We start from the raw sequence: 72,089 nt of genomic DNA, 5'->3' as shown, positions 1-72,089 counted from the left end.
TGAGAAACACAACATTCCAAATGAACTTGAAGTGTCGCACAAGATGTATTACGAATGGGCTTTTTTTTTCAAAATTGCACGTAAATGAACTTTTAGATCCATGCATAGCATACAATGCTTATGCAGACTTCCTTCAATAGCTCCTGTTCTGACGCAGCTGCTTGCAAATATTTTCCTGTGGGCATAATTTTTAGTAGCTAACTACATGGTTTCAGTGGACCTGGACAAGTGACAACTGTTGCTGCTAGTGAGACCCAGTTACAGAGTCCCTAAGGACGCCTAGTGGGTCAGCTGTTTGTTCACATACGCAAGTGCTAAGGGACACGTTCCTCAAGTTTGGTTCGGTAGCATAAAATGAATGGTGGCTTTGACAGTGTGTGACACACCGATGGGGATGTTTTGTCTCACTACAAGGTTGCTCAATTCTCTCCACATCATGATTCTTTTGGAAACGTTACGGTTGTACCACCATAATTGGTGATAATTGTAATTGTATAAAACACCAGGAAAGCAAAAAGCAGTGCTTGTGCGGCATCGGTCTCCAGCCAGTGTGTGAAAACTGAAGTCAGTATTTAGTCAATATATTCCATAGGTATTAGTGAGTCAACGTCAACAAATGTATTTTCTTGGCTCAAGCGCAGAGTAATATCAGTGCAGTCATCATAGGACAAGTCTCTAAAGTCTTCCGTCCCCAATGCAATGGATTAAAGTATAGTGAGAAATGCGATATTTTTTACACTTGTGTTTTCTCCTCTCTGAACAGTGGACATTGATAGTGGGCAGCTAGTCGATTTCAATCAGTCAGGATTTCGCCTTTCATGTTAAGGCGAGAAGTGCTCTAACTTCATGTGTTGGCTCGACATGAACTTGCATTTTGTATGGATCTATGCATCCGCAATCGCCTCTCCGCAGTCTGCCCCTTGAGCGATACTCAACCACATTTCTCAGGCATGCTCTGTATCTCCTAGTGAACCCTCCCAATGGGCTCCAACGATGAATGATCAAATTAACACCTCACAGAGAGAGAAATATGTAAATGTTTTAGTGTCAGTGTTATGTATGTATGTACATCTGTTCATAGGCGTATGTTGTCCTAGTCAAATACATGGTCTTTCGTCACACTAAAGCCACTGAGCCAGGGTCTATTCACTCGAGCCCAACACGATATATTGTTTGAATGGAAAAATAAACACGAGGTCCGTCTACTAGTATGTGTCCTTTTAAATACTAGTCTGTGTCTTTTTTTTAATGCCTGCCTCTCAACAGAATCGCGGCTATCCTTCAATGTTTGCTTAGGCTTGTTTTCTTTTCTTTGGTAGGACCCGGGGAATGGGGAAGAGTGACACGTGTCCATGTGTCATTGTTCCGCAAATGACTGCAGACAACTGTGCCACTGCCATTGAACGTGACGTACGTGTTTTTCGCAGGTACTCGAAGCCAACAAGCGCGGTCCGCTCAGGCGGAGAAGCTCTCGAGCGGAAAATGGACAGGGAATGCATCTGGAATCAATAAAGGAGCCGCTACAGGGTGAAAGACGAAAAAAAAAATAATAATAAGACGTGAAGGAACGGGAGGGTGAAGTACAAGGCTGTACAAAAAATGCGGGCGGGCGGAAGAGGGAGCTCTGAGGTGGTCTTGTAAAAGGAAAGGCTTAAGGAAAGGAAGAAGAGGGAAGTAACATCAGCAAAATTGCAGTGTTTGAAAAATTTTGGCAACTGGTTGTCGCTGTGAAGGCGCGTAAATATTTAATATCACGCAAAAATCAAAGCACCAAAAAATTTGGAAGGTGGGGGGTGAGGACCCCCTCAAAGTCAAATGTCAAAAGCCCCTCCCCCCCCCTCCCCCTAGTTACGACCTTGACGTCAGCGTTATTTTGTCAGCGTATTCTTGCCTTCAAGGCTTCGTCGGGATGGCGGCTTGTCATTGCGACATTCACTTCGCCGAGACAGATCTTGATGCACCGTGGTTGCCGGCGAAGCTCCTTAGGATTTCAGCGTACCATGCCGCACGTCCATCGGGTGCTGCTTTTTGTTTTGCGGGTAAGGTCTACGGGACTAAGCACGGGATGGGCCAGTGTACGGTCGGCGCTGCGACCACAGGTGACGGTAAGCGTGACGGTAATCTAGGGCTCCGCTGAGTGGAAACGAGGGAATCGGTGATATCACGAGGCCATTCGCCTTGCTGTGGGTGCGACACGTTCCCGTCAAATCCTCGTAGTCCCAAGTCGCGGTATGGGGATCGGCGGTACATATAGCCAGCTTCTGCACCGTGAGAACAAATCGGGAAGTGGTTTGTAAAGTACCGTGCATGTCTTCCTTGCACAGTTGCGCTGGGCGATGAGCGGGCAAGCTGGCGGCGGCGGACGACGGAATTGCGGCGTTATGGGGCCAGCGTCAGCAACGTCATTCAAATAAAAAAACGGGGCCAGCAGTGTCATTCAATGAAAAAAACAGAGCCCTTCCACCCTGTCAAACGGAAGTCCAGCGAAGCTGGCGCTAGCGGTTTCACGTTGTTTTCGCGCCCATTGGCGCCGAGTATCGGGACACTTGTGAAAGAGGCATCGGCGGTGCCGAGGGTTATAACAATGAGCCATCCATCATCCGTTTTTACACCTGTGCTATGACACTATATACACAAACCGATATATATCCGCCGCCCGTATACACATAAATATACATCACCCGTAGTCTGCAAGCATACGTTCCATTGCACTTGGACCCTTTTTGCACAATCACCAGGATCGGCCCACATTGTTGGTCTATGTCGCCGGAGACGATCCGCCCGATCCTAGCCACATACAGTTTCGTTGTAAAATAGAATTGGCGCAGCAAGTCCTCGCCGCTCCAGTTGAAAATCTCAGTCCTCTTGTATGTCTCCAGCCAAGTTTCAGGGTCTTCAAACGATGATTCACGAAAGTATAAAGTAGGTGGCTCCATCAGCTGTCGAAGTACGATGGCTGCTGAAGATGCTAGGTCCATCATGGTGGATCACGACTTGGTCTTGGTCTTGCTGGTCGCCAAAGGTAGAAGTCCGAACTTAAGGGGCAGGTTTTATCGCCTTCGGCTAGCCTAATACTGCGGGATGACGTTGGTGCTGTCTTCGGCATTCAGCCTTGGATCACGGCTTTCCGGGGGCGTCCAGTACATGAACCCAAGAGCACCTCCAACATAAGTCGCGTTGCAGTGATAGTGAAAAAATTCGCAGTGTCAAAACTGTCAGTTACAAATTCAACTATTTATTGGACCAACTTGTGCGCAGCAAAACCAGTAATACTCATGCCCAACGCTAGCGACGAGCAAAGTCGGCGATCGTCAAAAATCTGATCTCTGGGTCAAGCGCTTCGGCTTTTGTACATGACACTTCGAAGCTTCCAGCGTAATCGGCGGTGCCCGCGTGCCTTCCAGAAAGTACTAGCAAATCGTGTCGCGCATACATTCTGATTAAGCAACGTGCTGCGAGAACATACGTAACAGATAGAACAATCGATAACATTCGAGTAAGTGACACATAATGCCGGAGCGGCTTACACAGGGCGATAACACTAAGCGGGTGAAAGGCAGTCCCCGGAAAATGGTTACCTATGTACACGTGTCAATATGACACCTGAAGGTTTGCACAGCCAAAGCGTTTCCTATAAGAACACTGAAGCTTGTCTGTTTCGTTTCTTTCGTTATTCTCGGGCGATTAATGTTGAGAATACTTTTGCGAAATTCTGCGTGACAAGTGGCAGAGATGTCGGCGTGCACTTGTTAAGAGTTCCTGGCAAAATGCTATACGACGGCGTGCTTGGCGCTGTGTCAAATATGCTTTCGCTAGCAGGCGGCATTAGCACTGGTGACTAGCTAGAAATCGCGCGACATACCGTGAGTGGTGATTCAGGAGCTACTCACGGTGATCCGATATTCACACCGTCCACACCAGCCTGCCGTGCCTCCCACTGAAATGGTTCACCATTGGCGCCGTTCACGTCTGTTTGCAGAGTGATTACGCCCTAATATTACCACAAGCGCATATCGACTTCAAGCTCCTGCGCCGCACATTGGTTCATCAGCTTTGCGAGTCCAGTCACACAGCTGAAAAATCTACCATTGCGTGACTTCACGAAACCGTTCACTTTCGACTAAAGCCACCATGTAGGACCGTTGCTATGCTACCAGCTTCGTAGTGCGACATTTGTGACAGTGCTGATGTTCACTCGACATATCGGCGTCTGGCGCTAGTCACGTGAAATCTCGCGCGAACGAAAGCATGAGAGCATTATAAAAAGTGTTCGTAGGACAATGACGCCCTGGGCTGCATGGCTAGTTAAAATTTTTTTGCGTGTGTTTGTGTGCTGAAAATCATTTTTAAAGGGACAGGAGTACAGTTGAAGGCTGAGCATATCAAGAAATGAAAGACGACAGGACAGTGTGCTTCTTGTTTGTATGTTATGTATTTCACTGGATTCTTCCCAAATTAGTGACATACTAAAGCACCTTTCTCTCTGATCTTGTAACTTTTTAAAATTCATCTACTTAGCGAAATTCTGACCAAATCAACACCGGGCAAAAGATTTATGCATGGATGAGTGGAGGTAATATCACTCACGTTGCTGTTATTTGCAAGGTTATGGTTGAAACTCACTCTTCCGTATTCGAGTATCGTGTGTCGCATTCTAAAGCGTGCCGGTGCAGGACAATGTTCAGTCTAACGTATAGCGAGTTCATTGTCGTGTAGAGGTTGCGACCGCCTGCACCGGCTCGTGCGTTTTACTTACCCGACTGCGACACCTCCGACATCTGTGATGCCTCCCCTAGGAAAGCAAGGAAACCAAGAAACCGGTTAATGACTATCCGCGGTATCAGATTGCAAATTTGTTTGGAAGCAGTCAGTGCTTTGAATTCTGGCTAGAAGCAGCTCATCAAGACAGAATTTTCAAATTAATATTATATATCGTCGTATGTGAAAATGGTTAGCCTAATCTTCCTAAAATCACTTGATGATGAGCCACACGAGAACAAGGTAAGAGCAGAAGCCAACTTTTGCACAAGTGGACTTGTCTTTTTCAAGGCGACATATGCTCTCTTTGGCACATCTCCAGGCACTAGTGTATTTTAACACTAATGTCATTAGCCAATGACACTGCATGCAGGTAATATGAAATGCTATTTCGTAAAACATTCTGTTCCCATCATGACCAAGGAAGTTTCAAAGTATAATTATCCAGATCATATTGTAGTACAGCTAAATAGTCATGCATACTTGAAATGCATACTGTAAGCAACCAGTTATAACAATCAACGGTATAAAGCTTGCGCATGCCCCCCCCCCCCCGCCCCCTCGTGCGCAGTCTGAAATGCCTCCGCCGAATTTTTGACGCCGTCTTCTACCAAATGTTGCTAAAATTGCCGATGCCTTGAACAACTCGCCAAAGATACCGTGACTTTTGTTTTGGCTCCAACGAAATCTCACGCTTTCCATGAGCTTCAATAACCCCTGTAAACGCCGCCGATCTTTGGACACTTTGACGCAAAAGCCGACAAAAAATTGGAGGACGCTTAAGCTTCGCTCTTAAGAGTGGAACGCGATATCATTCAAAGATCCCTGATAGCTTCTCAAGCTTCCCGACAACTGCAGCTTAAGCAACCGTAATTAGAGAGCCTACATGCAATCCTGTTTTAAAACGGTGCTGCATGTAGGCTACCTAACCGTAATGGTTACCGGGAAACACTGGCGGCGAACGCTATGCACGAAGGCGAGCTTTTTGGTAGGAACGCGGCCTCTTGCGTGGGGCGATCCCGGAGATATTGCATATTGCACAGCCGTGCCAAAAATTCCATAGTTTTCAGGTTTCCGTTTCTGTTTCATACTATTAATATTTCAGTCTGAGAATATTTAACATAAAAGGCATGCGCTGTGGGTGTTTTGTTGCATGACATTTGTTTGTGGATTGTTTTTCTCAAAATTCCGAGGAATAGCTTTGCCAAGGATGCAAGACTAGGTATGAGCAACATTAATGATAGAATGGTGTGGCAATATAACCCTCATATATACCGCATGTCATAAAAGAAGGCGTGGAATATACATGTACCTAAAAAAATGTCACAGTTTCGCCCTAAGGGCGAAGCAATGAATGCGATAGCAACACAGCAATGTCATACGAAGTAAGGTGAGCGGCTTTCGTAGCAATATGAATTGTAGTAAACATGAGCTGATTAAGTAAGCATGTGTGCTGCGGCGTAAGTAGACCGACATGAAGAGAGACTCGATGACCACGAGAAGGCGCGTGTGAAACGGTGGTGTTGATGAGAAGTGCTGCCCGTGGGCAGCGCGTGCGAAGGGACACACCTGTAACGCTACACTGCCGATCCGGGCAGCATTGCATGTGTAGCGTGCTTTGGAAAATGTGGCCCGACTATTACTAACTGAATGAACAAGCGTGGTGTGAGCGCGCACAAACATGAATAGATCACAATGAATGACTGCAGATCAACGACTGTCAAAACGCTGGCAGCAAGCGCATATATACGCCGCAGCAGCGGGCGAAGGTACGTGCGGTCTATCGCTTCAACGGAAACTCAGCGGCGAATGCACGGCGCAGAAAGGTCAGAGCTGTGTGGAGATAAGAGACGGTGCGGACGATCGACGAGCGCGGTTGTTGGCAGCGTAGAAGTGCCCCCCCCCCCCCCCCCCCGCGCTCCCTCCGGCGCTGGCTTCCCGCTTCCTTGCTTGCGCGTGGGAGAGATAAGAGACTGTGCGGACGAGCGACGAGCGCGGTTGTTGGCAGAGAAGTGCCCCCCCCCCCCCCCCCCCTGCTCCCTCCGGCGCTGGCTTTCCGCTTCCTTGCTTGCGCGTGGGAGATAGCGCGCGTCCCCGCACGCTTCCGCTCGGGCATACGGCGCGCGGCGAAGATTTTATCTATAGGGAACCTCACGGCGACGGCGACGGCGACGACGACGGCGACGGCAGAAATCCGGTAGAAGTGTCCATATAATTGCTATCGCAATAAAATATTCGGAGGGACTGCGTGGTTGGGGGTCATTTTCTCCTCCACCCGCCGACATCGCACGCCGGTTCCTGACGCTGCATTTCCTGCGACATGGGGTCTTTTACGCTATCGCGTTAAAAGGTACATTGATGCTAGCAGCGTAGGTCTCACAGCTATGCTCGTGTAAATTACAGCAGGTGTCGAGCGTGTTATTCCCTACCATAGCCGCACCTTGTCTTCCACTGAGAAAAAATTATTCGACAACTTAAAAAGTGTGTCCCTTCCAAATCGTCAGCGATACTACTTTCTCTGCTGGCTGGTTAACCACACGGACCCTTCTGGCTGTCTCGCAAAATGGAGCCTTCGGTTGCAGGAATTCGATGCAAAAGATAGACAGATACTCCAAAAGATATAGAGGATGACTGTGGCTACCTTTCTGCTCTCACATCTTGTAACCATGTTGAACAGCACGGCAACGATCCTTAGCTCCAAACACTGATTGAATATCTCGAAGCATGCCACCCGCAACCCCGAGACAGTAGGCGCGTCACTTGTCTACATTTTAGGGGCGAAGCTCCTTAGGGTGTGGGTCTGTCCCTCCTCTGTAGTAGTAGTCGTCGTAGTAGGTAGCCACGGCTCCCTACATCATGACATCAACGAGCGCCGACAGTGAGCACTTCAGTTGTCTCAGCGCAGTGGAGACTCCAACGCGGTGTAGCCTGGGAAGATGTTCTGTAAGAGTCATCCTAGTAGACTTGTCCATTTCGACTGCTGCTGAAGTGCTGATTGGCTGTGGCGCGTGGCTCCTGCTAAAGCGCACCCCAGCTCAGCCAATCAGAACTTCAACAGCAGACGAAATGGACATGCCCACTAGATGGACTCTTACGGAACACCAGCGTCCTGTTGGTGAGGGGCGTCCAGCTGCCCAGTCGCTTTGGCGAAGGTACGAGCATTTTGATCCGGCTCTGTAGTGTAGTGGGCCACCAACTGAGTTGTGATGCGCCCAGCTTCTGCAATGCGGGAGGCAGCGTTCGCTGCGTACGCCGCGAATGCCCGAAGGCGTTTTGCTTCACGCCAGCGTGGCTCTCGCAGGGCAAAAGCGAGATTCAGCCGTCGACGTCGTTCCCTTTTTCTGGGCCGCTTGCGGAGCAGTTTTCTTAGTTGGTGTCATCGCAAGCAAGCAGTAGGCGGCGTGTAAGCACTGCTGATGCAAGTTGAAGCAGGACTCCGTAGGCGACGAGGTGTCCCAAGCTAATCGGACGCGAAAGACAAACCATGTGCGGAAACTGCCTCGTCACCTCAGCAGAAGACCTACACCACCTACACCAGGCTGCACCGCGTTGGAGCCTCCACTGCGCTGAGACTACCGAAGCGCTTACTGAGGGTGCTCGTTAGTGTCACGATGCAGAACTTCGCTTCACCGTTTCTAGACGGTGGCGCCATACCTGTCAAGACAGAGTATATTTTAAGCGTTCACGCCGACATCACAGTCGTTACAGGAAGTTGATGATGGACCCCGTAATAATATGGCGGAGCATCATGCTCCGCCATGTTCCCCCGCTGTCATCACATATCGCAGCTCATCGTTCACAGCTGAGCTGCTGAGAGAAAGAGCTCAGTGGTACCGCCCACCATAAAGCAACTGCGTACCACGCTCAGACCAATGGTTAAACTGAGCGACTCAAGAAAACCATTGCAGAAACAATTTCCATGTACGTCGCCACGAATCACAAAAACCGGGACGGACCGCTTCCATATGTAACATTCGCCTATAATCCGGCGCTTCAGGAAACCACCGCCTTTACCACTTTTCGGCTGGTTTACGGCCCCGAAGTCACCCCAATTCTCAACGCGATACTCCTTTCCACTGCATCTAATGTGACCAGGCCAGATACCGACTACTTTGTTCCGCTTGCTGAAGAGGCACGACTGATTGCGCGGCTACATATTTTGTCTCAGCAAAGCCATGATGCTTGCCTATAAAAAACCGTCACAGAGTCGTTACATACAATGCCGGCGAAGTTGTCTGGGTATAGACTATTCTTCGTCAACAAGGACGCTCCGAAAAATTACTGCGCCATTACTTTTGACTTTATAGAGTTCTGCGCTCCCTAAGCGAAGTTAACTACGAAGTTGCCCCAGCTGAAATATCGCATCGTACGCTTAGGTCGCCTGACTCTGAGGTCGCTGATTTCGTAAAGATGAAGCCTTATCACTCGCGTTGACTGCAATCTTCAAATTTTGTGGTGTTCTCCATGCACTCAGGTTCATCGTCTCTTGTTATTGCTTGTTTTTTAACACGAAAGTGTTTTATGCCGGGGTCCACCAAGACTTCACTGACGTATTTCCGTCACGGAAATACGTCAGCTTACAATGTACACGAACATAATACAAAGAAAGAAACCAGAAGAAAAAGTTCCACAAACATGCAAAATTTGGAAATCGAACCCACGACCTCTCGGTCCGCGAGGATAGATCGCCGAGCGTTTAACCCATTGCGCCACAAACGCATTTGCAGAGAGCTACACAGACGCGCCTTATATATCTAACACTCCTCCGTGTACCCGCGCTCTTGCTCGGGGCGGTGCCGCCGCCTACGAGCAGAAAAGAGAAGTACTGCATTATGACACTAACGCGCACCGACAGTGAACGCTTCGGTGGTCTCAGCACTACGACGCCTCGATGCCAGCATTCGAAGGGACGCTGGCATCAAGAAGCACTACCAACGCCACCTAGGTGGCGTTCACCGTACTCAGCACAGCGGAGCGTGGCCTCCGCAATTAGCTCTGAAAATGTTTCTGAAGTTGATCGCGGAGGCTGCAATTACGACGCGCTGTACGCGCTGATTTGACTCGGTGACGATTCAGTTACGTGCTTTGTCTTGCGCGTTGTATTAGTGTGTCAGTTACGTGCTTCGTCTTTCGCGTTGTGCTAGCGTGTGCAGCGTAGTGCAGCTTCCATATGCACGACGGTTGCTCATGGTCATCGACGTTGGTAGTCGTGATGGAGGAGACGTGCCACCAGGCGTCAGCGTGGGTGCATCAACGCCTAAGGGCGCTTTAGCCACAAAACACCAATAGACATTATATATCAATGTGCAATAAATATTACACTACTTCTGTGAAGACACGTTTCACTTTCGTGTTCTATACCGATTCCTATATAAGAGGGATCAACCACATTTTTACTTTATTTCTTTTTCTTTTGCTCCTTTACACGCTGCTGCAACATTTCTGCCTCAGTTGGTACCCGTTATTTTATGCGGGGGCATTGCGAAGATGCCCTTTTTGTAGGAAGAGGATAATACCACGCTCTATTTTAGGACTATAGATGAACAGGACGAATAAGTTAGTGGTTACTGCTGCAGAACAGCAAACTTCCCTTCGCTCCGATCTGAATGCTTTGCCATTTACTCTCGCGATAGTATAGACTATTCTGATGGGCCTCCTCACAGCTGCGAGTGCCGAATTGAAAAGCAGCACATGAGAAGTGGCACATACCCGGTAACACCTTTTGGGTGACACATACGGAATGCCACTTGCCCATGACACAAGTTGGCCCGACAATTAGTCTCAAGACCATTTCCCTCATCCCAAAGCAGCCCGACCATCTAACCATTAGAACATGGACCACTCAGTGGCCGCTGTATGTGTGAAAACAGATACACAGACAGAAACATAGACAGTCCCCCGTAACTGCAGCATGAAGTACCGTAAGAGTGCTAATCGTTTTAAAATGCCCATTCTTCGCCTGGCCGAAGCATTCGCAAAAGATTCGTTCACAAGACGCACATGATCCATGACCAGAAGCCTCAGTGATAAATAGACAGGCTTTAATTACCACAATTACCACAAGTATTCAATACGCGTCATTCGGCGGTAGTAACGTTTGCACTCGCAAAGGGCAAGCGATACGAGCGTGGCAAACTCGCGGAATGTGGACCACGCTCACCCATGTTTGCAGTGGGCCGAGCTGCTGCCGCTCCGGTGCTTGGCCTTCTTCTTCTGAGGAGGCCCAGCCACTGCTAGGACCTCAATGATGATTGTTTCGGAAATGGCACAAACCCACCGGAGGGCATAGGTAAACGATGTGCTGGTAATACGAGAATTAAAGAAATGTGCAAATGACAATACAAGACAAGCAGGGCATAAACCAAATAAACAAATGCGTAACACAATGGTCAACCTTTTAAAAAGTAACAAAAGGAAAGTAAAAAAAAAAACAAAAGTAAGGGACCCCTCACGCCAAACCCAGTATCAAGTGTCATGCCGGATTATGGGCCCAGTGTCGGCCGCTGGATCCTGGAGCACTGGGTGGTGAGGCATGGGAGAGGTGCGCGTTTGACTCCGGCGGTTGCCAGCCCGGCTGCGTGGGCGCCGTATCTCGAAAGCTATCTTCAATGTGGGCAAAGTACGCACCCACGTGGGCCTCATCTTTAAAGCGAACTGCGATGGGGACAAAGTGCATGCGCCGAGTACGGATAGCTTCGTATGCGCCGTGCTTTCGACGTTTAGTTCGCGTTGAAGCGAAACGAGAGACCAGAGACAGTGCGAAGGTCAATTGGCCCGCTGCTGCTGGCGCGCTTTCTCACTTCGACGTTTTCACGGCGAGTTTCCGCGGTCTTTGAGCGAGATGTGTTTATGTTTACCTACGCACGCGTGACACCGTGCTTGTCTATTTAGTTAGTAAGCGAATGTTTACAACTTTATACGGCCCATTAAACTGCTCGACTTGCTTCGTAAAGCTCTCCACTAATTTGCTATCGCAATCGATACTTCGCCTTCTGGGCAAAACAGCGAATTTTTTTTGTGGGGTCTGAAGGTTACAACACCTAAAATGCCAGCAAACTATAGGTTACCAGCAGAAATTGCGCAATGTAACCTTTCCCCAGTTAGCTATGAGCGACGTGGTAACCTATATTTCTACGAGCCAGGAGCTGCGCATATGGAGCGGATGCTTGTTGCTGGAAGTGCGGGAATATATTTATTTCAGCGGCAGCGTGGGCATGGTTGGCGGCAAGGCACATTCCAATATACCACAAACTCTGAAAATCAGTCCATCGCGTTGGCTTGAGTTGCAATCATAAGCAGGCCTATACGCGTGATTAAAAGTCTGATTTCTTCTGCGTCGAAGAAAGCTTTGACATGCAATGCAATCATAGTATCTTGCGGCTCAATATACAAAAGCACAGCTTGATTATTCGGCCAATAAGTGATTTGCGAAACGAGCGCCATGTGCTATTTTGAGCCTCCTCTCAATACGGCACCACAGTTTACTTCGCGAATAAATGTCAAATCGCAATTCTTTCAAATCACACGTGATTTAGCGGCGTGTTGCGATAGATCATTTGTATCCACAACCCCATATACAGGCTAAATGCGCGAAAAACAATGGCAGTTAATGCTCAAAATGCAGACAGCACCAGAGAGGGCAGCAGCGGTCGCGACCCTTATAAAGATTTCTATCAACATTTTTCAGAGCGTCTTTTGACTGTTATTACCAGAACCTACAAACAGTGAATAGAACTCCTTCAAACGGTGCTTATGCTTCCTAACAACTCCCTAGTAACACTCTAGAAACAATTGGCCACCAACATAATTACAAACATGTTTATAGGCTGTCTGAAAAGTTCCTTCTAACTGTCTAGGAACACGTTTCTTTAGACCTCCTATTAACGATCGTTAAATTGAAGCATGTTGATAGGCCGTCTGTCAACTTCCTACTGTCTAGAAACACGCTTCTTTAGACTTCCTATTAAAGTTCATTAAGTTCAAGCATGTTCATAGACTGTCTGTGAACGTCCTATTAACAATATTCGCGCGCTTTCTTTAGCCACCCAATTAACATTGTTCTAACAATTGGCCTATTGTTCTACATTTAATACAAGCATGTTTGTAGACATTGTCAACATCCTACAAGCTTCCTACAAACCGCTTTTGAGGCCTCAGTTTGACTTTGTCAATTATTTCAAACCTCCTACCAACATTTTCCATTTAGACATTTTAAAAACATTTCCCACAATTGCTCATAGTATTTAAAAAAAACATGTTCAAAGATTTTTATAAATTTATAATAACCTGGAAATTTCTAACTTTAGATCATCCAGTACACCAGCATACCACCATATAATGCTGAGAGCCGCAACTATTGATTTTATTTATTGGGCGCCATTAACGCTGGGTCACCTTATGCATATGTTTATGAGATCTTACTGGAGTATTGACAAATTATCTAAGCTCTTGACGCGCTGTGCAGCTGAAGCCATAGGGTGCGCAAGGAGCTACTGAAAATAAAGTTGTGACAAATTGGAAGCCATGCGAAGCTTGCATCAGACATTTATTAGAATATCCAATCAGTCCCTTATGGGAACAGCAGAAATGAGACTATAGTTATGCGAAGCTGCTTCAGCATTCTTGACGATAATTATAGTTGCACCTTAGCTATAATGGATATATTTCTTGTTGCGACCATGTTGCTGTGAGATTCTGGGCGTTGTACCCTGAAAGAAAAAGGAAGTTAGTAGCAGTCATCTGTGCATTACCGTCCGATACCGAGATGTGTACTTTAAACAAGACACACACAAAAAAAAAAACACAATGATTTAAGCTAGCAGGCGTCCAACTATAAGCTAAATATTTGACGACCTCTGATCCTGTACAGCCTGAGCAGGAAAGAGCAATAAATTTGTTCATGATCATACATATTTACCACAAATTAAGTGATCGCGACCTCGGTCAAAACCTAGTGTTTGTATGCTTCGTGTTTAGCCACTTCAAGTTAACCGCATGACGCAGCATAGTTCAAGTAAGTAAAGAAATCGTTTTTAAAACATTTCACGTCATTACATTATGCGATAGCACTTGCCGCGTTCAAAGACAAAAATTCGCTTGGTAGCGCCCAGCGCAAGACAATGCTGAAAGTCGTTCTTGTCAAGTAGTATTACCTTTAGAGTTAGAGGTGCTCAAAGCGTGGCAGCTATGACGTTACCGCTCTTCAGGCGCCAGAAGCACGGCAAAAGCATGGTCTTTGATATCCTGGCTCTTGGTATCCTGCCTTTGATATCCTGACTCTTGCGAATGTCGAAATTACGAATGCCGTACGGCCACCTAAAAACCCTTACCGGAGCTCAGAACATTGTCGCCGTGTCATGGAGCGAAAGCACTGAATATTATGGCTGCATAATTATCACTTTTGCACTAGTTTTCTCCCAGCAAGCAACAATCGCCATGAAGCAGATCAGTTGAAATTTATAGTTACTTTGCCTTCGCTTTGATGCAACGTTCTATTAATTTGTTTTAATGTGCTGGAGCCGTCGGGGGTATGAAAGGACGAAAGCATGTGAATAGAGTCGCGAACGTAGCTAGATTTATTTTTATACAGTAAGGGTAACATTTTTTTTCACAGAATAATTTCGCAGGAATTGGACACTTGCAACGAGTTGATTTTTTTTTTTTGGTCTTCGACCTGTGTATTTTCTCAGGTCAACACTTGCTCTGACTAAGCAGCCGCTGTATTTTGCAGCCTTTTGGATGTTTCAGAGGGCAGCGTTCCAGCACCGTGTTACTCTGAGTTCTGGCTCTTTAATCTTCTTTTTAACAGAGACCGTGATGCTACTGTGCTGACATGTTTCTGCATAGTGGGTACTATGTATATCGCGGAGTGTACGGATCTGCTTATCTCGTGGCAAATCTAGTTGGTGGACTTCTAGTAGCAGTGCCAGGGCATATTTACGCTCGAGCCGCGCGCCACACCGCCCGCCGGCCGCACGCATGCGGTGGGGCGAAAAATTCCCCTATTCGCCAGACTGGTACAGATATTTCGGTTTACACTGCATGTGCAAGTGCAGTGTAAACCGAAATTTGTGCACAAGTGTGGGAAATGTGTAGTTTCCCGCACGCGTGCGGCATGCGGGCGGTGCGGCTCGAGCGTTAATCGGCCCTATAAGGCCACGCTAAAGCTGCGCAACTGATGAGCGGCCGGCATATAGGACTCCGATATCGTTACACCGTTCAATTGTTGTATCGCACGCTAGTTTTCTCGAACTGCGCTGACGTCACCGATGGCTCAATCAGTCCAGTCGAACCTTTAAAAATTTTGTTCTTATAAGAGTTTACTAACATACTGCTTTAAACATTTTAGTAGCACTCCGTCAACAATTCGCTACGCACTTGGATTGGAACTGCTATTTCCAACAAAGAGCTTCATTCCTGACTATGTTATTCATTCCTGACATGCGAGGGCGCGCGGTGGTGATGTGCGGGATTTCGTGTAGTCTTAAATGCGCACGCTTCCAATGCATGGTTGCAGTATTAGTGTTTTAAAGCGGAATTCTAGAACTCGGTGCGTGCTTTCTCTACTTGTGAATTGGTTTCTGCGCCGTGAGCTTTTGACACTACGATTCGGGCACAAGTGAAAATATTTAATGTGTGGTGCTACAGAAGCTTCCTTTATGCAACACGTAACGAAACCTGCTCGACTGAGGCTTCAGTGCAACATAGACGGCGCGCAGGCAACATGAATAGCGTGACAGAATTTCACGCTTTGTTGTGAAATGATTCCGTCGCATATTTTATTGCCTATTCTACGTAGGTGGTACGGAACAATAAAGTGGAGTTGTCTAAGTGCGGAAGCAGATTTCACAGCTTGGGTACTCGAAAGGTTAGTGGACTTAGCACACTTGGAAATTTTAAATTGCTGCCAGAAAAACGTTTGTTCTGTTTTATTAGATCGGAAGTATTTTTTTTTTCAGAGCCTCTCAATTAGGAGGCTGACAGTAGCTCGAAAAGTGCGGAAGCATAGGAAAATGAAAAGAGCTGATGTCACTGTTTCTGCACCTACTACAGCGATCACAAAGGAGAATGCTGTTGCCGAGCTAAAGGTTTGCTTGCATGTGTACTTTCGATTGCATATTTTTGAGCATGTATACCTTATAACGGCTTTTTTTATGTTTGCTTTGTTGCAGGCCTTGAAAGCGGTTCATTTGAGCCTCATGACGCTTGACGCAGAAAGGATGCAAGTCCTCCTTGAAGTCAAGCACGAAGACCGCGGTAAAGGCCACGATGTCCCTCTGCCTCAGTATTTCTTGTTAGAAAACTTTGTAAGTGCATGTCTATTTCTGAGCGTTAAAAGAGTACAGGAACCCGGTGTTGTCTAAGATTCTGCAACAGAGAATGGCATGTCACTGATACATTGCTACGACCTTCCACCGATGTCGTCCACGTCACGTGCCTCAAGCGATACCACTCGGACGTTCTAGCCAGCACCGGGACAGCGCCTTCGCCGCCGGGTGTCGTGTTACCAAGCACTGCTCGACACGAAGCTGAGGACAATACAAAAGACGACGACGCTCTCTGATATCGCGCGGACTGGTTTCCCATCTTGTATGTCTTGTATGCCAGTGGACGCATTGTAAGCATCCTGCAAATGTAATTTTACTCTCTTTCCCCGTAACAACATAAAGCCATGAATCTTGTAAAGAATAAGACTTGTGCAGTCATCAACTGTTATGCAGTGATTCAAAATGGTGTTGTATTGCTTTATGTCCTGGCGTCATGATCGATACCAGAAGAAAGTTTGATTCTACGGTTAGTAATAATGACTAGTTTTGCTTCATCGTACCTACTTTTCTCCAAGGTTTGCATAGAAATCGAGCTCCGGCTTAAAAGCAACATTGGTGACCTGCAGAGAAACTGAAAGCAGCGTCGGAATCGTTTTCATACAAAAATAACATGAATGCACATTCGTCGACATTTCCAAGCGCTCACAAGGCCATTCAAGGCAATCACTCATCAACGAGGCTTCTGGAATGATCATTGCGCATCGATCTATCAGTTACTTTGGCATCAAGTGCTTTCGCCCAATTTTAAATTCATCTTGACGTAATATTTCAGTGGAAACCCGCTAGGTGGACAGAAGCAATTTAATGGAATATGATACATCCAACCAATCGTAGCAAGGGCTACAAAGGAAACGCATACGGGTTCCTCGAAAGAAAAGCCTGGCAGTTTCCTTTGTAAGCCTTCAAAAGCCTCAAAAAGCCTCTCTGGTTTCATTTGTAGCAATTGCTACGATTGGGTGGTTGTCTCATTTTCCAATTACTTACTTATCTCCACCTAGTGGGTTTCCGCTAAACTATTACATGAAACGGTTGCCTTTCCTTCGAGTTGTTGATAAATTCGACTTCGCCCGCCATCTGCCAGCCACCTGTTTAGCTTTGATGATAGAGAGGCTACCCCGGAAAGGCGGTGGTCCCGGGTGCGAGTCCCGGACCAGGACGAATTTTTCTTCAACTGCGAGGCTTTTCTTTCGAGGAGCCCGCATGGGTTTCGTTTGTAGCAATTGCTATGATTGGGTGCACGTCTCATTTTCAATTTAATTAAATTCATTTGCAATGAAATCTGAGTAATATCATCATCACCATCAGTCTATATTTATGTCCACTACAGGACGATGGCCTCTCCCTGTGGTCTCCAATTACCCCTGTTTTGCGCTAGCTGATTCCAACTTGCGCCTGCAAATTTCCTAACTTCATCACCCCATCTAGTTTTCTGCCATCCTCGACTGCGCTTCCCTGAGTAATTAATACTCGATTGAGTAATACTCGACTGAGTTATATACGAATGCTCATGAATCACGTTGTTTTCTATGAATCTCACTTCACTGTGGCGAGCATTTTCGCCATGCTTTGTAAATAGATGTTTCCTCGTGGCTCCAATGTGACATTCCACAGATTGCATTGCCTAATGACCTGCAAATGACCGCACCTCATGCGTATACCTCCACTAAACACACTTGTGTTTATGCTGGAAGTGCTAAACAAGTCATCTAGATCTGAAATGGAAATACTGAGCTGGCCCTCATTTCCTGCCTGCTGGCATAGTACATCACTTTAGTACCCGCCCATATTCTCATCAAAGCCTGTCTTGCTGCAGAAATTGCCCTGCCGGACACAACAGTGCCTCGCGGACTGCTCACAAACAGCCTGAAGAATATTTTCATGCTCTTGAAAAGAACAATCTGTGCTAATTTCACGAAACCAATGTGCTAAGATAGCTTTCCTTCTCAGATGCTGAAGTATGTTCTATGCAGATGGCTTCAATGTATGTTTTTTTGAACTACGGTATATTTGCTTCATATTTTGCAGTGATTGTTGCCAACCTTATAGCGCAGTGAGAGTGTCAAGTTGATCTCATTATGCTTATATGAGGCGATTCGAGGTATGAGGATTTAACTATGGCATTTATGTTGCAGCCGTGTATTCATATAGTCTAGGCGATTAGTGCTCCATTTCCTGAAGTGATTCACTGAAAACTGCAGGTGTGTGCATCTGACATTCATGCAGATTGGCCGAGATGTTTACTGTGATGGCCCATTTGGCTGCAGGCTTTGATGGGATTTGTGTTGTGTATGCTTGTAGTCCCATTTCTGAGCTAGGGACGTGGGGTAAGTTTAATGTCTCTTAGGAGTCTGACATATCTTGTCACAATATTGCACTGTCTGTTTTTTATGAGTTGTATGTTTACTGTGTTTCTCATACAGCAGTTAAACTGTCTTGACACTTCGTTTTACATCAGTGTGCCTTTTTTTTATTTCCATACTTTTGTACCACAATAACAAAGCCTATTTTTTCTTTACATTGTAAGGAGTAATCTGTTCTGGACAAGTTTTGTGGAATTGTAATGTCATGTGAATTGTTTGCCTTATTGTGCTGCGTGTTCATCCTGGTTCCTGTGTACACCCTGCAAGCACATAAAATATGAGCTGAGATACTTGCTGTGGTACCTGTTCACTATATATGAAAACTATTCTAGGATTATAGCGCATTGACCAGATCTGTGCGTCACTTACACAACGTAGGTTTTCTTTGGTACAGCAAGACTACGAAAGTCGCGGTACTTTGTATACCTGTGTCTATCCGCAGTGATATTGCAGTCCATTAGCATTTTTGAATACCACACTGATATTTTTGTTGGTCTTGTTTGTGTACCCTTTTCCTGGTTGGATAATATTCGCATGGGTCAAATCGCAGTCAAGGAGAGTTCTGTTTTTGTGACCTTGAGGGAACACCAAGGACATTTTAATAAAGGACGTCTTACCCGAACCATTGCATCGTACAAAGGTTACACATGTTGGAGGAAGTAACCTATGCCTTTCTGAAGGCTTTATCCCTTTGCAAAGGTTACATTCTTTAAAAAATGGCGTCTATATATATATATATATATATATATATATATATATATATATATATATATATGCAATGCCATTTCTGTAATATCGGCTTGCCGGACAATGGTAGCGATATCTTGAGATGCTTCGACTAATCACAATGCCAACAGAGATGCTTTCGTGTTCCATGACGGTTCTTGTCTTAAAAAAACATTCAAAGAGGCAACGTGTTCAAGATTACGCTACTGTGAAAAATTTACAACAGCAGCGTCGCTGCTGCTGTAACACACAGTTACATACATATTTACAACAGCAGCTTCACTGTTTTGTAAACATTTGTGTTTATCTTGGCGAGCTTTACGTCGTTGACCCGGCCACAAACAAATACGCTTCACGTAAGCCGGCACCTTGCAAGCGCCATTGCCATATAACGGAATACCTGACACGCTAGAACTGTTTATTAGCGTTTGCGGGATATCGATTACCGGTGACGAGCACGAGAGACAGAATGCTGACGCCAACACTTTGTGATTCATAATTTAAAACCAGACAACACAAAGCTAATGCTGAGCAGATTTACAAGCTATAACCTAACTGGCGTACATAAAGACAAGCGGCATACCTGAATACCTTGGGAAATGTCTACAAAGATTCCAAGAAAAGTAGAGAGTTAACTGTCAAAAAAGAGGTCAGGAAAGAAGACACAATCTCTCCAATGCTATTCACGTGCTGCATGCTTTGAAAAAGTACTGAAGATCTTAGACTGGGAAGGCTTACGAGTGAGGATCAACAGCGAATATCTCAGCAACCTTCGGCTTGCAGATGACATTGTCCTATTCAGCAACAATCGGGACAAATTACAACAAATGATTGCGGACCTTAACCGATAAAGTGTAAAAGTGGGGTTGAAGGCTGAAATCCAGAAGACAATGTTCAATAGCCTGGCAAGGGAACAAGAATTCAGGATCGCTAGACAGCCTCTAGAGTCTTTAAAGGAGCACGTTTATCTAGGTCAATTACTCTCAGGGGACAGTGATCATGAGAAGCAAATTTACAGAAGAATAAAATTCGGTGGGAGTGCATACGGCAGGCATCACCAAATCCTGACTGGGAGCTTAACACTGTCGTTCAAAAGAAAAGTGTACAATCATTGCATTGCGTACAAATATCGCATGCAGAGGCGTTCGTCCTGCAGTGGACATAAATATAGGCTGATGTTGGTGATGATGACCTAACTGGCTGTGCAAAGGTTTGGTAGCGACATAATCGATCGGTAACGAGCACTAAATGTTTTATTTTGCTTCGACGACAACAATCGCGCAACGCATGTTTCTAACGCATTGTAGATGGATAAAGCGTAATTAGATATCGCTAACAATCTTGCTAATGATGTGCGTGGCTCTGGTAACACGGAACTTCATAAATGGTAGGAAGTTTGTGGCCAAGCTAAACCTGTCGCTTAGGTGCAAGTATACCGAACACTGTTCCTGACGAGGCTGAATATTGCAGTGGAACATAGATTCACATTGCAGCATGCTCAAGTATACAGAACGCAGTTCATTGATTTCTTTTTTTTATTTTTATGCGACAACCGTTCCACTTGAGTAAGTTAAGATATTTGCAAAAAGATGTTCCGCAGCAGTACAGCACAGGAACAGCCACCACAGCAACAGAGTTTAAGAAGCAACACGCACACGACAAGGGCTTTGCGCATTGCAGAAAAAAAAAGTCAATGTGAATGAGGCCTCAAGAAAGAAAAAGAGCACATCTTATTGCAAACAGAGAGACACCGAGAGCAAAACAAAAAAAAACTAAACGAAGCACGCAAGTGTGTGTGCTTTTTGATCTTGGTCCCAGCACAAGCAGTCGTTCTTGAGGTGACCTGGTTCACCACAGTTATTTTTTCCAGGCTATGTGACTTGCCGCTTAGTCCCATAAACCGCAACCCCTCACCCACACACACTTTCTGCTCGTGCTTCTCGCATGCATTGCAGTTCAGCTGCGGCACGTGGACAAAGTTTTAGTAAATGGCCCCCAGAATGGCTTCACTACGGCTCTTTGGCATTCGCGATTTGCTCTCTGATAACGCCTAGCCTTTCGAACTTCTTTGCACCGTCGCATGAGCCGTCGAAGTCATCCATCTCCACGTTGTACGCTGCAATGCCGCTGTAGTTCTTGGGCAGTGCGTCGAGTCTTGACTTAGCCTGCGTGGAAGCGGCACGTGGTGGTAATAAGTGGTAGAGAAACATGTCCGTTTGACGAACGCGCGCCTAATAATCGGTACTGGTTGAACACTCGGCTGGTTTCTATCGCTCTCAGACTCGGATCGCAATGAAGCGGAGCCTGGTCTATATTGGTGGCAGAGAAGGCGTGTACAAGCTGCACGCTTAAGCAGCTTGCCAGTGTAATCAGGGGTCGGAAGCCGAAACACGTTGGCACTTGTTCTATTTTAAACAAATCAGGTCGATAATCTTATCGCGCACTTGCCGCGGTAGGCGTCGCGTCAGCAACGGAAGTTGGAGCAGCCAAGTGACCTGAAATTGTGTGAAGACTCAGAGTTGGGCTAGTAAGGTGTGCATACGTCATGTAAAAGACAGTGCGAAAGGACACGTTGAAGTGTTGTAGTCAGTCCATGGCTTTTCGCGCTGCTTTTCACATTATGGACCGGAACTTGACTGGATTTGGGCCGCGCTACCGTGTAAGGAGGGCGCTATCGCCTCGGAATGTTCTCAGCCCGAAGCTGCGGTGCTCTGAATGAACAAGCTGAATGTATTCCGAACACTCAAATTCGACCAGTCGAATGCAGCGCACTCGACGAGAGCGCCCGGGTGCCCGAAATCAACGAACGAAAGCGACGTTTGTCATATAGTAGTCAATCAAGATAAATGCTTGGGTAGTTGGTTGTACATCAGCGGTGTTATCACGTAAAGCTATTCGAAACCATTTCTATTCCATTTCTGCATTATGCTTTCTAGGATTGATCACACATTTTTCAGGTCGCACCCACATCGCCAGTCTTTCACACGACATCTCGAAAGCCACGACAACTCCCCATTTGATATCATGCGAACACACTGATTATGCATAATTTGAATGAAGAAATGAAAACAATTTTTTTTCCAATTAGACGCCTTTTTTCTCCACTACCCACCGCTACTGGTGAAACTTATGTGGGGCTGCGTCCACTTCGCCTGTCTATCACGCATCGTTGCAAAACTGCGAACTCTCACCACGTCAAAGTGACGCGTACACATTAAAGATGTATTGTGCCGCACAAACTAAATGTTTTTCGGACTAGCGGGAGACAGCACCGTTCCAAAGGGAATAGAAGATGGTTCCCCGCCCATCGCGCTGGCACTGACTGCTCGAAGCTGCCATTGGAGAATGCATTCATTTATTTGACTATAATATTTTAAAGCATGAAATGCCTTGAGTTCTCGTTGTCGGCGACCTTCAAGTGAGCTTGAGCCAAAAGCCGCAGCCGTTATTCGAGCACTCATACGAGAACATCCGGGTATCGTTGCGAGAACAAAATGGGATCATGCAGGCAACCGGTTAAAAGTTACGAAAATGCGGTCTCTGGCCCCAACCCTTCGTACTGGACCGCATTACATACGCTAGTTACTGCCCAAACAAGTTATCAAAAATATTGCTTCCGGGGCCTTCCTAATGTTTGCTCACAATATCACTGAAGCTGTAACTTCTAGTACGCTGAAGTTTTATTTGTCATTTCCAAATGCGACGTTCAAAAGGCCGATACAGGGACACCATAAACATGAGTGTCATGTTTTGGCGTTGAGACAGTGTTGCCTTTGCTCTTATCAACGCCAGCGGTCCGTGAGTTCCGCGGCGGGGGCTTTGCGCCGGCTCAAGAAATGGCACCACGCTGCGTGACCAAGCCGGAGGCGTCTGCCGCGCCGCCTATGTCTATTTGAACGAGACAAGACTTGCAATGAAGTTCTGCCGTGGCAGGAAACCATTGCGTCCATATAGACTAGTGCACAATGTGGCGTGGTGCAGTGTGGTGGGTGGTGCCGTTGCGAACATGCACTGCAGCCATTTTAAGATTGTGGCTGGTACCATGTCCACCAAATCTGCTTTGCTGGTAGTCATTTCATGCTTACATCTACTCTCCATTACGAGATAGCCAGCATTTTTTTTTCTTTTTGTAGCAGGATAACGTTGTGGAGTCCGTTCGGCCACATATACGACACTGCTGCGCCAACGCAGCGTTACTGTGGATCTGTTTTAGTCGCATTTCTCACCTTCAGTGGCACGCTTCGACCAGCCACCGCAAGCTAAACAAGGGGAAGCGGACCAATCGTTGACGCCAACACCACTCTACTGATCTGGTTATCTATCTGCTTTGACTATGCTAACTTGGCCCCACGGAAACCATCCCCACTACTGCACGCTTCTCGCCTGTGGTAAGCCATTCAAATGATAAAAAACCAATCAACGCAGGCAATGCTATTAGTTGGGCAAGCATGCAATAGTGATCTCCTATAAACGAGGAGAACGTTAGATAGGGCTCTTCAAACAACGATGCGTGTCAGTGCCCGATGCTTGCATCGGCTGGCACGTAAATTTGACGTCAGGCGTTTGAAATAGGAGTAGGTCGGAATAGATTTACGTTACAGACCCCCCAGAAATTGGTACAGAAACGCAAAAACAGGCGAAAAGAAGCAGCTATTCTGTGTGGCTCATGTCGTCCTAAAGTTGTATCATTCTTTATCTAATAGAAGGAAATTCGCCACACGTATGCCATCATTAATCACACTTTCCGCTAGCGTCCTCAAGTGACACACTTGTGGAACAAGCACTGTGCTCTCCGCCACTCAAAGCAGTGGAAGCGGCGTTGCAAATTCTACGACGAGGCACCAGGTTGATTCGGCTACTCGAATATCTTTGCTTTTGAGAACGAGGTCGCCGGTGTGATACCCGCGAACGACAGCGCAAGGTTTCGGACGCCAGAACTATCGGTATGAGAAAGCTCAGCAAATTGTTTGTATTTCTCTCAGCGGGGACGGTGTGGCAAGTTAATTACGGTATACATGAACTTTAAACTGGTAATGTGGCGACGTGGTGACTGAGGGCTAGAATGTTTGGAACAGTTCCTGTGATATCTACGACAAATAAAATGTGCGTCCTTCTTCGGTATCAAGTTAGTACTGCTGATATAATGTTTGAGAAAAAGGTTCCAATGTTTTCTACGACAGGACCTTATTTTATTAAAAAACTACACCAAGAGCTTCCACCACGTCTCTCATAGCAACAGCGCTTTCTACGACGCGTTCCAGCCGATAACGTATCAGTTTTCCATTTCAGCACAATGATGAAAGGAACAGAGAAAGAGAAACCTTGGCGAATAGTTAAGCGCCTGAAACCTTAAGGATGACGCCTTAAGGTTTGTACAAGTGTTTGGACCAACTACAATTTCCCGATTAAGTACGTGCGCAACACAGATATTTTATTGTTAAGAAAAGCCGTTGTACTAATAATAATGATATTGAATCGAAGAGAAAGCTGCATCCGACCGACTCTATGAAGAAAAATTTTGAATTAGTACTGCAGCATTTACAAAAAAAAAAAAAACTGGTCAAACTTAGTAATGTTAATTCAAAATTTACAAACGCATAATTCTTCCTAACCAGACACCGCAGTTGTGTAACTACATCTGTTTGAGGATCTCAAGCGGACAAATTATGATACTTTGTTTTATATACAGGTTAACGGAAATTGCTACAAAACTTAGACAAACTTTCGAAAATTCTGTACTATGATGCAATTGAAATACTCGAGGGCAATGTCTCACTAGCAGCACTTTACAGAATTATTTTATATTTGTTTTTATTTCTGCGATTATAGGTCGTAAGCATGGCGTTGAGGGTTTCTCAAATTTTGTGAGTTTCGACAATATTTAAATAAATTGTGATGGGCAAAATAAAAAATCTGCATGCTTACATCGGTATAGTTAACATATTCCTTTAAATTCAAAGAACATCGTCAAATTCGGTTCATTGGATACCGAAAAAAGGTTAAACAATTTCTACGTAGGTGCTCCTGATGATAGGTGTTCCAGATGTAAAGTGCCTTAAGGGGGTCCTGAACCAATTTTCAGGCTTGGTGAAAAAACAAAGGCCGTGGACAGCACACGCTGCTGCGAAGATCTCAGCCAAATTTTACCGTCATGTGCGGCGCGTGGAGCTGGCAAGCCGAGCGCGAGGCCACCATATTCTCAATCGCTCTCCTTTCGACAGAAGACTTTTCCTGACTCTTTTGGGGCTACCATATGTCAGGAGACTGCCTTTTCCTTCATTCTTGGCTCATAGGCAAAACCATGCATTGCATGAAAAAGCGAATAAACTTCGAATATTTCGTCTTATAGCAGATTCGGTTACGCGGCTCCTATTAGTTAATAGATGATATCAATCACGAAGGGCGTTTCGATCAGTGCGCTTCTCCCTACTATTGCTGTATTTCCTGACGCAGTTTCATAAACAGGCTGAAGTAAAAGAAAATACGCGCTTAGTATTTCGATAGGAACTGCACACTTCCTGAATTACGACTATCGTGCTATCGCTGACTATCGTCTGCTGGCGCTCGTTCGCGCCCGTAAGAATGAAACTTCGGCCACAACGTTTCTCAGTGCCGTAGAGTGAAGTCGCGTAGGCCACGTCAATTTCTATTTGCTTTGAACTCTGAACTAGCTTCGAACCACGCGAAACTTAAGGTCAGACCAGGCGTACATTTGTGAGCGCGCTCTCACTCCTAACCGCTCCTGGCTAGCCGTCCTGGCAGACTTCGCTTTGTATTGAGCTATCGCGCAAATTGCGCAATTGGGACGTGCCTACTAACTCGTGGTCAAGCTGGCGCAGGACAAAGCTGGTCCGTACCACATGACATGGCCAGCCTGGAGCACATGAGCTCGAATGCACAGTCCAGCGCTGTCGTGTAAAGGCTCAATCACACAGGCGGCTTGAGGTGGTCGCGCGACCATTTGCGACTGGCGACCAAAAAGCGACTGGTGGCGACCGATGCTCACACCGGCAAGCTCGGCAGAGCGCGACCTGTGGCAGTTCGCGCGTACTTTGCTGGCACTATTCCGCTGGTTTCGCGTTCCGGCAACAGCCATGAATCTTGATTCGAGAGAAGAGGAAGACGTCGTCCATGTGCTGATGTGTTCTGCCTTGGTGTCAGCAGCTGTGGCAGCGCTGAAGCCTCCGAAGAAACCGCGACCCTGGTGGATGCGCCCGTGCCTCCGCTCGCGAGAAGTGGCCCACCACGCAAGCCGCCTCCTGCCCGAACTTCGCGCGTATGACGAGGTGTATTATCGAGTTGTAATTTCTAGTTAGCGTTGCGTGGTAATCGGTGCATAATGATAAAGCGCAGCTGTTCACCCACTGTTCACCTTTGGGTCGCGTGCTCATCCAAAGAACGGCAGCTGGAATAAGGGGTGTGTGTTTGTTGTGCTTTCTTTTGCTGGTGTTTATCCTTGGAGCGAATGTCACCGCGGACATTCGACACGTTGCTGCAACTGCTGCGTCCCAGCATTACAAGGCAAGACACCAATTACCGGCCTGTAGTCTGCCATGCTGGCGCGGACATTGCATTTGGCGTGATGCAAGAGGACGGCGGATCAGAAGACGTACCACTTTAGGCGCGGCGCTGATTGGTTTAGCACCTTTGCCACCACAGTCGCGTGACTGAAAAATCGAGCAGCGAGCGACAGGCCCAAAATAGTCGCTTTTCAAGAAAAGCGACCATTTGCGACCGTTTGCGACTGGTCGCTTTGCGACCAACTTGGTCGCGCGATCCCTGTCGGTTGCCGGTGCGAATGAGCCTTAATGATTTCGCCATTACAGTTGCATGTAGCTGCGTCTGCTGCGTAACGTACGTACCGCGGCCGCCGCGGGGTAGCGCGATGAGCGCGCTTGCTGACTCTGTGCGGCTCGTTCAGAACAACAGCGCGCTATGATTGATATCTGTGGGTGACATGACTCAAGGTCCGAGTGCCAACATCTGATGAACAGGTCGTCTGCTTCCCGAATTGCACACGCTCTAGGTGCTTCTCCATCATGGCCGAAGTTATTTACGCTAGGTATCCTTTAAGCCGTGGTTGCTTAAAGACCTCTTGCATTGGCGTTATTGTACTAACATTCTTCGAGGCGTACTTGTATTGAGCATCATGTCGTGTGTTGGATTCTGGGACACGTCGGGCGCTTTCTGATTGAAATTTCTGAAATCGTCGGTTTTAACGTAAAAAGTATTTCTCGACTTCTATGAAACTACTTCAGGACCCCTTTAAATTCGTTGGATATTGGGTTCTTGGTATGGTACCAAGCTTCATTAGAAGACAGCGACGGTAAAATGACACTCACCCTTGTGACCATCTGTTTAGCGCTGTCAAAAAAGACCAACATTTTTTGGTCCCAAACTTCCACTGTCACGTCCATTGAGTCATACGGGTCCCCCGTTCGCAGTTCGCAAATTCCAGGGGGGCAATGGCATGCCTGAAAATGCAAGCAAAAGAAAAGCATACAGGGCGAAGTCAAGTTGGCTTTGGAGTAATGGAAGATCTCCTGAGTAGGGTACGTGAGCGGCTTAATTGCTCACGCTCACGCAGCATCCTAATCTATTTTGTTACTTGCTGAAACTGCAGCATGGTTCGCGTGAGCAAGCACAATGCAAGTCTGACTGCGTCCGCTTGCAGAGCGCACTGACGACGTCGTCCGTCTCGCGTGTTGATTAGTGTATTGGAGAGTCAAGGGCCCAAATATGGTTCTGCACACTAAAAATGCCGGGCTCTCAGTGCATAAATCACTGCCTATAACCCACTTCCACCGTGACGAGTGACGGCCCTTTCGGCATGAACTGCGCACGTCAAGAAATGTGAGGCCATTGTTTTGCCGTCTGCTCCGAAACAATTCGCGGTCACCATCGGACGTATTACTCTGCCCATTATAGCCCCCAGCGGCGAATACAGCGCGTCGCCGTTAAATTGGGCCCGCGATTCTGTTTACTCGCATGATAAACAGCAGTAGCAGACCACCGGGACGCATGTGCGAAAAATAAACGCCGCATGGCGGCCATGACGTTCTCAAGCTGCTGTAATCTTTTCTGCTGCTTGTATTACACAGAAGCATCGCCTTCGAGATCGAATTCCGTTTCTCCGGAGCAGTTATTACTGCGGGGTGCAGATTCGCTTGGTAATAACTTGGTGTTGCTAGACTGCTGTGCCATTCAACTGCGAGAAAAAAACATTGACATGCAATTGTTCAGAGTATAATGTCGCAAGTTATGGCTGTTTCTAATACTGCGATTTCGCAATACGCATTTCGGCAAGAGCAATATTTGCACATCCGCTTCACATGCACCTATCGCGGCACCTTCCATTTTCGCATTTGCGAGCACGTTTTGGAAGACTGAATTATTTCAAAGCGAATGGAGACCCTTTTTTTAACAGCGGAGCTATTTAAGCCGACCGTTAGTCTGTGTGTCGCGAACAAGAAGTGCTACTGGCGATGACGTCCCGAGCGTTGCCTAGCAACCACCTCGCGGAGCGTGCTTCGCGTCCTCTCCGTGCCATGCACATGTTGCCTTGACATGGCACGTTAAGGAGAGGCAACGAGAGCATGCGTGCCGCGCGCGCTATGCTCGGTAGAGGGAAAGAGAAAATGAGAGAGAGAGAAATTGTAGCAGCACCAACGAGGCAACGCGCAGAGCTGCTGCCGACGCCGTCCTAAGTTCCCCGTTTCCCCACGTTCGCGCCGGGGAATCGTGGGCGGCGTCGGCCGCTGCTCTGCAGGTTTCGATCACCCACGCCCCGGCAAGCGTGGAAGCGCAGCTTGGCCTTGACGTCACCGGGAAATAAAACTCGGAGCCGCCGCGACGGCGGCACAACTCTCGTTGACTCTGTGGCGAGTAAGGAGAAGTCGCGCGGCCGAGCGGGAATCTGCACGTCGGTGGCGAGCCGATTAGGAGTACCGTGTCTAGGAGCCGCTTAGCGTTTCCTAGCAAAACTTAGCCGAGCCTAGTAAAACCTGGAAGAAGTTAGTTCGATGACGAGCTCCGCTGTCTACTCCAGCCTTGCTCCACTAGTGCAAGCTGCCCACTTTTTTATTTACCATTTTGTCCGTTTTCGTGGTGGCCAAAGGTTATCCTCCGGTGCAAAGACCATGGTTTGAGCGCCAAAATGCTTCGTCCCTTGGTGTTTGCGTTGCGAATGTTTTGTTGGCTGAGAATTGTTTCTTAAATGAGTTTGTGGTTCTTGAACGGTGCACTCACGATGTTATCCTGATAATTGACTTTTTGAAAGCATGCGGCGCATTTCTTGATTGCGCTACCGGCACGCTTTCTGTCAGCAGCGTATTTGTCCCAGGAATTTTTGATGAACGACCGCGTCAACAAAAAAAAATTGTTGTTGCTGAAGAGGGGGCGCCGTATCCATGGTCGCTAGCGTCTGCTTCTGCCATCGCTTCTGATGATATCGGTGGTTCATTTGCCGCCGTGGTACAACCACTCGTGACCACGCCCGACTTCACTCGACTCAAACTATAGGTCTGCGCCATGCGGCCGGTGTGACGTCTACAATGGACGACTACAATGGACGGACGCAAAACGAAATAACCCTCCCAAATTGCTAGAGCTGCAGTCTCAAGAAAAAAAATCCGAACAAGTGTTTTTTTTTTGCAAGAAATTGGGCAAAATTATTTCATAATCCATTGCTGATCTCACTAACCACAGTCGTCGCGCGTTCTCCATATCGATGTTTCATTCTTCGCCTAATAGGCAGCTCGCTTCACTTCTCTAACGCTTTCTGTAACGCTAAGCAGAAACGCCTCCAATTACACAATGTCCTACAAGATGAGGCGGCGTCCTCGTAAGCACCGGCAGAAGATGTCGGAGGTCGTGTTTAAACGCAGCAGCTTCCTCCAGTATCCACACTCTCCGCTACACAGGAGGAGTAGTGGTGCCTTTTACCGGCCGAATGTGCAGCCGAAGTTGCCTCGTATGCAGGCGAAGTGCTCGCGAACTGGAGTGACAATCTAAATATAAAAAGTTGTCGCAGTAAGGCGAAGCATCAATTGCGATAGCAAATTTGTACAGCTACTGTCATATACGGAGTAATGACAGTAGCTTTATCAGCTGTATAAATTTCGACATGCAGCAGCACCGGCAACACGCAGAAGTGTTGTCGACGCCGTCGCCGGTTTGCCCGCGTTCGCAGAAAATGCGTGCGGCGTTGGTGACTGTTGCCGGAGCTTCTCATATAAATGGGCACTTGGTGCCGCAGGAACGCGGATGGCGCCGAGCTGGACGGACGCGTCGCGTCGAGCTCCCGCTTTTTGCTGAAATTGAGTGCGACTTTTGCGAAACCAGTGCCACCGCACCGCGGCATCACGTTTATGAAGATATATGCTTCATTTCAAGACCATTTTCGACCCTGTGAGTTCATTTTGTGTACTTCTGCGAGAACTTTTGTGCCCGAGGCGGGCGCCACGTCGGCTAACCCTAACGTTGAGTAGGGCCCCGCTAACCTTAACGCCGTACCCGCCGACGAGTTCACCGCTTGAAGGGACGGCGGGGCTCCCGCCAGCACAGAGACTTCCACCCAAGTCTTTCCAACCGCACTGCAATGCCTTACAAAGTCACCGGCCGAGAAATCGCCCCATCGGAGGTTTCCGTCAGCAACGGGTGGTGCGACATCGCCCCACGAAGAACGACCAAGCCTAACCTCAACGTCGCCGCCAACGTGGCAGCCTACGATGCCAGAACGAAAGCATCCAAGCCCGTGTCGGCACGTAAAGAAATCATCAAGGCAAGTAGAATGCCCTTACTCCCGCAAAACGAGACCAAAGTAGTAATTCGCATCCGCGGCGGACTGAACATCGCCAAAACCGGACACGTGGAAGTTGTGCAGGCCATTCAAGAAGCAGCCGGACTCGAAACGACGCAGTGCGATGGGGACACGATTTGCCCCAACCTCAAACAGAACATCATGGTCGTGAGTTCCCCGCTACCCGAGAATGTCCACGGATATTTGAAAATTCAGAGCATCACCATCGCCGGACAGACGTACGAGGCATCCTCCTACCAGACTGCACCGGACGACACGTGCAAGGGAGTCATTCGCAACATTCCGCTCCACCACACGCAAGAAACGATAACCAGGTCTGTCGTCAACTCGAGAAACCCACTCGCACTGGCGGCGAAGCGCATTAAGGAAACCGGGACGGTGATCGTGGTCTTCGAAGGACACAAAGTTCCCAACCACGTGATGTACGGATGTGCATGGGTAGAGTGCTCGCTCTACAGGAAGCAGATCGCCATATGTCAGGCTTGCGGAAAACTGGGGCACCGAGCAGACGTATGCCCCGCACCTGAAAAGCAGACTTGCAGGGGCTGCGGCATTGCAGACCCCGGAGCAGATCACGTTTGCGAAGAGGTCTCTTGCGCGTTGTGCGGCGAGAAACACCCCACGGCCAGCAAGGAATGCAAGAACAGATACCAGGTCCCGTACGTGGTACGCAAGCGAAGAATCGAGAACAAGCAGGCAGCCATTGCGGCCAAGAAAATTCGAGATAAGGCGACTACTCTCTTAAGGCACAACGGCGCAGATGCGGCGCAGTTGCCAGACGGACAGCGAGAGCACAGAGGACGCTCCAGATCCAGAGGGAGCTCGGGATCCCGATCGGCCAGCAGAGGTCGCAGGAGCCGCTCCCGCACACCCGGGAGCCGAGGCCGTTCCACCTCGGGGGTGCGCTTCGCACCCCCGGCCGGAGCCAACAGCTGGGCCCAGCGAGTCAAAGCGACAACGGGATGCCAGGCCTCCGCAACGGCGGGGACGCTGCCCACAAACCGCGGGCCGCTGAGGGACCAATCTCAGGTGAGCTTGCAAGCGCGGTCAGAGAATAATGTACACAAAGACATCTTGGAAAGAATCAAAGCACTCGAGCACGAGAACGCTCAACTCAGACGCACAATGACAGAACTGGCTAACGAGAATAGATTGCTTAAAACGCAAACCAGCAAACCAAGCGCACAGACACAGGACACGCACATGGACACTTCACCCAGTCCGACTCCCCCCAGCGTAGCGGAATCAGAAACGGCTAGTCAAACCCCACCCGTGGGCACACCAGCCACTAAGAAACGCAAGGCCAAGACCACGGAAGGCGACACGCCTGCCAGTGACATAGATGGTAAATTGGACAAGATTCTTAGTACCCTAGGTCAACTTCAATTCGATGTCGAGTCGCTCAAGAAGGGTCACGACAGACTTGTAGAGGCGGTCGACGGCCTAACGAGCAGGGTAGAAGTGATGGAGAAGGGCTTCGGCGCCAGGATCGAGGCTCACGAGAGAACCGTCTTTACTCACCCCACGGCACCTGTCAACCCCCCTGCCTACCCAATGGTCAGAAGGAACAGTGCAACAAGCGATATCGTTACACCCAAAACGGCGGTAAAGTCCGCAACCAAAGTGGAAAGCAAAAATGGAGAAGGCAAATAAGCGAGAACCAGCCGAAAGGCACCAAGCGCAAATTAGCAATCAAGGCAATCTAATAATCTGGCAATGGAATTGTCGCGGTTTTCGCAACAAGAAATCGGTTCTGCAACAACACATCAGACACACTACAGGACAAGCCGGACATCATTCTCATTCAAGAGACCAACACCGACACACCCACACTTCCGGGATATGAAGCAATTGCTGTTCCACCCACAAAAGCCTGCAGCGGTGTAGCGACGTTTGTTAGTAACAGGCTCGCATGGGCCGAGATTGACAGAAGTAATCCGGACAGCAAATGTGAGCACTTGCTCATCGAAGTTTTTCCCAAAGGCAAAAAGGCCAAGAGCATACTAGCACTCAACACATACAGTAGCCCGAACCACAAAACGCAAAGTTTCAGACGAATTTTGAAGAAGGCCAGGGACAAAGCCGGGGACAACCCGCTGATTACTGCCGGAGATTTCAACGCCCCAAACGTAGAATGGGGATACGGAGTCACCAGCGCCAAAGGCAGAAATCTTGCCACAGATGCGGAAGAGATGGGCCTCACCCTGATCACGTCCGCGCTCTACCCCACCAGGATGGGCAACTAGGTTTCGAGGGACACCACCCCAGACCTTACGTTCGTCCTCAACGTCGAGAAGGCCACCTGGCATAATACCGGTGAGGACCTCGGCAGCGACCATTACATTGTAGAAACGTCAATAGCAATCGCCTCGAAACCACTCCGAAAGTGGAGATACACGGATTGGGATGCGTTTAGACAGGCACACTAGAACAGTGGACGCACGAACTCAAGGAGGACGCCCTCAAGGCGACCAAAGAAATAGAAACGGACGTCCAGACAATCGGGATGGATGCTAAGCTCGCTCACATGTTGGAAGCAAAAAGATCCATATTGCAGAGATGGCGTACTCAGAGACTCAATAGAAGACTCAGGAAAAAGATCGCACTGCTGAACAAGGACATTGAGAATCACTGTGCGGTACTCTCCAACCAACAATGGGACGAAGTATGCGCAAGGGCCGATGGCAGCATGACATCGGGCAAAACCTGGAACCTGCTCAAACACCTTCTTAACAAGGGTCAAACCAAGAGCTCCCAGACCAAGGCGGCTGACAAGATAGCGAAACGCGACCTCAAAAACTCCAACGAGCAGGAATTTATGGCAAGACTTGCCGAAAGATACATGCCACTCTCGAGCAGCCACGAGAACGACGCCGAAGCACCCGGTTCCCCGTACACGGGAGCGGACAACCCCGACCTCGACGAACCCTTCACCCTGGAAGAAATCAGGACCGTCCTTCAAAACCTGAACGGCACATCGGCCCCAGGTCCCGACGGTATTAGTAACAAGGCCCTTCGTAACTTGGACGAAGACTCCATCCGGTTCCTAGCGGATCGAATCAATCAAGTCTGGGATTCCGGCATGGTCCCGCCGGAATGGAAGCACGCCACTACGGTTCTCATCCCAAAGCCCAACAAGCCCTCGGGCGTCGAGAACCTTAGACCCATATCGCTCACGTCGTGCGTGGGTAAGGCGGCGGAACACGCCGTTCACAACAGAATCTCCAGATTCCTTGAAAACAAGGGACTGTTACCACACACCCTCATATGATTTAGACCCGGTCTATCAACTTAAGACACCATGATTTTAATCAAGCACCAAATCATTGATGACCCCATTAGAAACGCCAAGGCCATTCTCGGGTTGGATCTCGAGAAAGCGTTTGATAACCTATCTCACCAATACATTGTGGACACCATTTCTGAACTCAACCTCGGAGCTAGATTCCACGCGTACGTCAAGTCATTCTTGGGTAATAGGACGGCTACGCTCCGATTTGCCGACCTCTCCACGGAGACACTCTCGCTAGGGAGCAAGGGCACCCTCCAAGGCTCGGTCATCTCCCCTATGCTTTTCAACCTTGCCATGGCGGGACTTGCCGAGAAACTGGGACAGATCCATGGGCTCGAGCACACCATATACGCAGACGACATCACCATGTGGGTCTCCAAAGGAACCCCTGGTATGGTGCAGTACATCTTGCAAGAAGCAGTGAACACTGTAGAATTATTTCTAATTCCTACAGGACTCAGATCTCGCCTACCAAGTCAGAGCTGCTCGTACGCAGACCCACGCAGAAGGGCCGAAGGCCATATTCAACAGACTTCGATTACAATCAGGAAATTACCGTACGAACCAATTCGGGACACGCCATCCCGTGCGTCGACAAAATCAGAGTATTGGGTATGATAGTAGAGACTAAAGACGTCAATGCCTCTACTGTTCAGAAGCTCATCACCAAGACTAACAACGCTATCGGGCTCATCAGAAGAATTGCCAATAGACACAGGGGCCTCAAGGAACATAATCTCGTCAAACTCATACACGCGTTCGTCACCTGTCACTTCGCTTACGTTGCGGCAATGCTCAATTGGTCAAGATCCGAAAGAGACAGACTCAATGCGCAAATCAGAAAGGTCGCCAAGCAAGCCCTCGGCATTCCGACCAGCACCAGCAACGAGAAGCTGGGGCACCTGGGCATGCACAACACCCTGGAAGAAATTGCCGAGGCCCAGCAGCGCGCCCAGCTTGCTAGGCTTTCGACGACGCCTCCGGGGCGCACGATCCTAGCGAAGCTAGGCTTTACTCAAGGAAACATAGAAAAAGACTTTGCGGACCTCCCACGGGACATCCGCGCTAAGATCACTGTCCGACCTATACCCAGAAACGTACACCCCGAAAACAACAGAGGCAGACGACAAGCGAGAGGACAATTCCTGCTTAACCAAGCCTTGGCAAACCGCGAACGCTCAGCTTTTGTGGACGCGGCGGCATACGCGGGAAACAAAGCTTTCGCAGTGGCGATGGTGGACGGCTGCGGATCCAAAAGACATGCAGCCACGGTAATCGCAAGGAAGCCTGAACAGGCTGAACAGGTTGCGATCGCCGTTGCGCTGACCAATGACAATATTTCTCACATCTACAGCGACTCCATAGCCGCTATTAGAGCTTTTCAAAAGGGCACGGTCTGCGCACAGGCTCTAAGAGTTGTCACAAAGAAAGAGATTAAGCACCACGTCATATATTGGTTCCCGGCACACTTAGGACCAAAGATCGGCGACGTCCGCAACCTTAACGAGGCGGCACACGAGGCTGCGCGCGCGCTTGCAGACCGCGCGGCTTCACCCGACCACTCGGAGAACAAGGACGCCCCCACTACATACAATGAAATAACTAAACACTACTACCTACAACGTAGACAGTTTAGCACGCCACACCGCATGCTCACTCGAGCTCAAGCGGTTACTCTCAGAATGCTACAAACAGACACATACCCCACGCAAAACAGACTACACCACTACATGCCTGAGCTCTACGACAAGTCTTATTGCACCAATTGTAATACATCCCTTAACGTCTATCATTTACTCTGGCCGTGCTCGCAAGCTCACATAAACTCCAAACCGGACAAGCGCAAGTTTGAAGAAGCAATCCGGAGCGAAGAACTCGCTCCCCAACTCTGGGCCGTCCAGCAGGTCCACGACGCCGCCAGGAAGCTCAACCTCCCGGTTCCGTCGTGGGAGACGCCCGCTCCATGAGAGCCCCAAAGCTCTCGTGGCCTGCAGGACCTTTAATAAAGTTGATTTCCTTCCTTCCTTGGTGCCGCAGCTAAACGTCGCCTTCCTTCCCTCCCCCTCCCCCCCAAGGCCTTTCGCTCGTCGGAAGGAGGCGCGTTTGCTCTACATATATGGTGATTGTAAAGGAGGAAAGAGACGCCTACTTCTGCAGCCTTTAAGGGAGCACGGGCAGAACGCGCGTTTGTTCTCCGCCGTGCGTTCACTCCCCGTGAAAGCGCGCGTCCCTCGCGCCCATTCACTCGCACATACAGCGTTCGGCGCGTGGCGACGATTTCATCTCCATTGAAGTCATACGGAACCTCACGGCGACGGCGACGACGACGGCGACGCCGACGGCAGAAATCTGCTTTGGAGTGTCCATATAATTGCTATCGCAATAATAACTTTGTTCACTTCTCCAACACGCGCACACTAAGTGGAAAGAAGTAATTTTGGTGCATCCGTTCGGTCCCCTGAACACCGGCGGCAGATGCTACGTCATATTACCGAATAAAGAAGCTCTCAGAATAATTGGGCTGAAAGTACACCATGTGTAATGTTCGAGAACATTTTTTATGTAATTAAATTTATTTGTCTCTGTGTTCTCTTTACTAATTCTTTTCTGCATTACTGTAAAGTTGTTTGTTTTGTAACAATGTGCGTAAGGGAATTTTAGTTTCTTGATCTTGTTGTACCCCTGGTGGATTCAGGCTGCGTCTTTTTCGCACTTCTATTTCTGTGCCACGCACATACGGGCTCGCGCGTGCTCAAATGAAGTGCTCTCACTTTCAGCACGAGCAAGCCAGCGTCGTAATGGAGGACATTAACAGAATTTAAACATGAACCATATCGACAACGGGTTGTAGCAACTGCGAGCCTTCTCCCTTTTCACTTTTTGGGTGTCTGTCCTCCGCTTGCACGCAAATGTTTGCGCACGGATCTTTCTTTCCTTATGAAACACATATAAGTGCTATAAGTACAAAACAATAATATAAGTACAGATAGGTGGGATAATTATTGGGGCGTTGCACTCACCGAAGGGTAGTCGAAGACGACACTGCTTTCGGCGATACCCAACTGGCCAGTGGTGATGCGATAAGCGCGTGCGAACATTCCCACCGAAAGCATCACATAGCGGCCTTGTTCGGAAATGTCCGCCAGGCTGCTTAGATGGCCTTTGATGTCGTTCTGTAGGTTCAGTGTGAAGATGCAATCGTCGCGAGATGCACACATTGAAATACCGGTTTCATGAAAACTCAATATTGCGTACCTTTAGTCATCCTTTTATGGACAAAACACCACTCGAACCTAAGCTCTACCACCACTACCTATTATTAGCCACCATTACCTATTATTGATACATTATTTGGTTATAATAAAAGGGCCCATTAGCGAACCATTTGTAGTTCTGATATATAATAGTTTTCCCATGCTTCAGTTGAGAAAACATTAACAAAATCTGGTAAGTAGCGACTGCTTTTTCTTTTTTTTTTTAGGTAAGCGGTGTGTACTACACTATGGGCAGGCAGCTACCAGCCTTTAGTTCTTTTCTGTTTATATTTATTTAGATAACTTTTTAATAGTTTACGGGACTGCGGTTTTAAAGTGTGATTTGGGGAGTAGTTCTAATTTTCTAATCTAAGTTCTAAACTGTCGTCACAGACGCCTGCGACGACAGAAAGCAAAAAAAAAAAAAAACGGCGACAGAAACGGCACACAACCATATATTGAAACAGAAGAACAGCAAGCTACACGAACATAATGCGTTAGGCAGGCGAGAGCAACCCTAAGCCTCCCTATACAATGTTCGTACGGGCACTGAACGCTCGCGATTTGCAGTTACACGAAACTGACGTGGCGACGTCGCACGATGGATTACTCGAGCAGAGACGGCAGGCAACCTCTTGCAGACGCTTGCGCGTCTGTTGGGAGACGAGAGGGGAAGCCTTGTAGCTTGGTAGTCCCCTCAGGCGTAGCCGCTTCACCAGGTCCCTCCGACAGTTGGTCTCTCGAACAGTGACACCCGACCAAGCCAACACGTCCTCCTTGCTCCTCTTCTTAGCTGCGTCTCCTCTAGGCGATTTCGCAAATCGACAACGTACTCATACGTATTCCTTGTTTCCCTGTCAGGTGCGTCTTTTGTGCAGATTGTGTTCAACATAGTCATAGGACCTCGGACAAGGTAGTCATATAATAACTTGAAGGGAGAGAATCCTAAGTTCGCGTGTAGCCTCCCGATGTGCGAACAGGAGATGAATCAGATATCTGTCCCGGTGCTTTGGTTGCGCTTGACACATTTGACAGAGCAGTTGTTTCGGCGTCCTATTGAACCACTGTGCGAGGCCATTGTGCATATGATGATAAGGCATTGAAGCTTTCAGATGGCTGGAGAGTAAGTGGCTGGTCTCTGCTATAATACTGAGATAAATGTATGGCCCGGTTAGTCGAAATCTCGCGCAAAAAGCCAGCCCTCGAAAATTGTTGTAGCGTTGCTGCTGCTGCTTTGGTTTCTATTGCTGGCTAAGCCACAGCATCAGCATACCGCGTAGCAAAATTGATCACAGTCAAAATATATTTGCTCCCACACTCACAACAAGGCTTCAACGGACCCCTAATAAGGATTAGAAGTCTCTTAAATGGGGTTACAATAATCGGCATGTTCCCCAGATGTGCTGGTAGAGCACGATAGTTTGGAATGGTTCGCAGCCATATATCGTACTACTTGACAAATCTCTATGCTGTCACGAGCACCTGGTACGTAGAATTCAGCGGTCACCTTTTCTGAAGTCCTTTTAATTCCCTGGTCACCTGCCAGGAAACTTTCATGTCATAGACTGAGCACAGTTATATATAGTGTGTTGGTACCACTCGCTGTATAACTTCGTTTCCCGATGAAGCTTTTGCTCGTTCTAAGGGATATCTTTTTCGACTATAAACTTTAGTTAGTGTCCCGCAGGGGCGCCAGGCCACCTTCCCAATGAGTGAAGGCATTTTCGAAGCGTACCACTTTGCTCCTGCTGTTCGACAAACTTTTTACGATAGCGATAGCAAAGGGGCCATTGATTTTATGTGCGTGCTTTGCAGAGTCCACTTGAGCAGGCTGATCAAGCACACAGGTCTGTCTTGACTCGTAGCCTTTATCTTGAGGCTGTAAAGCTCCTTGTGTTTGCTCTTTTTTCCTGATAGGCAGTTATTCATGTAGCTACTTGGAACTTCCCTCAAAGAACGGGTCAATGCCAACGCAATTGTATATTGGGGTTCCGATAGGCTGGTTCCGATATCTCCTGAGTACTTCATGCATGGCCACGCGGCAGGAATTTTGAGATGTCATATGTTTCGAGATCACCGTCATCACCACCATCATCACTGCTACGATCACTTGCAGTCATCCTATTTAGGTCTTCTTCAATACATAGGCCACTGCCAGAGATCTCGATTTACCGCTGTATTGCGTTTGCTAAGCCTTACTTATAGCTTGCGAATTGCCTAATTCCAGCATACCACATAGTTCTCCGCAATCTTCGACTGCGCTTCCTGTATTTCGGATATATTAAATCGAAACGGCCCGTGACGACAAGCACGACGAAGTTTGAAACTGAGCGTCTCGTTCAGTAAGGGGCACCTACTGATACTGCACGCTTTGCCTGGCATAGCATGTGCTGCTGTGTCAAGAGAGATTTGTCGCGGCATGCTATCATTCGAACTTCACCTCACACTTTTATAGAGAAAGTTGTCTTCTGACGCGCCACGGGACACACTCAGTCTCGATATTGCCTGAATTCGGCCTTAAATTTCGATTATGAATATCTCAAATTACGTGCGATCTTCTGGATTGCTAAAAATCGCAATGCCTTAAAGCGTGACGACTTACAAGTTTTCCATATAAACAACTACCCTCACGTTAAGAATGGAAACATTATTAACCAAATGTTTTTAATGAGTCTTTTCAGAGTAACTTAAGCAGTGGCAAAGCATTTCCTCCTTGCCTTAGAGCTCGTATGCGAAGACGACAGGTGTCTCACGGTCGCAGCTGATTTTTTAATATAAATTTGTATAAAAAATAACACCCGATATATCTCGGAAAGATAAAATGTTTTTTTTTTGCGATACACAATAAAGAGAGCGGTCTGCTATAAGTAAGGCGGTGTCATCGCCATACAGAGCTGTTCGCGTGTGGGTCAGAGAGAGAGCATAATCATTCATAAAAAGGGAAAACAACATTGGTCCAAGTACTGAACCTTGTGGTACGCCCGTTTCAAGGAGTTTGCTGTCGAATTGGTTGCCAAATATTTGCACGAATTGAGTTCGCTGAGTCCGTTGCGAAAATTATTTGAAGCTTTGGAGCGGAGGGCCGCTGTGTCGTTGCGTTGTAACAAAGAAATCATCTGCCTTGCGTGCCTAATAATTCACACCCTAGGGCACGGCCGTCGGTACAACACAGCTGTCCCAGGAAGTAGGCTACCCATATCGGCGTTGTGTCGGCCTAGTGTGAACTGTGCTAAACCAATGTAGACTACTCTAAAACGCCAAAAAAGAAGACACTGGCGATCATAACCTGATGATGATGATGATGCTTTATTGGCATCCCCTTTGAAACGAGGCGGCGACAAATAGTCACCTAGCCTGCTTGATTTATTCAGGTATACTATACATGTTGTTTACCTAGCATTTTTGTATACCTCTCATTAAACTTTTTCTTTTTTTTTCAAAATTTACCTTGAACAGCTACATATGATTTTAAGATATCAGGTCGTAGCAATTTTCCCCTGCGTTTTTGTACCAGTACTCTAATCGTCCCTTGAGTATCTCTACGACTGATCTGTTGATGTTTCTTCCACTTTAAAACCAAGCGCTTCTGGAAGTTTTACGTTACCTACGGTCCTCGCTGGGTGACTCCCGTCGCATTCCATTAGGATGTGCTGTGTGGTCTCTGTATCTTTACTGCACCACACACATGCCCTCGTCTAGTTCAGAATATTTCCTCTGGTATGTTTTGGTCCTGAAGTAACCGGCTCGAGCCTCAAATAGCAAGGCACTGCCTTTTGTGTTATCGTACAGATTTTCCCTTCTAATTTCTTTCCTCTCATTCTTGTAAATCTCCATCGTCCTTTGTGTTTCCATTCTTTGCATCCAATTCACTCTCTCGATTTCTCTCACTTTCATTCTGATGACTCCTGTTTGCCTATTTACAGTTTCGATTATCTTGTACTTGGTTGCCAATTTCCTTGACCTCTTCCTCCATTCTGTGTCCACGCTTTTCATGTACAGATACTTGTGCACTTTACCCGCCCATTAATTTTCATCCATGTTCCTGAGTCTTTCTTCAAAACTAATTTTGCTCTGTGCTTTTCTGACTTTAAAAGAGGCCCAGCCTATGTCACCCTGCACTGCCTCATTTGTGGTATTTCCGTGGGCTCCCAAAGCTAACCGGCCTACTGAACTTTGGTTAAGTTCCCACCCCGACAAGATATCCGATTTTAAGCATAGAATGGCATTTGCGAACGTTAGCGCTGGCACCATTACTCCTTTCCAGATTCGACGTACCACCTCATACTTATTGTGGCCCCACAATGCTTTGCGTTTACTTAATGCTGCATTCGGCTTCCCCTTTATTTTCACATTTTGTTGGTAGTTGCTTGAGTAATTCTTTCCTACGTTTATGTGTACGCTGAGGTACTTATATGGCTTCACTATGGGTAGTACTTGCTGTTGAATTGATACCACGAAGTTATTCGTCTCTTCATTAAAGATCATAATTCCTGATTTCTCTGTGCTAAACTTAAGGCGGAGATTTGTCGCTGCGTTGCCAAAGATATTCGCAAGTATCGGTAAATCTTTTTTTTTTGTCACATTTCAACCTTCACATTTGCAGTGGCGCTCCTAGCGGCAGCTTCTGTTCCTGTAGCAAAAGATGGCGTGCAGTTTCGCGACCAGTAAAAAATAAATATGAAAGGACACTGCTATAGAATTGACGACATTGTGGCTATTTACTGTAAACCGTACGCAGACTCACCAGCGTGATCATGCCGTACTGACTGACGGCTGCGTTGTCGGGGTTAGGCGCCATAGTATACAGCTTGTCTTTGTCGGATGCCTTCTCGGTGTGAACCTTGAGGATAAGCATCGTAATTTCTGGGAAGTCGCTGTAGAAAAAAAATTATAAATTTCTCCAATTTGCGTGCTTCTGCGGGAGCATTTCCTTCACATTTCGACTGTTTGCGCTGTTCAACCATGTTTGAAAAGGCGACCATTTTGCAAATCAGGAATATATAAAAAAAACCGTCATCGAATTGAAAGTTGCATGAAGTTGCAAAAGAAATTGGATACTCCTTTACTTAGAAAAGCGGCGCTGGTTCAAGGCTGAATTCATGGGCATAGGCAATTTCTTTGCCTTTTTTTAACTGTGAAGGCTTTACCAGCAACGTGCATGGCTTTCCGATTTTCTTATTCTCGCGGATTTCCGCATAGATGAATACCTTATGCAATTTCTGTGTCACGTTTACTAGCACGTAAGGCCACCATTCCACTGCATTCATAGTTACGAGGTAAATAAAAATGCGTCGATTGTGTTCATTAAGTTTTTCGTTCTTCCGTTTAACGCCGCAAGAACTCGACTGGATTCCCCGCAGAAGGTTGCGCAGGCGCTTGCACTGAATGCGAATTTTAGAACTTTCAAGCTGGCTGATGGGTTAAAGGAACACCAAAACAATTTAGAGCAGTACTAGTTCAACTCATAATGATAAGGTACTCTTTTAGCACTGTATTTTCATCATGTCAGAGTGATAAGTTATAGAGTTCGGAACAGAAGGGCATAATTCTATTTATCGAATTTTACGAGGAATCACGTCTGCGTCGCATCAAAGATGTCGAAGTATACTTTAGTATTTGGGCGTTTGTGGCTCACTAATAGTACTTGAAGCTCAATTGGTAAGTTGATTGAGTGTCTCTTTAAAATGCTGTGAGGTCTAAGCTTACCTGTAAACCATTCACTGTACCCTAGCAGAAGGCGCCAAGGCCAGTTAGCCAGTGGGCGAAGTTCACGACGTAATCACCGCCTTTCATTTCAGGGTTGAGCGTGATTGTTCTGTTTGTGCGCACCGAAAAACAAACGACAGCTGGAAAATGGTTTCTCGAGTTTCCGCGGGACGGAATTATGTTTTCTCGTATATTTGAATTACAATCCGATGGGATTATGTCTGTAGGTTGTAAGTCGTACTTTACGAGTCTTCCGACGCATTTCACTTTAAGGAATTCATTCAGTTCAATTAAGGACTTCAGCCAGAGCAGAAGGTCTACAAGAACGAGCATCTATTCTCCGCTTCCGCAGACGGGCGTGCTCCTGTGACGAACGTGGGCACACGATATGTGTCTGTCTTCAATGCGCGTGCGCGCCGCTCGTGCCATGTGTCGCGCAGCGTGTGCTGCAGCCGTGATCAACATTCCAGAAAACACTGTCCGGAAAACGGGAAGGCCACCTGGGGACCGCGGCTTCTATCACAGACCTCGAACGCCAGCGGGAGAAAGGGCTCTGTCTTTCAGTTTTCGCGGGAGAGGTTTTGGTTTTCCCGTATATTCGAGTGACAATCCGAACCTATCATGTCGGCAGCTTCTGTGTAAGTCGTACTTGACGCATTTTCTGACGAAGTTAACTTTTAAACGTTCATTTAATTCAACAAGGCAATCGCGCCTTGGCGGAGTTTCTTAGGAGAATGAGGATGAATGCTGCAGTTGCGCGCACGTGCACGCGCGCTTCACGTACGTCACCTGTCGGGGTGGCTCTTGTGTAACATCGGCAACAGCTTCGAAGTACATCCACTTTGCTCAGCAGACCAAAAAAAAAAAAGTTACGGTGGCTCAGCGCAAACAAGGAAGGACGGAAGGGGACAAGGGTAGCGACAACTTTCGGCGGTTTATTCTATTTTCTATTGCACGCAGCATATGTGACTCAAGGCAAGGTCACACTGAAATACAAACAGGGAATGCACAGCTATAGGCCACCACTTACGTAGAAGCCGATTTGGCCGCGTTCACCAGGGAGGTTCCATCACTGGCGTTAAACATTCCCAAGGCGCAGTGATGCTCTGACGTTTTTCCTTGGAGCACTTCTCCGATGACCTGCAAATATCGCTCTGTCGGAAATGAGATTGCTATGAGCTCATGCGCGCGCGTACCTTCACAGCCCCACGCCCTGGTGCGACCCATTTGTAGAAAAAAAATTGAGTGCTTTCAAATCTTTGCAGAGTAAACTCGCACGCGATTACGTAATAGATTGATCCCGGATATACCATCATCATAATCACCAGCCACCTTTACAGCGAAGCGGTTAAATGCTAGTTCCCCCGGGAACGTGTCCCCGTGTAGAAAAGTCACGTGTCCTAGCCGGAGAGGAGAGGAAAAGAAGAGCTCAACCCTGTGAGAATGCTTTGAGAGGGCGCACATGAAAAGGAGAGCGGATAGGGGGGTTGACGTAAGTCGCGCCTATCCAATACTCGTGTTGGAAGGGGAGAGCATGAGGCGCGCCAACCAATGGTGGTGCACGAATAAAATAGGTCAACGGAGAGGTGGGGTGTGAGAGGAGTTCGCGTTAGCGTTGGTTGTATATACGGAACTTTGGTCAAGGACTCTTGTCTGGGAACGTCGTAGAAAAGCGTGAGGACAGCGCTAGGACCGCCGTCGCCCGTGGACGCCGAGCCAGTTTTTTCACAGCCAGGCATTGTGTAGCCATCGTCTAAGTGTCAAAAAATACCCCATTGTGCTACTCGGAGCCGGCACTGCAGCGTCTTTGTGGTGCACGCAGCGAAGGGCCCGGTTTGCCATCTTGTAGCCAAATTCAACACAGCAAATCGCCAATATAGCTGAACCCCTACATAGCAAATCCCAGCAGAGCACCAGCTACGCCGGACTTCCCTCTTCACTTATCTCATAGTGTGAATACTACTAAGCGTGAAGTTAATAGCATCGGGGAGATTGCGTGTCCTTGCCGGACACCTCTCTTGATAGGTTTTTCTACTTCGAGATGACTGTCCGACGCCGACAATCGGCAGTATGACGGACCCCGGTGGTCGGTTGCCGACCCACACGAAATCGGGCCGTAGTCTTTGGCAACGAAGCTCCAGAAATGCCTCACCGGCCTCCGACCGTCCAACCTTATCATGTAGGTCGAACCACGCTTCAATACTGAGGCTAGATTGAAGGCTCAAAATAATGATAATTTTTTACACTTACCACGTTGGTCATCTATAGATTATGCGAAATTTTCAATACCTTCTATAACAAGGCACCACCACTACCTCGAACCCTTCAGCATTTTGCCCTTGTACAAACTTCCTTAAGTACGCTTTTTTTTTCATACAGTATAGGCCACGGGAATTTGTGACCTGGCTGCGATAATGATTTGCCGCTGGTTGCCGCGAGTTTCTCCAATCTATTTATTGTTAGTACTGTGCACCCTGTTCTATTACCATCTGAATGCCTCTTACTTCACTGTTTTGTGCATTTGTATATCTCCATTCCGGTTATGGCCCATGTTTGGGCTGCAGTATGTACAAATAAATAAGTAAATGTAAGAAATAAATGTCCAAATAAATATTGCACGCAAGTCACTTTTCTAATGCTGTTGTTTTTCAAGTAGACACTCATGCAAGACAAAGTTGTCCTCCGTATTTCTACACAACACCGAAGGGAACTTGTATCTAACTTCAAGTGCTGCGCACGTTTTTCCGAAAATTGTTTCCACGCAAACAATTCCTCTTCTTCGAACCACTTTGAACCCGAATGAACCGGTTAAGAATGCACCGAATCGGTTCAAATTGTTGTAAATTTCACTCTGGAGGTAAACTTGAACCGGAACACAAAAGCTTCCACGCGAACCTGAAACAAACGTAAAATAGTTTTGTTTTGAAACCCTGGCGACAACCGTTGGTGAGCACTCTTCATTTATGTGTACCACTGAGTACTTTGTTGCTATGTGCAACTCAAGGCACATGATTTAGGATTTATTAGCACACGAAACTAATGTAAAATGCCCACGTACCAAAACTATGGGCGAACAGTTAAGGGGAACCAGGTGGCCAAGACCCAATTGGGGGCCTTAGACTACACCTCACTCTTTATGTCAGTATTAAACTTTGGGATGTAAAAGTCAACCAATCAAGCAATACATGAAGATGCCTTTGTGATATGAACATTAATAATTAAATACAATCATGAATATGAACAAAATACAATGCAGAAACGTGTTGTTGTACAGGGTCGACCACATCTAAGGTGAACACCTAATTAGTATTCAAGCTGGTAAAACTACAGCGTTTATTCTACTTCACAAGTGAAATGTTCGTTATACGATGTGTAATCATGATGTCGATAAACACAATGATTTTTCGAATGGTGTACTGAACATCAGCTTATATGATGTCTTGAATACTAATGAGGCGTTCCCCTTAGATGTGGGCGAAATGCGAAAACACCCGTGTACTTAGATTTAGGTGCACGTTAAAGAACCCCAGGTGGTCCAAATTTCCGGAGTCCCCCACTACGGCGTGCCTTCATAATCATATCCTGGTTTTGGCACGTAAAACCCCATAATTTAATTTTTTTTCACCTCAGATGTTGTCTACCCTGTACATGTTTTATTTCCCTGCCTTTGTTTTCATTTAGTGGTTAACAAGTTATGGACTAAATAGTAACAAGGCCAGGTTCATTATATTCAAAAGGATTACTGTAATATTGTTAATGTGCAGAAAATAGTCGAAAGAATGTCTTATTTATTATCATGATACTGTATAAATTTCCCTTTACAAGTTTCAAGAATACGCGTAAGGCGTGCCCTGCGTCTGCTTTCGTCTATTGATTGTATAAGGCGGGCCCAGAAGCAAGTGGAATTCTATTTGACATTGAGAGTACTGCATGCCTTGCACGTGCTTTCGGCCTAAGAACGCTTTTCGACGCACAGGAGCTGTGAAAAATGTTTGAAGGCGTTAGAAACGAGTGCCCGTTTATGGTGCATGTAGAATGGAAATCGTCAGAATCTAATTTCTATGACTCCACCGGCAGCTGCTGTCAAGTACTCGCCTTGAGGTACTGCAGGCCACCCGACTTAGCGGCATCGTAGTCGCGGACATCCACGTCCAGTGCGCCGAAGTGCATAATTTTTTTATTCATAAGATTTTCCATAGCCTTCTTGATGTCATCTTTTTGGTCCGGTGGAAATTGTGGCATGAGGCTGCGCAAAAAAAAATCTATTCACTATCGAATAGAACGGGATGTACCGTGTGAAAAAATAAATTATCTGGGCAGATAGTAGCATGGAAACCTCCGTTATGCGCATCTTAAAGCCAAGCTTTCTTAGCGAATCTCCCTGGACGTTGCTGTCCGCGTGTTGCCGAATACATCAACACAGGGCAGCTCATGTGTACTGAGTCAGCTTATACAGGTTGTTCTTGTTTTTTAGCTGCACAAAGTTTTTTTTTTAATTGCCCGTGGCAGATAGCCCACTTCTTACCATTGATATAAAAAACTCGTTGAGGTGGAGAATAATTGTACCAGAGATCAAAATGATTCATTGAATATTTGACATATGTACGCTAATTACCTTTTTCAGTAAATATTTACGGCAAACATTTCAATCTACGAATTGCCAGCTAGTGGTTTCTTACAGTGTATATACCAGGAATAAATTTTCAGCACAGCTTCAATTTCGAGATAATAATTTTCAAGGCCTGCTACGAAACGCAGTGGCGTTTAAGGTTGTATCGCGTATGCTTCCGCCGTAAAAATACTTGTATATGGCCTCAATGTACCGGATGTTCAAAACGATGTTCCTAGAGCTGTGTATGTTACACCAGCAGGAGGCTCGAAGCAACTGTATAAAATTCAGCACAGGTATACTTTTCCTGAACTTCAAGAAAATGTGAATGTATATGTGCCTCAGGCGCTCGTTTTCATATTTGTGCGAAAAAGACGTCACACTGGGTAGTCAGTGACTCCCAAGGCGGTTGAAACCAAATAGAAACCACTAGTACATTTTCTAGACGAGGGATGCCAGATTCTTCTCACAGTTCTTCTAACCGGATGGATAGAAGAGGCCTAGATGCTGGGCTGTTACGGAACAGCCTGGCTATGGACAAGTCGCGAGTTGAACGGATGATCTACATCTGATTTCACCTTCAAGGCGTCGAAGACGCCTAAATGAGTTCTTTGGAATTGCAGAGACCATTCGTTAGACTTAACGTGCAGGTTTGTACAGGACTAGTCCTGAAGGCGCCTGTAGAAATGCGCATACCCAAGTGGTGAATAGGAGCTAACATTTTGAAAGCACTAGGCATAGCTGAATGATAGACTATCGGTCCCTAGCCCAGGCGTGATCGTATTAGACTTTGTGCAAGCTCGTAAGGCATCTCCTGTCACTTCTCCAGGATGCGCGTTACAAGAGTTTCAGTCAGCATATTTATAGTCATGAGGCACTTCGTTTTAAGGTACTTCAGGTGGCAGATAAAGGTTAGTTTAGTGTCTGAGATAATACCTAAGAATTTATGCTCGGAGCTGACAGATAATCGTTCTCCGTGCAGGTATATCACGGGGCCCGGTGGTACACCTCTCATGGGCAAGAAGAGGACGCACGTACTTCTGTGAGGGATTAGTTTAAAACCGTTCTTGTTCGCTCACTTAGGCAAATTATTTAAGCCAAGGTGTACTTGTCGATCGCAGATACTAAGGTTACAGGATTTGTAACTGATTAGTCGCCAGGAGACGACAACGATGAAGTGCGCGCGCGATGGCACTGGCGCTCTGGCCCGAGCGCAACTCACGGAACGAACGCCTCGCCAGTTTTCTAATCATCGACAACGATGTCTGGAAATCACACTTCGAAATCTAGGATTGCCATTAAGCAGTTCAGTTATACTCTCACTTGGAGTCACGGTGTTAGGATATGGCCACGGGAATATTTGCCGAGCCATTTATAATTTTCTTTGTGACACAAAAAGATTGCCTTATTAATATTTTCCCATTTTCCATGATTAATTTATTTATATTTCAATCAATTATAGAGTTAGCAAATTCAGCAAGTAATGTCACAAAAAAATTATATTAACACGAAAGTGTTTTATGCCGGGGTCCACCAAGACTTCACTGACGTATTTCCGTCACGGAAATACGTCATACGGAATGACGTTCTTACAATGTACACGAACATAATACAAAGAAAGAAACCAGAAGAGAAAGTTCCACAAACATGCAAAATTTGGAAATCGAACCCACGACCTCTCGGTCCGCGACGATAGATCGCCGAGCGTTTAACCCATTGCGCCACAAACGCATTTGCAGAGAGCTACACAGACGCGCCTTATATATCTAACACTCCTCCGTGTACCCGCGCTCTTGCTCGGGGCGGTGCCGCCGCCTACGAGCAGAAAAGAGAAGTACTGCATTATGACACTAACGCGCACCGACAGTGAACGCTTCGGTGGTCTCAGCACTACGACGCCTCGATGCCAGCATTCGAAGGGACGCTGGCATCAAGAAGCATTACCAACGCCACCGAGGTGGCGTTCACCGTACTCAGCACAGCGGAGCGTGGCCTCCGCAATTAGCTCTGAAAATGTTTCTGAAGTTGATCGCGGAGGCTGCAATTACGACGCGCTGTACGCGCTGATTTGACTCGGTGACGATTCAGTTACGTGCTTTGTCTTGCGCGTTGTATTAGTGTGTCAGTTACGTGCTTCGTCTTTCGCGTTGTGCTAGCGTGTGCAGCGTAGTGCAGCTTCCATATGCACGACGGTTGCTCATGGTCATCGACGTTGGTAGTCGTGATGGAGGAGACGTGCCACCAGGCGTCAGCGTGGGTGCATCAACGCCTAAGGGCGCTTTAGCCACAAAACACCAATAGACATTATATATCAATGTGCAATAAACATTACACTACTTCTGTGAAGACACGTTTCACTTTCGTGTTCTATACCGATTCCTATATAAGAGGGATCAACCACATTTTTATTAGTAATATTTTTATTCAAAATTTATGTCTATCATTTACTGTATTTAGTTTATTATTAAATTCATATTACTATTCCTATTTATTGCTATTCCTATAGTATAGACTACTTAATTCTTTTAATATTGGTTCATTTCCCATCTTCAATTATTCATTTATTTTCTTTTATTTTTATTACTTATTTATTTCTAAACTAATTTATTTTAACTTATGATCATAACACCACCCCGTTCGTGGCCTATCCCCCACAGTGGGTTGTGCTATTGATTGAGGCATCATCATCATCATCAGCCTCACCAGTGTTTGATCCGACGCCTGGACTACTTTCTCCTAATATGTTTTTGTTTCGTTGAGTGTAATAAACTGTCGGCAGCCAACTACGGCTGTAGAGACTCAACAATTGGCGAAGAGGAAGAGTCTGGACTCGCCGGCACTTCACCGAAGAAACAACATGGCGACGCCGGACTTTGGTCGGCTACCCAAAATCAGTGGCAGCTCTGGCTCATCGAGATCCTGGTATGGGAGGCTTCAATTCTTTTTCGAAGCTACAGACATTTCAGACGCTTCCAAGAAACGTGCTCATATTGTCTTATTTGTACGGGGAACAGACTTACGATGTTGTGTGCGCGCTCGTTCAACCCAAGCAGCCAATTCATATGAGCTGTGAGGACATAATCGAAATGCTCACAGCTCATTTTAATCCACGACCTTCTGAAGTCTTCGGCAGAGCACGCTTCCAACGATGTGACCAACTGCACGGTGAAACGGTCAGTGATTACACAACAGCGCTCAAGAAACTCGCAGCTGATTGTAATTTTGGAACCAGCGCACACATGGTTGCGAATCCGACAATGCTGCCTGCTTACGTAATGTTCTGGGATCGTTTCGCTTGTGGTCTCCGGAAAGAGCAGGTCCAGCAATGGTTGTTCGCAGAAAAGGACTTAATTGACATTCAAGAAAGCGTTTGACTTTGCAGTACGAGCTGAAAACGCCGTTGAAGATCACAAAACCATGAAGGCGGAATTTAAGGACATTCACGAAGCCAGTACAAGCACCTGCAGGACAGAAAATCAAGGTACCTCCAGTAGCTATGCCCAAAAGAAGAATCGACGCTGTTGTCGTTGTGACGTGCAACATAGTGCGGACACTTCCAAGCCTCAGGCAGCTTCCTGCAACTACTGCAAGAGACGTGGACATATTGAAAAAGCATGCATTAAGAAGCGGAAAGGAGTGAGAACTAAAGGTAGGGCCACGCCAGTGGCAAAAACGCGCGCGTAAGCGCCTTGTCGCGAAGGCCACCGTAGCAAGCGCGTCTCGCCGCAAGCGCGTCTCGCCGCAGAACCCCCTTTTCCTGCTGCTTTTGCCGTGCGCGGCATGACGCGTTCCCGCTCGCGGCATGACGCGCGCGTTTTTGCTGCTAGCGTGGCCGTACCCTAAGAGGTATAGCAATATCGAAAATCCACGACTAGGAATTTCGCCAACAGCCTCAACACCAGACGTGGCGCGTTACACACTACACTCATTCTGGGGCAGCGTCCGGCACACAGAAACTGACCATTCAGCTACGCATGAATAGCAAGCCCTTGGATTTCGAGGTTGACTCAGGGGCAGCCTGCACTCTCATCAGTGAAGCCACGTTCAAAGACACGTGGACACATGACCCATAAATGCCTTAGACGACCAACATTCTCCGACGCACATGGTCACGACAGGCCCTTCGAGTTTTCGGTTGTGCCACGGTGGAAGTAATGTACAGGGACAAGACGTTTACGTTACCGCTCGTCGTTATCGAGGGAGCAGGCTGTAACCTGCTCGGACGACATTGGTTTCCTCATCTGGGTATACAGATAACAGGCATCAATGACGTATCAGACGACGAACTCGTTTCTAAGCTTCTGGACAAGTGTGAGCCTGTGTTCGACATCTCAGGACGACATCTCAGGACACGACGGTCCTGCTGTACAAATCGAACTCGCGGAAGGAGCAAAGCCAAAGCTTCTAAAAGCACGGCCGGTTTCCTTCACCCTGTCGGTTAGCTGTTGAGGCTGAACTGGATCGACTACAAAATCAAGGCATAATCGAGCCTCCGACGCATTCGGATTGGGCAACACTTATCATACTCGTTCGAAAGAAGCACGGCTCGTTGCGAATATGCGGCGACTACCGTTGTACAGTGAATCAAGTATCGAAGAAGGCAGATTACCCACTTCCCACAGCAGATGAGCTTCTCAGCCACTTAAGAGGCGGCAAGATCTTCAGCACACTCTATTTAGCACAGGCTTACCAGCAACTTCACTTAACACCGAGACACAGCCTATACATTGACCCTGAAAACGCTGAAAGTACTTTACAAGGTGAAACGGTTACCCTTTAGAATCTCTGGAGCACCAGCCATTTCTCAACGCTTCATGGAGATTATGTTGTCTGTCATCCCAGGCGCCTGTGCCTACTTAGATGACGTGATCATCAACGCAGAGCTTTCGTCTTCTTCTTTTACGTGCCAAAACCAGTTCGATTATGAGGCGCTGGCAGATTGGAAGAAGTGCTTCAGAGGCTGCGCAAGTACAATCTGCGCCTCGGCAAAAAATGTGCTGTTTTGCAGTGAGACAAGTTTCTTTTCTGGGACTCCGATTTGAGGAAACATGAGTTCACACCAGCGCCAAGAAAGTTCGAGCTATAACGGAGGCTCCGGCATGAAAATGCAAGCAAATGCTACATTCATTTCTCGGAATGCTGGCTTTCTACGACCGATTCCTAAGAAACAGGGCAACAATGGCCAGCTGTCTTTACGAGCTCCTTCAGAAGAACGCCACGTGAAGATGGGTAATCCAGCATCAAGAAGCTTTTGAGGAACTTAAGAGATTGCTTCTCATAGTCAGACCGTACTGGCACACTACGACGAACGGAAGCAGCTTCTTGTCTCTTGTGACGCTTCACCATACGGCATAGGAGCTGTTCTGTCTCAGCGTGGTGACCAGAAAGAGAGACACCGATTGCTTTTGCACCTAGGACACTAGGTCTGGCGGAACCAAACAATGCACAATTGGAAAGAGAAGGCCTTACTGTAGTGTTTGCAGCTCATGTAAGTTTCACAAATATATTGCGGGACGAAAGGTAACTTTCATCACTGACCATCAACCGCGGCTCGGCATACTGGGCTCAGAGAAACCAATGGCTCAAGTCCTCTCACCGAGAATGACCAGATGGTGCATCAAGTTATTTGCGTATGACTACAGCATTGTCTACAGCAATGGCAAGAACCATATAAACGCAGATGCGCTGAGCTGATTGGCATTTCTAGATCTCACCGACCAGCCATGGCCACCAGGCGACGTCCTATTGTTTCAAGCGATGTCGAGACCTCCGTTTACCGCTACAGAGATAGCACGTCTGACACAGCAAAACAAGATCCTGCAAAGGCTGTACAAGTCAGTACAGGAGGGCACAGCGGATAAACTCACTGGAGATGGATTAACTCCTTACCGACAAAGAGCGACTGCACTGGCAACTCACCATGAGTGCCTCACGATTGGATCACGGGTGTTTGTACCAAGCTCCGCACGATCTCACGTTTTGGATATTCTACATGCTTGTCACCGAGGCATGGTAGCCATGAAGAAGTGCGCAAGAAGCTTCATATGGTGGCCCGGAATAGACAAGGTTATCGAAGAAACGGTGCGACAGTGCCGTGAATGCCATTCAACGCAGAAGAGTCTACCCAAAGTTCCTATCCCCACCAGAGACCGTCCCGAGACACCATGGAAAACAGTGCACATTGATTTCGCGGGGCCACTACCCGGGCAGCACCTACTTAGTGGTTTTGGACGCACACACAACGTGGGTGGAAGTCCGTCACTTGACACAACCAACATCCGCAGTTGCAATCGATGTACGCCGAAGTAACTTCGCTAACTTCAGCATACCCCGAAAAGTCATCTCCGACAACGGAAGGGCCTTTATTTCTAGCGAGACAAAGTAATTCTATGCGCCAAATAGCATACAGGCCAGTACATCACCAGCGTATCACCCTGCAACAAACGGCCAGGCTGAACGCCATGTGGCGATGACATTGAAAAATAGAAAAATTTCGATGACATGGTAAAAACAGCGGTAGAATTCTATACGGAGCTGTGCACTAACGAAAGCAGCCAAGCTATTTTCATTCGAGGTAGTGATGAACAGGATACAAAGACTCCTATAACTAGCGATGAAGTTAAAAGGGCGTTGCAAGACATAGTCAGGAGAAAAGCGGCTGGAGAAGATGGAATAACAGTTGATTTAATCAAAGATGCAGGAGATATCATGCTTGATAAGCTTGCGGCCCTTTTAGGCAATGCCTCACGGCTTGTAGTGCACCAGAAAGCTGGAAGAACGCCAACAATATACTAATCCATAAGGGAGACGTTAAAGAATTGAATAATTAAAGACCCATTAGCTTGCTTTCAGTATTGTGTAAAATATTCACCAAGAGAATTTCCAATATAATAAGGCAACGCTTGACTTCAGTCAACCAAGAGAACAGGCTGGCTTCAGGAAGGGATATTCTATGATGGTTCATGTCCATGTCATCAATCAGGTAATCGAGAAATCTCTCTATAAACCTCTCTATATGGCTTTCATAGAATATAAAAAGGCAAATGATTCACTAGAGATACTAGCAGTCATAGAGGCATTGCGTGATCAAGAAGTACAAGGGGCATACTTGAATACCTTGGCAAATATCTACAAAGATTCCACAGCTACCTCGGTTCTCCACAAGAAAAGTAAAAAGTTACCTATCAAGAAAGGTGTCAGGCAAGAAGACACAATCTCTACAATGCTATTGACTACATGCTTAGAAGAAGTATTCAAGCTCTTAGACTGGGAAGGCTCAGGAGTGAGGATCAACGGCGAATATCTCAGCAACCTTTGGTTTGCAGATGGCATTGTCCTATTCAGCAACAATGCAGATGAATTACAACAAATGATTGAGGACCTTAACCGAGAAAGTGTAAGAGTGGGGTTGAATATTAATATGCAGGACACAAAGGTAACGTTCAATAGCCTGGCAACGGAACAAGAATTCAGGATAGCCAGTCAGCCTCTAGAGTCTGTTAAGGAGTACGTTTCTCTAGGTGAATAACTCACAGGGGACCCTGATCATGAGAACGCAATTTAGAGAAAAATAAAATTGGGTTGGAGTGCATACGGCAGGCATTGCCAAATACTAACTAGAAGCTTACAACTGTCGTTGAAAAGAAATGCGTACAATCATTGCGTTCTATCGGTGCTAACATATGACGCAGAAACTTAGAAGTTCACAAAAAAGCTCGAGAACAAGTTAAGGACCGCACAAAGAGCGATGGAACGAAAAATGTTATGCCTGACGTTAAGAGACAGGAAGCGAGGGGTGTGGATCAGAAAGCAAACGGGGATAGCCGATATTCCAAATGACATTAAGAGAAAAAAAGTGGAGCTGCAGGCTGGCTACGTAATGCGTAGGATGGACAACCGGTGGATCATTAAAGTTGCAGAATGGAAACCAAGAGAAGAGAAGCGCAGTGGAGGACGGCAGAAAACTAGGTGGAGTGATGAACTTGGGAAATTTGCAGGCGCAAGTTGGAATCGGCTAGTGCAAGACAGGTGTAATTGGAGATCGCAGCTGGATGCATTCGTCCTGCAGTGGACATTAATATAGGCTCGCAATGATGATGATATTCCTCAATATATGGGGAGCCCAAAGGCGATGTCTACGTGAACAGTGATGATGACGGCGAAAATTCTCTTGGATTGTCCATGAATCCTTGATTGCTATGACTATAAAATGAATAGAAAAGTACTAGCCTCGACTCACTCGTGCGTTTGTCGCATTGTGTCTGAGCATCAGCTTTTGTGGCGCGCCACAGCATGCAGTGGGGCGTGTCGTAGTGTCTCCTGTTCTCGGCGCATCCTCCTACCAGCACCTTTCGAGTTGATGGTGCTCCTCTCGGTTGGAGAAATTATTTGCTTTCAAATATGTACGCTGTGTTCTAAGTTTGGCTTCTGTACGGACATACTCCTGCATTCTGGCAACACCTCCTTTCAACGTACTGCAAGCCTGTCGTGAACCTTTTCTACAAATGTGCGCGTAGGAAAAGCGAGTGTTTGCTTTTCGTTATCGCAAAAATCGATTTGTGACAGTCCTTTGTCGTGAGGATAGGAATGGTAGGCGTGGATGATGTTTTTTTTTTCTTTGTAGAAATCGCTGCATGAGAAACGCATGCGATGAAAATCAGTTTAACGCGTCACATGACTTCACTAACGTCCCATTCAAAAACCATTTATACTACGAACTTGTACCTCCCATTCTCCTGGCAACTGCATCGGATATTGCTACTAAAGCGGTGCATATTTACTCGACGCACCATGAATCAACTTTCACTCCGCCATGTCAGTCTACTATCGAGAACTGGCACGATGCCTGCATTTCGAAAGTAGCGAGCGCAGGAGAACCGCTAACTTGAGCAGAACTTGCCTTGTGCGAAGTGGAGGCGGCCAGCGTTGAACTGTAAAATCGAGGGCAAAAGTGCTGAACTGACTAGACTGGTGCAGAAAGTGCAGCGAAGTCGAATGAACCGATTATATGTTTTGATAAACAGTCTAGCAGACGTTGCACGGACTGAAGACGCGTAAATATGTCTATAACTGACACTCTTACAATCTTTTTGGGCGTAAGGGCGTCACTTTTATGGGAGCTTACACCCTTGTTCGCTATTATGGGTGCATAAATCGCCGCTACATTCTCAGGTGCGATCCCTCTCCGGAGCGGACTGGCGTGTCGGTTGAGGCTACTCTGGGCATAATACAATATTTGAGAGCTGTACCTCTCTGTTCCTAATGTTTAGCCCACGGCACGTGAAACCCTCGGTATGTACGATGCCGTAATCGTACCTGGAGTCTCGGTATCATTGCTGTGACAACAGAACCAGTTTACGTCTTTCTTCTTATGCTGCGCTGTAGCCAAACTTACCTAACAGCCAACGAGATGCCGAATGTCGTAATTTTGTAACTATTGGCGACTTTCATAAATTGTTCGGCAGAGGTCGATCCGTGCTGTGGCTCTATCCTGTTCGTCCTGGTGTTGTAGAACATGTGCGTGTAGAAGATGAAGTCACACATGTCGTCGGGGGGCATCTGAGACTGCAGCACTCCAGTCCTGCCGAAGGTGCAGGCCAGTTTGATGTCTGCGTGGGAAGATTGCAGAAGCCGTTTTTTTTTTGTTTGTTTAGACGGAGGGGAATGAAAGAAAGAAATAAAAAGCAGGACAATGTTTTCTTAGCGATTTACTCCCATTTTGCTGTACGTAGCCCTTCCCTCTCTGCCAATGCCGAACTTGGTGCAGTAAAAAAAAAAAAAATCACGTCACCACTCATCTCACGATAACTGTCGACAGTAATGCGAATAGCAATTCATGGAGAAATGAAGCCCAAGACAATATTCCTCAAATCGCGTTTAATATAACACGTGTATTGTTAATTATGAGGCTCGCTGCTTCGGCTATACGCCTCTTATTCTGATTTTCCCCACTCAACGATGGTACTCGCTTGCCAAGGTCGCCCAAGAACATGAAGGCGTGACGACTATTGTATGACGCCGACGAAGCGACGATGGAATATGATGAAAAGGGAATGATATCGACGCAACGGTAAAGGCGTATAACGACGATGGCATGAAGACGATGAGAATCTCGATTCCTAAATTACGATGATGTTATAGCGACGACAACGGTATGACCGGATGACACGACGACAATGAGAGGGCGACGACTGTATGACGACGATAGCATGATGACGTCACTGTGACGGCAACCGGATGAAGAATAGGGAATGGCGACGATAGCAAGATAACGGCATGAGGACAATGGAATGACGAGTGCATGATCACAATGGCTTGAAGATGATTGCGTCACGAAAGCTGCATGTATGATTACGATCGCGTGACGACGACAGAATAACGGGAGACGGATGAGGAAAACTGTGGTGGCGACGACGGCATTACGACGAAGGTCTGATAATTGTGGTGTGATAGCGAATGTCAGATAATGGGGCATGACAAGGGTCGCCTCATCACGATTGAATGACTTAGTTATGACTACAATACAATGACGAACAAAGCTTGACTTTGACGGAAAGCCGAAAGCTTTATGGCGACGACGGCATGACGACTGTGGGAAAATAGCGGATCGGAGCAACCAGGAGCGTTCCGCGCCTGACCCGTAGGGAGACGAGGAAGCTGAAGGGATCGAGGGCACGCGCACGGGCAGGGATCAGCCAGTTTTCGCCTCAATGTTTGAATATGCGGTTGTACTCCATCTCACGTTTGCGGACAAGTTCTTTCGCTACATTGTTGGTGCGTGAAACCCGGGATCCGCCCCTTCGGAGACTTCCCTTCACTTCACGGCCATGGCGAATTCGGAACAGATGCGGAAGAAGCGCGGTGTCACCAGAGCTGGTGCCCCGCGAGCCCTAGCTCTCTTAACGAAGCTGCTGCAGCAGCGGAATCTCGATGCCTCAAGGCATGTGCCGTAATAGATTTCATAAGCCGTTTTTTCTTCATTCTTCATTTTTTTCGTTCTAATGAACAATATGTTTTGAAAGTCTCTGCAATAAAGGAAGGCCTAAAATCTGTCTGCTCAAGAAAGCTGATTTTTATAGGCCTGCAATGTGTTGTTACAAAAATTGCTCAAAATTTGCAGATACAAGAAAAGCCGGCAGGTCCCACACTCTGTGGGAATCGATGTTATGTGAAGCAGCTAGAGAGCGGGACAGCCGACCAAGCTAACGAAACGACCTGGAGAGCACCATGACTATCTATCTAGATCTATTATCTATCTATCTAGAAAGTGCGAAAAAACACTCACTTGACACATATGGAGGCTTCGTGGTCGTCGCTAGAGGAAAGACGGTAATCATTTCGTTAGTCACCGACTGAATTTATTCCAATGCGTATGAAAGCAGCTATCACTAAACAGTGCTGAGCAGGAATTGTTGCCGCTCTGAAAAAAATAAAAGACTTACTATGCCACCAATCCAAGGGTACATCTGGTTGCCAGACACTAAGGCTCAAATATAATTATACTAAAAATAAATTGATTGCGCTGATATGATCGGCAAAACGCATTCACTTTCGGCTTGAGCTCTCTGAGGCGCACGTTACACTCGGGAAACTTGGTCGTTAATCAATCACTTTAGGGACTCTGGCATGCGCACCGATGTCGATCGATACTAGCTTACACAGTTTCGCCGTGCTGGTAAAAGCATAGCTCAAGATTAAAATTTTCTTTTCTAGGGCGAGTGGTTTTCAGATCCAGCAATCATATGATTGCAGTTTGCGAAGTAGTATTTTCGAATCGGCCTAGATTCCCCTTCTGTCAGAAGATGAATTGATAGGGCAATTATTTTTCGCTTACGCAAAAAAAGTGCCCTACAGCTGATGGAGTAAGCTTTGGGGATTTCCGGAGCAAATTTAAATCGTTAGTATTGTTTTCTTTGAAATCATATATAGCCCCGTTTTAAGTGGCGTAATTGCGCCACTTAAGATTGCGCGTATTCAGTTGGTGAATACTGCCAGAATTACACCCCTGCATAAGCGCGGTACACGCAGCAAGTTTCAAAATCATAGGTCGATCCTACAGTCCCATGCTTAGCTTAAGTGTTAGAAAATCATTTGCTCCTCACTGTGACAAGCTTCTTGGATAAGCACAGCCCGGTGTCCCCCAAGAAAACGGTTTCGCTGCACGCCATGACACGTAGTTTTTTTTAGATGAATTTTCTGATACGCTGAATATGGATTTTGATCGCAGCGATACTGCGCATAATTTCTTGATGTACCACAGGCGTCCGACAGTGTGTGCCAGGCTACTTTCGCTGATGGGATCTTTCGCTGATGGGATACTGAGGGCACTTTCAACTTCTCTTGGAATATGTTCTACACGGCCGACATCAGCGTGTATCGATCGGACAGTTCCGGAGTTCTCTTTCTGAACTAAAAGCTCCGGTACCCAATAAGCGCATCGTCACTTAACATATGTGTCAATGAGACTTGTCCCACTATACCTGTGTTTGTTTATTAATACGCTGATGATACGGTTGTAAATGCGATTAGCGCTCTGCAAATTGGAGTGACAAATGGAAAGGACTGATTTGCGGCTAACCTTATTGCTTTAATTGTTTCTAAAACAAACCTTATTTTGCTTCATAACCAAACCCTTAGGTGCCGGCATAAAATCCGAGAAGTCGTTCAGAAAATGACACTTTTTTTTCAAATTGAAAACACAAATATATTTTTTGGATTTGAATTATCTATAGCATAGAAGTGTTTAATTCACAACTTGTGTCTGAATCAGCCTATTTATGTCCACTGCAGGACAAAGGCATCTCCCTGTGATCTCCAATTACCCCTGTCTTGCGCTAGCTGATTCCAACTTGCGCCTGCAAATTTCCCAACTTCATCACCCCACCTAGTTTTCTGCCGTCCTCGACTGCGCTTCCCTTCTCTTGGTATCCATTTTGTAACTCTAATGATCCACCGGTTATCCATCCAATGCATTACATGGCCTGCCCAGATTCATTTCTTCCGCTCAATGTCATGTAGAATATTGGCTATCCCTGTTTGTTCTCTGATCCACACCGCTCTCTTCCTGTCTCTTAACGTTAGGCCTAACATTTTTCCTTCCATCGCTCTTTGTGCGGTCCTTCACTTGTTCTCGAGCTTCTTTGTTAACCTCCAAGTTTCTGCCCCACATGTTAGCACCGGTAGAATGCAATAATTGTGCACTTTTCTTTTCAACGACAGTGATAAGCTCACAGTCAGGATTTGGCAATGCCTGCCGTATGCACTTCAACCCATTTTTATTCTTCTGTAAATTCCTTTCTCATGATCATGGTCCCCTGTGAGTAATTGACCTAGATAAACATACTCCTTTATAGACTCGGGAGGCTGACAGGAGATGCTGAATTCTTGTTCCCTTGCCAGGCTATTGAACAACATGTTTATCTTCTGCATATTAATCTTCAACCCCACTCTTACACTTTTTCGGTTAAGGTCCTGAATCATTTGCTGTAATTTGTCCCCGTTATTGCTGAATAGGAAAATGTCATCGGCAAACCGAAGGTTGCTGAGGTATTCGCCGTTGATCGTCACTCCTAAATTGTTCAAACACAAAAGCACCGAGTACGAGCAGATTTACAGATGAAACAAAACAGTTTAGAGTTTGTAGACCGTGCTCAAGTTTCTTCTTTTCTTTTCAGCAGACCAGATTGCATTGCGGACTGCGTTCCGATGCGAAGCCGCGGAAGGCTCTAAACACTTTGTGCGAATGAGGATGCCTTTCCTTTGCCAATGTCGGAAAAATATAATTGTTCCTGGAGTTTTACCAACCAAAACCAAGATTACAGCACGCAATAATGGAGGACTCCGGGTTAATGTTGACCACCTGGGATTCTTTGACGTAAACGCAATGCACGTGTACACGTGTTTTTTTTTTCTCGCATTTTGCTCCCCTCGAAATGCGGTCCCTGCGGCCCGGACTTGAACCCACACCCTCAGGCTTAGCACTGCCACGCCATAGCTACACGCCACCATGGCGGGTAATGCCGGAACTGTATAACGGAGAGAGCGCAACGCTTCGTACCTCTTATGGATATCATATCCTCGCTTAACGCTCGCCCGAAATACATCATATACTTTTGCCCCCTCACCCTCCAATTCCGCCATTCCATGTCCATACGTGAAGGAAACGTATACGTGACTGTCCCTTAGTGTTTTATAATTAGAGTGTGACATGTGGTCGGTTACCCTAATACTTGAATCGCCAAGCCTACCGCGCATGCATGTCGCATACCGCCTACTCTACAGCGGCAGGATACCGTGATTGTTTAAAAACCTGTTAGCGCCCCGACCAGCCCAGACAAACCTAACATTTTTCATCTGTGCTACTTGATACCCTTTGTGACAGCGAGAAATAAATGAGAAAGTTACCAATTGCTCACGCGCATCTCAGGCTGAGTACCAAGTATTAGCGCATTTTTTTTTCGTTTTTTGTGTGAGTACTGAGGTCAACTCTTTCTCTTGACGCCACTATGAACTGACAGAGATCACGTAGCTGGGCAAGCCCTTTGATTTCCACCTTGCAGATGGCGCGATAGCATTAGCGTGTAAATCTTGATTCCTCACGGCTTTTTTTTTTTATTTCACTCTGCGCTCTAGTCCTGTACAGGATGACATTATGGTAAAAAGTTGATTTCACGGCATCACTACTGCGATTTCGGGGAGAGTCGGTGCATGCAGCGAAGGGCAAAACATGTTACGTATTACGCATCACGTGTCACGCGAAGCTGCTGCTCTTTATTAAAAGCTAGACTTTCGGGTATGTGTCCACTTTATACCATTTAGGGGACATTTTCATGAAATAAATGTGAACTTTGTGACACACAACATGCCTTGGCAGGTCGTCGTTCTCTGAATTGCAATGCTCCGAACGCGAAAGGCAATGAGTTGTTTATGTATCGCCTTTTGAAATTATTTTCGGAGGCTCCCGTTAAAAGATGGAGAGTTTATTTGACCACCGAATTATCACCAAAATGCAGGAAATAATGAGTCATTCTTAAGCGATACGTACCCGTACTAGACTAAAGCAAGAAGAGGGGGGGGGGGGGGGCGGCAGTAGTTTCCAAAGCCCTTCATGCCCACTTCATTCCCCTGTCCAAAGCCTAAAAATAGCGCTTGCTGGTACACGACTGTGAAACGCCAGCAATAACACCACAAAAATGGAACTACAACAAGAAGCAAAGGCCTGCACTGCAAACAGACAAAAAAGTCACTCACTCGGTTTTGGACCGTCACCACCAGAACCACCGGTTCCTCCGATTCCGCCTGTTCCGCTGCTGACCTCACCTTCTCCACCCGTCACGTCATCTTGATGAGTGTACAAATGCAAAAAAAAATGTAGAGTGAAGTACTATTTATGCAACACAGCACTGCAATTGAGCTACACGACATAAAATCATGAGCTGGTAAAAACTTCTCACCAATTTCTCCACGATACAACTGTTTTCGTATCTCATGTGCTGTCCCGAGATTTCAGACTCGAAACATTGCACTCGCTTGCTCGCATACTCTCTCACTCGCACACTCACTCACTCACTCACTCACTCACTCACTCAGTCAATCAATCAATCAATCAATCAATCAATCAATCAAAACAGGAATCAGTTAGTGCTTGCTGCGTTCTAAGGAACTACATACCGCCTCCTGCGGTGGAGGATATCGCGAAATAGATACCGCCGGCCACCAGGAGCAGCAGGACGATCGCCCCGGCAATCATGGGAGCTTTCGATCCACCTTCGCCTCCAGGCCTGCGGGGGGTTAAAAAAAGTTTAAGTCGTATTCCATTTACTCTCTTTAAGATATGCTTAACCGTCGGAGGGGCACCTGCGTCACACGTGTACTGGACGTCGCTGGAATTTCCCTCGATACTCGATCAGACAGAACCGCCAGGAACATCACATTATTACGTCGCTCGAGGCATGGACTACGCCAACCCCTAATGCCGACGCCTTAAGAACTATTAATTTTCTTTGAGAGCTCATTGCGGAGGCCAGCTTGATCTACATGTTATGAGCCTGTTGTTTTATTTCTTTGGTTTTTTTTTTTGTGCATGGCCCTCATCACTGACCCTCTCCCACTATGTAGGCCATTGAACCATCCATGTGATGAAACTGTATTCTTCCTGTCTTAAGAACCTTTCCTGTGAAGCCAACTATGACTTATTGTTTCAGATACATTTACAACGCCGAAATGTCCTGAGTATCATCATCATCATCATCACCAGCCTAAATTTATGTCTACTGCAGGACGAAGGCCTCTCCCTGCGATCTCCAATTACCACTGGCTTGCGCTAGCTGATTACAACTCGAGCCTGCTAATTTCCTGACTTCATCATCCCACCTAATTTTCTGCCATCCTCGACTGCACTCCCCTTCTCTTGGTTTCCATTCTGTAACTCTAATGGTCCACCGGTTATCCATCCTTCGCATTACATGGCCTGCTCAGCTCCATTTTTAGGGGCGAAGCTCCTTAGGGTGTGGGTCTGTCCCTCCTCTGTAGTAGTAGTCGTCGTAGTCCTCGTAGTAGGGAGCCACGTCTACTTTTATGAGAAAAAAAAAATTCCGAGAGTTGTGGCCGTAGCGGAATCGAACCAGGGACCCCTCGCTTCTGAACGCGTGGCGCTAACCACTACGCCACGAAGCGCACATGGACAGACGCACCTAGATGGCAATAAATACCCAACATTAACGAAAGACTGCGCGTTTCTAACGCGTTTGTGCTAGCGCGTTACGGCCCGTGTAAGAAGCTGGTGTAAGACGCTGTGGCCTGTCCGCCTTACCCCCGTATTCATAAACGCTGATGGCGTCGGCAAACGCGGTGCACGTTCCGGCATGTGTAAACGGCTGCGTAAGACGCTGTGGCCTCTTCCCCTTAGAGTACTGCACGTTTCTAACGCGTTTGTGCTAGCGTCCCCTTAAGCGGGAGATGGTGCAATTATAATGAACGGCGCTGTTATAAAATAGGAATGACGTCACATATGGCGCGTGTCATTGATGGAAGTCAATCGTTCGATTTAGTGCGGTGAGACTGGGCGAATTACACGGAAGATTCACGGTTTACCGATGATTCCCTCCGGAGCTTCGCCCACTCATCATCATTCACCCCGTGGATATGCAGTGTTTTTTTCTCTTAATGTCAACTAGAATATCTGGGATCCCCGATTGCTCTCTGATCCACACCGCTATCTTTCTGTCTCTTAACGTTAAGCCTAACATTTTTTGTTCCATCGGTCTTTGTCAGGTCCTTAACTTGTTCTAGGACTTCTTTGCTAACCTCCAAGTTTCTGCCCCAGATGTTAGCACTGGTAGAATGCAACGATTGCCACTTTTCTTTTCAACGAGAGTGGTAAGCTCCCAGTCAGGATTTGGCAATGCCTGCCATATGCACTCCAAGCCAATTTTATTCTTCTGTAAATTTCCTTCTCATGATCAGGGTGTCCTTTGAGTAATCGACCTAGATAAACGTACTCCTTTACAGACTCTAGAGGCTGACTGGCGATTTTGAATTCTTGCTTCCTTGCCAGGCTATTGAACATTTTCTTCGACTTCTGCATATTCATCTTCAACCCCACTCTTATACTTTCTGGGCTAAGGTCCTCAATCATTCGCTGTAATTCGTCCCCATTGTTGCTGAATAGGACAATGCAATCTGCAAACCCAAGGTTGCTGACATAATCGCCATCGATCCTCACTCCTGAGCCTTCCCAGCTTGAATACTTCTTCTAAGCATGTAGTGAATAGCATTGTAGACATTCTGTATCTTTGCCTGACCCCTTTCTTTATACGTAACTTTCTACTTTTCATGCGGAGAACCAAGGTAGCTGTGGAATCGTTGTAGATATTTGCCAAGATATTCGAGTATGCCTCCTGTACTCCTTGATTACGCAATGCCTCTATGACTCCTCGTATATCTACTGAATCAAATGCCTTTTCATATTCTATGAAAGCCGCATAGAGAGGTTGATTGTACTCCGAAGATTCTTGATAACCTGATTGATCACATGGATGTGATGCATCATTGAATGTCCCTTCCTGAAACCAGCCTGTTTTCTTCGTAGACTGAAGTCAAGTGTTGCCCTGATTCTATTGGACATTATCTTGGTAAATATTTTATTTATACTGAAAGCAAGCTAATGGGTCTATAATTCTTCAATTCTTTAACGTCTCCCTTCTGATGGATTAATTTAATGTTGGCGCTCTTCCAGCTCCATGGTACACTTGAAGATGCGAGGCAGTACACATAAAGGGCCGCAAGTTTTTCAAGCATGATTGACTGTAATTCCATCTTCTCCAGCAGCTTTTCCCCTGGTGATGTCTTGCAAGGCCTTTCTTATGGAAGGGGGCTTCTGTATCCTGTTGATCACTACTTCAAATGAAAGTAGCTCAGCTGCTCTGGGAACTGTGCAGGTCAGTATAGAATTCTTCCGCTGCCTTTACTAAGTCATAGAAATTGCTGATGATATTGCCCTGCATATCTTTGACTGCATACATCTCGCCTGGTCCTGTGCCAAGATTTCTTCTCACTGATTTCATGCTGCGTCAATATTTTACAGCTTCTTAAATCTTTCCACGCGATAATTTCGAATACCCCGCACTTTCTTCTTGATCAGTTTTGACAGTTCAACGAATTCTATCTGATCTCTTGAGTTTGACGCTTTCATGCTTTGTCGTTACTTTATTAGGTCCTTTGTTAGTTGGGAGAGCTTACCTATTCGTTGCCTTGGTGCCTTACCACCCACTTCCATTGCGGCTTCAGAGATCAGCCTAGTTACGGTTTCATTCGTTACGGTTTTATTCATGACCTAGTTAATATTAGCATGTTATCTTCATCTTTCTGTTCTAAAGCTGCATATTTGTTGGCGAGCAGCAGCCTGAATTGGTTCTCTTTTACCCTCACATCGTTTAGGTTGGCCTGTTTCGTTTTGACTAATTTTACTTTCTCTCTTCAAATTTAGAGAAATCCTAGACCTCACTAACCTATGGTCACTGCACTTTACCCTACCTTGTACTTCTACATCCTGCACTATGCTGGGATCGCAAAGAGTATGACATCTATTTCATTCCTTGTTTCTCCATTAGGGCTTTTCCAGCTGCACTTCCTATTGCTGCGCTTCCTGAAGAAGGTATTCATTATTCGGAGTCCTGAGTATACCCAACCGCGCAAGAGAGGTAAATTAAATTGGCTGCGCTAAACAGAGAAATTCGAATTCTACCGAACTTAGAAACCTTAGAGAACTTAGAAAGATTTAAGATTTAGGTCAACGAGTCCTTGCAACATTTGGCGAAAATGCGATGGTTAAGAAGATTTAAGCAGAAAATAAAGAAATCCGTAACTCCGCACTAAAAAAAAACTATCGCAGTTTCGTAAACTGCATCTGCTAGAACCGAGATATGTTATAAGCTGTAAGTTCACACCTTACGTGAAGTTGCCTCAATGCTTACTAGGATTTCACAAAAGCCGAACTGACGAATTAAGGGTACATGTGAAGAGATAATTCAATACACATAATTGTAGCGGCACGAGCACCGAGTGACACTCTTTGTCTCTTGCGCAGGAACTTCCGGTTTGGGACCGACTTCTGGTTTGTCCCAGAGGAGAGAAGAAATTAAAATTGATTAAAAAATAAAAAGACGTAGACATCGATGGTTCTTTTTATGGTGCATGATTGATATGACATCAGAGGACAGATTTAGTACAGTAAATAGCGAATTTAATTCTCAGGAATAATTAGAAACAATTCGGGAAAATCTAACTCACTTACGCCAAAGCACACCATCGTTCACTTTAGATACCCACCGCATTGCCGTGAAACTCCGAGACCAAAAGTGAAACTCCAAGACCAGAAGTGACGTCATCAATGACGTCACACCTAAACCAGGGGCACCTGCTCATTACTAATTAAAATAAAAACAGGCGAATTAGAACTGGACACCACCTGACACAGAGTGACCGCCTGCCTAACACCGCGGAGGGGTGACGTCACTCTCTCCTCTCTTGCGTCTTCCATGCCGGCGCGCACCAGCTCTGTCGCTCGCTCGCGCTCGTTACATGCTCTCACGTCAGCGGCGGAGGGGCGCGTAACGTGCCCTTCGTGCGCCGTCTGCTAGGGGGCTACGCGTCGCGCCCTCCTCGACATCCTTCGCTCGCTCGCCCACTCCTCTGTGCGTGGCGGTTTCCCGCCAGTTCCGTTTACTCGCTCCTCCAAGTTCGGTTTCCCGCTCTACAATAGGGTACACCAACTCCAAGGTGCGAGTGCTACTATCAGACACCTAAGTGAAGGATTAGGGTCGTTTCTCACTTTTTAAAGCCTTAGGTCTCCCAGTAGGGCCAGTTTACAGAATTGTGATACGTACTTTATCGCAAAGTTATATTCGTATACTCGATAGTTAAGTTATTTGTTTTATTTGTATTTTTGAACTATACCTGAAAAAAAAAAGATTGAAGGCAATTATAAAAATTTCTGGCAGAACTCATCTCACAATGACTGTTGACGGCAATGCGATTAGCATTCAGCAATATACATAGTTTGCACGCGCGTCACTTCCGCACCGGTCCGCGAGCCTGTCCGCCATCTTTAGGCACCTGCGCGCCTACGGAAGCGTGTTGGAGCAGGCTGCGCGCGCTGACGCGCTGCTGATCCGAAGTTCCTTCTCGCGTCGTGATCATGCCAATCTGCGCGATTTTCGGTTGCCGCACAAGAAGTACCACTGCCGCGAAGCCGAGCTACGCAGAACCGGGCGTAGGTCTGCACCAGAAGTAATACCATGGCAGTGCGAACGCACAAGAATGCTGTCGGAGAAACGTCGGTGCCTTTGGCTTTCCCGGATAAATCGTAAGGACCTGGACAACGTGCTTGTCGTCACTTTGTTTCGGGCGAGTATATAACACGCCGAAACACTGCACATCACGCATGATCGTAAAAGGGCGGCAGCGAAAGCCCCCGTACTGGTTGGTGACCGCCTGCTCGCACACGCATGGTCGCTTTTACCGCTCTGAAAAACACCCGTGTGCTTGTGCTGTAGTGCACGTTGAAGAACGCCGGGGGGTCAAAATTATCTCGGAACCCTCCATTGCCGCAGTGTTTCATAATTAGATCGTGATTTTAGCACGGAAAACCCCAATTCTGTTTTTTTAACGGCCTGCAAACTGCTTCGCATCTTCATTTCTAGGTATGTGTGCTTCGCTTATCGATATGCTAAGCAATATTTGAATGTCTGCATGATTTCAATGTAATGGGCTACTTCTATTTAACGCAACAAATTTCCCATGCACGGAGATGCATCGAACTGTAAACCAAAACTCCCAGAAGGCAGTGAACAGGCGTTTTTTAAGCTTGGGGAAAAGGTGCATATAGGTGAGCCTTTGTGGCAAGAAAGATATCCCTGAATGGAACAGCACAAAAAATACTGAGATAGTTTTCTCTGCCGCACGCCAAGAAACATATGGTTTCGTTGACTCACCTCGCCGAGGACGATGGTAAGACCCGACGACAGGCGCTTCGCTGCAACCTTCCTCACCCTAACCACTCGTGATGTAATTGTGCGCCTTCAGCGATTTCTAAGTCTTTATTTCGTTCAGCGTGACGTAGCTCGTGGACGGCACAAGATAATTAATAATATCCACTTACGTCGTGGCCGGGAGCACCTCGGGGTCTGAACAGGTATCCCCGCCAACGTGCAGCTAGTATGGGTCCACGCCGTCACACATTCCGACCTTTTCTTTCTAGCAAGCCTGCGTCGGCCCTACAAGCTCGTCCATGTAGTAAGGGCAAAATTCGGGGCTTCTGACTTTTGCCATTGCAAAGCTTTCACAACAGCAAACATGCGGCGCTGACACGTAGAAGCGAACGCCGAACACAAGCGCAGCAGGCCAGCGGCTAGTATAGTGAGGTGCCTAGCGATGGAGGACGGTCAGGGCAGGCGGCGGATATGACGTCATGTGCAAACTATGTATAGCGACACGCCATATCGCTGAAGAAGCGTGCATTTAGAATATGTAGTTGTCTCTGGTACTTCCTTGGATTCGGTTACATGTGACACACACTGTCTCCGGTATTGACCCAAATTCGCGATTAACCAGGCTTGCCAAGGTCGGCCATGAGCACGTGAACCTGACGTCGACTGCATGCAGATGACGCAGTGACGACGAAAGAGCGGCATCTATGGAACGACGACGCTGCTACGACAATGACGGCAGGTTGTTTAATAAGATGATGATTCTGAAATGATGACCATGGCATGACAAGGACAGCATGAAAACAACGGCATGACGACAATGTGATGACGTTGAGTGTGCGGCGACGATCACCTGGTAACGCCTCTATCACGAAGACTATATGATGACGTAGGAGGAACGATAACGGAATGACTACAACCGTATGAAGAAGCTTGAAAAATGATGATGTAACGGCCGCGGCGGCTTGACTACTAATGTCCGACGACAAATAGAAGACGATGGCATAACAAACTCTGCCATAATCGCGATTGAACGACTAAAGCATGATTACAATATAACAACGAAGAGCTAAAGAAATCAACGCCACGACAAAGGCGGTAAAACAATGACTGCATGTTGACGGACAATGGGACAGCGTTAGTAAAGTGATGACGTTGGCAAGACGACATAATGACGACAACGGCATAACGACAGGGGCATGCCAACTTTCTGGTGATTACGGTATCAGGAAAGTCGGTCAACGAAGTTAAAAGGACGATGAATAAACGACCACGACGGCATCACACAACGGTGTTACAATGGTTGAATGGAGAGCAGCGTATGACGATGAAAGAATGACGAACATGGCACGACAACATATGAGGACATTGTGATGACGACGAGGGTAAGACAACGATTGAAGGACGACTGAGTGACGACGATTGTATGGCGACGATGGCATGATGCCGACGAAGTGAGAACGCGGGAATGATGAGAATGTCAGGAAGCTTTGGAGTGACGATGTTGGAATCAGTACGATGGTATCATGACGCCTGAATGACAGTGATTGTGTAATGACTGCATGACAGCGGCTTCACAAGAGTCGGACGGAGGAGCTGGGATGAGGACGATGCAAAAATCGCGAACACGTAACTAGTTCCTAAAGCTATTAGACAACTTGGGACACTGGGAGGGCTGAAAGACGTGGCATACATGGCATGACGAGAGCAGGCTGACCAGGCAGGTGTGACAAAGGATGCATGACTTTTTGAGTATGCCGAGGTTGGCGTGACGATGCGGGCGCGACGCAAGTCGCATGACGAAGCTATAACAACGATGATGAAATGACAACACGGCTTCAGGACCACGAGGGCATAACTATTCCGGCAGAAGGTATTAGACAACTTGGCGAATGGATTGGTCTAAAACGCGTGATGTCGACGACATGATGAGAGTCGGACGACGAAGCTGGAACGCTGAGGTTGCTAGAATCACGGCGGCGCCACGATCACGGTCATGTGCTAACTTGATCTTTTTGAGCTTGAACAAGGGAGCCCGTGGCATTCGGTATTATCAGTGCCGTCTAATGGTCGTGCTGAAACGTTCTGACCATGCTCAGTGGGTAGAGGAATTATTCGTGCGCATGGCGTGACGTCATTACACTTGTCTGCTACGCCGAGTGTTCTCAGCCAACAAACGAAGTATTAGGCTCTGGAATGCTTATATCGTGGCGCCTGAAAGAAGCCGTGGTGGAATGTAAATTTGTTCTGCCACTCCAGACTAGCGATGAGCATTTGTTTGTGAAGAGTCGAGAAATGTGAGGGCACACAGAAACTTCGTGCCTGCTGTGTCCAATTAACTCACGTATATAATGGTAGAAATTGCTCCGGCCGATGAATGTTTCACAAGTATTCCGACCCAAGCAGTGATGAATCCCATGCAGCACCTCTTAAGGTTGTTATTGTGCCTACATTATTTACTCAAAGATGAACTAAATGAATAAAATGGTCTGTAGCTTCCTTCGTAGCGCCCTGTTTCTCTCACTATATAAAATTGGAGTACTTATACATTTGCGGGAAGAAATGATCGACAGCGAAAAATTATACACCATGGTAGTAGTGATGATCATCTAGTTGAGGCATGCCCCGTTTGATCTTGCAGCGGCGTAGTGTAGCCTATGGGTTAGCTGCGACCCGCACTGAAGGAATGAATGGCGTCTAGCAGACGACATGCGACCGTTCCGGTGGCACAATGCGCGTGAAGGCAGGCTA

General features: G+C 46.9%; 2 protein-coding genes across 2 annotated transcripts; both read right to left on the bottom strand.

Annotated features, from left to right (window-relative positions):
* Positions 1–20,890: 20,890 nt before the first annotated feature.
* On the bottom strand, positions 20,891–44,372 carry LOC125946714 (uncharacterized). Its single transcript, XM_049670571.1, has 5 exons — positions 44,275–44,372; positions 42,283–42,412; positions 37,305–37,457; positions 27,514–27,645; positions 20,891–21,336 (listed from the first exon to the last, which is right to left on the bottom strand). Exons 1-5 carry the CDS (start codon positions 44,328–44,330, stop codon positions 21,181–21,183), a joined length of 627 nt encoding a protein of 208 aa, XP_049526528.1. The 5' UTR covers positions 44,331–44,372; the 3' UTR covers positions 20,891–21,180.
* A 2,955-nt stretch (positions 44,373–47,327) lies between these two features.
* LOC125947100 (uncharacterized) lies at positions 47,328–63,186 on the bottom strand. The gene is made up of 4 exons (XM_049671448.1): positions 63,103–63,186; positions 59,138–59,167; positions 57,248–57,461; positions 47,328–47,490 (listed from the first exon to the last, which is right to left on the bottom strand). Exons 3-4 carry the CDS (start codon positions 57,409–57,411, stop codon positions 47,328–47,330), a joined length of 327 nt encoding a protein of 108 aa, XP_049527405.1. The 5' UTR covers positions 57,412–57,461; positions 59,138–59,167; positions 63,103–63,186.
* Positions 63,187–72,089: the final 8,903 nt, after the last annotated feature.

This window comes from Dermacentor silvarum, chromosome 7 (genome assembly GCF_013339745.2).
Source record: "Dermacentor silvarum isolate Dsil-2018 chromosome 7, BIME_Dsil_1.4, whole genome shotgun sequence".
Classification (NCBI taxonomy): domain Eukaryota; kingdom Metazoa; phylum Arthropoda; class Arachnida; order Ixodida; family Ixodidae; genus Dermacentor; species Dermacentor silvarum.
This window is presented reverse-complemented; position numbering and strand designations above follow the sequence as displayed.

What these genes read in the sequence shown, in the direction of transcription:
- LOC125946714 (XM_049670571.1), bottom strand. Translation starts at nt 44,330, where the DNA reads ATGTTTAACGCCAGTGATGGAACCTCCCTGGTGAACGCGGCCAAATCG. An exon ending in GCGGCCAAATCGGCTTCTAC is followed by an intron (nt 42,413 to 44,274) that starts GTAAGTGGTGGC and finishes TTTTTTCTACAG; the next exon opens with CGACTTCCCAGAAATTACGA. An exon ending in CTAAACAGATGGTCACAAGG is followed by an intron (nt 21,337 to 27,513) that starts GTGAGTGTCATT and finishes GCTTCCACGCAG; the next exon opens with GCTAAGTCAAGACTCGACGC.
- LOC125947100 (XM_049671448.1), bottom strand. Translation starts at nt 57,411, where the DNA reads ATGCCCCCCGACGACATGTGTGACTTCATCTTCTACACGCACATGTTC. An exon ending in GGCATCTCGTTGGCTGTTAG is followed by an intron (nt 47,491 to 57,247) that starts GTAAGTTTGGCT and finishes TTTTTTGCGCAG; the next exon opens with CCTCATGCCACAATTTCCAC.